Source organism: Dermacentor andersoni, chromosome 2 (genome assembly GCF_023375885.2).
Source record: "Dermacentor andersoni chromosome 2, qqDerAnde1_hic_scaffold, whole genome shotgun sequence".
NCBI classification, from domain to species: Eukaryota; Metazoa; Arthropoda; class Arachnida; order Ixodida; family Ixodidae; genus Dermacentor; species Dermacentor andersoni.
This window is the reverse complement of record NC_092815.1, coordinates 4,628,627-4,700,715: the sequence shown is the minus strand read 5'-3', so window position 1 is coordinate 4,700,715 and position 72,089 is coordinate 4,628,627.

Below are 72,089 nucleotides of genomic sequence, written 5' to 3'. Positions count from 1 at the left end.
ACAAACGTCGACATTGGTCGCGCCTTGCGGAACACGACCACAGAAGGAGAGCGGACGAAGCCGCGAAGGGGCCACCATCGTGGTGAAAACCACGTGGCGCCCGCGCCTAGCCGAAGTTAAGCTAACACTACGCAATGTAGGAAGCTAAAAAGCCTCAGCTAAACACAGGAAAAGGAAACGCCACAGGGGCACCTCACCAAACGGATGGAGTCCTCAAGAACCCGCGCCGTTTCCAGACATTCCGGGAGGGGACCGCGTGGATCTGCAGCACTCGGACTCGAACGCACGAACTTCACAACACGAGCTCTCCGAGGAGGAATTGCGGGCGCGGTGTGAATAGCCGAACGAACGAGATCGTGGCGAAGTGACACCGTGTGCTGCTTTCTCCTTGCTCTCTCAAAAACTACTCAAACCATTCCTTTAATGACTTTCTGCAGCATTCAAGGGACCCGGGGACCGGCAGGAGGCGCAGGCTTCTCCACCAATGGGTTACTTCGACCAATCAGGCAGGCCGACAGCATCCAATAAGAGCCAGAGTTTAAGAGGCCAAAAATGGTCGCGTAAACAATCCGCATACAAAACCAATACGGCCATAACTAATCAATTTTTGACGCCCCATACGGCCGAACGTGGGAAAAGGGTGCGACACGTGCACGTAGTGACGTCTCAGGTGCGGCGGCGGCGGCAGGGCGGGAGCACATGCCCGAGGCAACGTCGTTGTTATTTCTGCATAAAGGCTTTCCCCGCATCGAGGAAAGCTTTCCCACGACATTCGTGGAAAGAAATGAAAAGGGGCCCGCGGTGTACTCTTGTCACGACAATTTTTACCGCAAATCTGTGACATCGATAGTACCTAAACTCACTGCGGCTGCTACTCTGGAAATAACTTTTGAATTGTTTTTTTCTTGTAGTGTGTATGCTGGCAGCTCGCCACGCAATGAGGAAAAAATATAGGATGAGGTTTGTGTTCTCTTTCTTACCCTATATTTCGATCTTTTGAGCAAGAAAAACATATTAGTCGTTCTGCCAGGCCAACAATAATTGATGTATGAGATATGCTACACCATAAAGTTATGGGATGTTTTGTGGATTACAACGGACATGTGTCTCGTTGCTTGAAAACAGATTTGGTGGCAGATGGTAATGTTTTCATTGCGATAGCAATTATATGGACATTCCAGGTACATTTCCGCCGTCGCCGTCGGTGTCGCCATGATGTTCCATACAAAATCCAAGGGCGATAACTGTCGCCGCGGTTCGTATCCTGTATGTGCGAGTGAAAGCACGCGAGGGAAACCGACGACCACGTCCCAATCTGGCGCGCGCGAAGGAGAAAGGCGGAGAGGAAGCGCGCCGTTTTCCGTCGCGCGAAAGGCCGGGGGATGGGAGAAAGAGGGAGGGTGGTGTCGTACTCCGGCAGCAACTGCGTATTTCGTGACTGGGTGCAAGGGGAACTGATGATCGCAGCTGAATCTCATGCGCGATAGGAAGGAAAGCGTAGAAGCAGATGGGGGCGGCTTCGAGTACCCCAACAACTGCGTACTTCGCACGGCCGCGTGCGGTAGCGCACGCCATAACGCGAGAGATCTGCAGACGGATCGTATTGACACGGGTACTTGTCTTTATCGGGCGACACGTTTCACCGCCTAACAAATGTTATCGCACGGCGCAGGACGCGCCTGCATGTATCGGAAGTTTCTGGAATGTTATCGATGGTTCCATCCGCTGTCTGTGACCGAACCTTGTGAAAACTGATTGCATGCGTGCGCGACGCGAATAATGTAGAACTTTGTGGAAGACACGCGGGTACCAGCGATTAGTCTGGAACATTCGACGATTGATGTATAAAAGCCGACGCACATCACCCGTTGATCTGATTTTCGATGATCGCCGACGGCGTTCGCTGCTCTCGTTGTGCTTTAAGTGTAGCCAGTTTTGTGGGCACAGGTTCGCCCAATAAAAGCTAGTTTTGCCTTTCACACTATTGCTACTGTGTTCTTTGACGTCACGACCACGTGACATCTGGTGGAGGTGCTTTGCGTTCATATACCAGACGCCCCCACCGTGACCCAAGCCCGCATGCGGAAGACAACACCAACGTCGCCAAGAACCAGCGAGGTAGCCGCAGGCTGCAAGGACTGCCCCCGGAGCACGGACTTTTGCCTGAGACGACCAGGAAGATCGCCACTAAGTCCACCCCAATGGCCGCCCCAGCGTCCCCCGTCGTGCTGCAGCAGCCCAGGGAGCCTCTGACGTTCCGCAGTTAAACGTTCGAGGACCCGGAAAGCTGGCTTGAGACGTATGAGAGAGTCGCTACATTTAACAACTGGAACAGCGACGACAAACTGCGACATGTCTTCTTCGCATTGGGAGACGCGGCCAGGACGTGGTTCGAGAACCGAGAAGCCACCTTAACGACCTGGAAGCTGTTCCGAAGCGGCTTCCTGCAGACATTTGCAAGCGTCGTACGCCGAGAACGAGCCCAAGCGCTATTAGAAACCCGGGTTCAGCTATCTAATGAGACAACCGCAATATTCACGGAGGAAATCAGCCGTCTCTTCCGCCACGCTGACCCTGAAATTCCCGAGGAGAAGAAAGTCCGCCTAGTCATAGGTGGTGTGAAGGAGAAACTTTTTGCCGGAATTGTACGAAGCCCACCGAAGACCGTCGACGAGTTTCTTCGCGAGGCCACCAGCATCGAGAAGACACTCGAGATGCAAAACAGGCAATTCGACCGCCGCACGAACTCGGCAAACTAACCCGGAGTTCAGTCACTGGCCACCGATGACCTACGCGAGACTATCCGAGTGGTCGTGCGGGAGGAGCTACAGAAGCTGTTCCCATCATCACAGCCTCAAGTGGCTTCGATTGCCGACGACGTACGTGAGCAGCTCCAACAACAACTCGGAGTAGCCCCTGAATCGCCGCAACCTCAGCCGCACGCGATGACCTACGCCGCCGTCGCCCGCCGTCAAGGTCCCCCTCCACGACCGTGCCAGGGCCCCGTAACGCCGCAATTCCGTCGACCACCACCGCCCCGCCAGCACGCCCACCCGTCGCCCAGCGCAGCTACCCGAGGAAGACAGACATTTGGCGCGCTCCTGACCACCGCCCGCTCTGCTACCACTGCGGAGAAGCGGGTCACGTCTACCGACGATGCCCATACCGGGAGATGGGACTGCGAGGTTTCGCCGTCAACGCTCCGCGCCCGCAGCAAGGTGAACGCCCTCGCGATATCGCCGACTACCTCGCCACTACTCAGTGGAGCTCTCGACGACCGTCGCGTTCGCCATCACCAGGCTGCTACCTGTCGCCGTAGCGCCAACCATACACTGGCCCAGCCTGGGGCCGGTCAGCGAGCCCATATCCGGAAAACTAAAAGCAGCAACCGATGGAGGTGCGGTTGATGTTCGTCGAACTGACGAAGATCCTCCGCCGCCGACGAAGACGCCGAAAAAACTACCTGGACGACATAACGGCACGCCGCCGTCCCGACGAAGTCTGGAAGCAAAGAATACTGTCGGCTTAGACCTTCTCGGCCCATTTCTGGAATCTACATCAGGGAAGAAGTGGGTTGCAGTCGCGGTGGACTACGCGACCCGCTACGCCGTAACGCGTGCTCTTCCGACAAGTTGCGCAACTGAAGTTGCGGACTTCCTCCTACATGATATTATTTTGATGCATGGTGCTCCGCGTCAATTGCTAACAGACCGTGGCCGTACGGTTTTGGCCAAAGTCATCGACGACATCATGCGTGTCTGCTCAATACGGCATAAATTTACCACCTCCTACCATCCCCAAACGAACGGCCTCACTGAGCGCTTGAACCGCACCTTCACAGACATGCTATCCAAATACGTTTCCGACGACCACCGTGACTGGGACCTGGCTCTACCTTACATTACCTTTGCGTACAACTCTTCCCGTCTCGAAACTGCTGGCTTTTCCGCGTTATACCTCTTGTATGGCCGCGAACCAACGCTACTACTGGACACTGTGGTTCCGTCCGCCACAGCTTCAACTAGCGATTATGCCCGTGATGCAATCGCCCATGACGACCACGCTCGCCAACTTGCGCGCGCTCGTCTACGAGTGTCTCAAGACAAGCAGAAGCAACGCTATGACCTCCGTCACCGTGATGTCCATTTTGTGCCCGGCAGCCTCGTGTTGCTTTGGTCCCCTTCGCGTAAAGTTGGCCTATGTGAAAAACTCCTTTCTTATTACACAGGTCCATATCGCGTGCTCCGCAAAGTGACCGATGTCACCCATGAAATCGTTCTAGCCACGCCCACTACGTACTCCGCTGTGACAACCAGTGACATTGTCCACGTTGCCCGACTCAAGCCCTACAACTCTCCACGCGCCTTGGATATTTAACAGCACCGTGATGGCGCTTTTGCCGCCGGGGGGGAGGTAGTATTACAATATCATCGAGCGATGCTCAAGAAACGAGCCACCGCGAGAACGACGATGAAGTTGGTCGGTACGCTTGGCACGAGCGAGTGTCGGCCTGGCTGCCTGGCTCCAGTGTAAATAGCCTGTAAATAGGCTCTTCTGTATGTGTCTTTCCACACGCAACAATACGACGACGAAAGACGACCTGACGACTCGACGTTCCAGCTTCAGTTCAACACGACGCAGCCGTGATCCGACGCCAAGACCTTACTGCAACGCCAGACAAAGAACCACCGACCTCGACGTGCTTCTCGACGGCCACGTAGTTACCTCCTCAGTGGACACAGGGGCCGATTACTCCGTAATGAGTGGACACATCGCCACCCAGTTGAAGAAAGTTAAAACTGCATGGGAAGGCCCTTAAATTCGAACCGCTGGAGGACACCTCATTACGCCCACTGGAATCTGCACAACAAGAATAACTGTTCATGACCGGACTTACTCTGCCACCTTCGTTACCTTCCAACAGTGTTCACGAGACGTCATTCTCGGCATGGACTTCCTGAACAAACACGGCGCAATCATAGACCTGAAGTGAAAATCAATAACGCTGTCGGAAGATCAAGCGATGCCGCCGGAGAGCTCTCGTAGTCACCACCCCTTGAGTGTTCTCGAAGGTCAAGTGAGCATCCCGCCTCGCTTGAGCATTGTTATTTCGGTCAGCACCGAAATACCCGCTGACGTAGAAGACATCATCGAAGGCGAGCAACGTCTACTGCTTGACCGTGAAATTTGCGTCGCTTGAGGAATTGCTCGACTGCACGGAGGAAACACGAAAGTGTTGCTGACAAACTTAGCCAGGAGTTCAAGCACATCAACAAGGGCACGACGATCGCATAAATCGAGCAAATTCTGGAAACCAGCAATGCGTTTGTCCTCTCGGATTCTGCCGCATGTACCCCGACGACCGTAGTTCCCGAACCAGACTTCGACATAAATCCAAGTCTCCCCATGATTAAGCAACAACTGCTGAGAAGCTTACTTCGACGATACAAAGAGTGCTTTTCGACGTCATCAAGGATTCGACAAACGCCAGTCGCAAAGCATCGCATAATAACTGAAGAGTGTGCTCGACCACTCCGCCAGAGCCCTTATCGGGTTTCTACGCGAGAACGTAATGCTATAGGCACCAAGTCGACGACATGCTGCGCGACGACATCATCCAGCCGTCCAAAAGTCCTTGGGCATATCCTGTAGTCTTGGTGAAGAAAAAGGACGGAGCCCTACGTTTCTGCGTCGATTATCGTCGTCTGAACAAGATCACCGAAGAAGGACGTATACCCCCTCCCACGAATAGACGACGCATTGAATCGGCTCTGCAGCGCTAAATACTTCTTGTCGATGGACCTCAAGTCTGGCTATTGGCAAATAGAAGTCGACGAAAGAGATCGCGAAAAGACTGCCTTCATCACCCCAGACGGCCTGTATGAGTTCAAGGTTATGCCATTCGGACTGTGCTCGGCGCCTGCAACGTTCCAGCGCGTGATGGACACGGTTTTAGCACGACTGAAGTGGCAGACCTGCCTCCTTTACTTGGATGACGTCGTTGTCTTCGCCGGAAATTTCGACGATCACCTTAAGCGGCTTGCAACAGTAGTAGAGGCTATGAAGTCATCAGGGCTCACTCTGAAGCCAGGAAAGTGCCGCTTCGCTTACGATGAGCTTCTTTTCCTAGACCACGTCATCGGCAAGTCTGCAGTCCGCCCTGACCCGCAGAAGACAGCTGCCATTGCAAAGTTCCCGCGGCCCATCGTCAAGAAGGAAGTGCGTAGATTTCTTGGCATGTGTGCCTACTACAGGCGATTTGTCAAGGACTTTTCACGCATCGCTGAGCCGCTGACAAAGCTAACTAAATGTGACGTCGAGTTCAAGTGGGAAACGCCGCAGGCCGATGCATTTCAAGAACTCAAACGACGCATGCAGTCGCCGCCCGTACTTGCGCACTTCGACGAGCACGCCGATACCGAAATCCACACTGACACCAGTAGCCTAGGCCTCGGTGCCGTCCTAGTCCAGAGAAAAGAGGGATATGAACACGTGATAGCTTACGCTAGCCGGTCGTTGTCAAAAGCGGAAGGCAATTATTCTACGACCGAAAAGGAATGCCTCGCCATCGTTTGGGCTACAGCGAAATTTCGCCCTTACCTATATGGCAGGCCATTCAAAGTGGTCAGCGACCATCATGCATTGTGTTGGATAGCTAACTTAAAGGACCCTTCAGGACGGCTGGCACGGTGGAGCCTCAGACTATAAGAATACGATATCACAGTAACATACAAGTCCGGATGAAAACACTCAGATGCCGATTGCCTATCACGCGCCCCCATTGACCCGCCGCCGCACGATGACGAGGATGACGACATCTTCCTTGGAAAAATAAGCGAGGAAGACTTCGCCGAACAGCAACGAGGAGACCCGGAGCTAAAAGCCCTAGTTGAGTATTTGGAAGGGCACACCGACGTTGTCCCTAGGGCATTTAAGCGAGGATTGTCTCTGTTCTCGCTTCAAAACAACCTACTCGTAAAGAAGAACTCGCCAGCGCGCGCCAACTACCTTCTTGTTGTCCCGTCAGGACTGCGTCCAGAAGTATTGCACGCCCTACATGACGATTCGACCGCTGGACACTTCGGATTTTCCCCGGCCACTATCGAGGATTCAAGAAAGGTGTCGGCCGCGCCTGACCGCCGACGTCGCCGTTATGTCAGAACATGCCGAGACTGTCAGCGACGCAAGACACCACCCACAAGGCCAGCCGGATTACTACAGCCAATCAAGCCTCCTTGCCGACCTTTTCAGCAGATCGGGATGGACTTGTTGGGACCGTTTCCGACGTCATCGTCCGGAAATAAGTGGATCATCGTGGCGACGGACTACCTCACCCGCTTCGCTGAAACTAAAGCTCCGCCGAAAGGCAGCGCAGCCGAAGTGGCAACATTTTTCGTCGAAAGCATTCTGCTGCGACATGGCGCCCCAGAGGTCCTCATCACCGACAGAGGAACGGCCTTTACAGAGGAGCTCACCCAAGCCATTCTTCAGTACAGTCAGACAAGGCACAGGAGGACAACTGCCTACCACCCACAGACGTATGGTCTTACGGAGCGCCTGAATAAAACCCTCGCCGACATGCTAGCAATGTACGTCGACGTCGAACACAAGACCTGGGATGCCGTCCTGCTGTACGTAACCTTCGCTTACAACACGGCGGTGCAAGAAGCAACACAGATCACGCCATTTAAGCTGGTTTACGGGAGTAACCCGACGACGACGCTCGACGCCATGCTGCCGCACGCCACTGAGGAGGAGAATCGTGACGTCGCTACCTATCTCCAGCACGCCGAAGAAGCCCGACAGCTCGCCCGCCTACGGATCAAGAACCAGCAGCTTACCGACTGCCGACACTACAACCTCCGACGACGCTTCGTCGAGTACCAGCGCGGTGACCTTGTTTGGGATTGGACCCCAATACGTCGACGAGGACTCAGTGAGAAACTGTTGAGACATTATTTCGGACCCTACAAGATCATCCAACGTGTTGGCGAACTGGACTCTGAGGTCGTGCCAGACGGCATTTCGCAGTCACAGCGGCGCCGGGCACGATGTGAAGTGGTCCACGTAGTGCGTCTGAAGCCCTTTTACGCACGCTGACGAACTTCCTTATTTTGTTGTTTTCTTTGCTACGAGTGCTTTTCTTTATTACTTTCGTTTGTTTGCAGCATCGGGTCGATGCTTTTTGAGCGGGGGGGTATCGACACGTGTACTTGTCTTTATCGGGCGACACGTTTCACCGCCTAACAAATGTCATCGCACAGGGCAGGACGCGCCTGCATGTATCGGAAGTTTCTGGAATGTTATCGATGGTTCCATCCGCTGTGTGTGACCGAACCATGTGAAAACTGATTGCATGCGTGCGCGACGCGAATAATGTAGAACTTTGTGGAAGACACGCGGGTCCCAGTGATTAGTCTGGAACATTCGATGATTGATATAAAAGTCGACGCGCATGACCCGTTGATCAGATTTTCGACGATCGCCGACGGTATTCGCCGCTCTCGTTGTGCTTTAAGTGTAGCCTGTTTTGTGGGCACAGATTCGCCCAATAAAAGCTACTTTTGCCTTTCACAGTATTGCTACTGTATTCTTTGACGTCACGACCACGCGACAATATCTTTGTGCGCGCTGTGTTCTCGTCGCCCTTGCGTTCAACCGATAGAACGCACGAAGGTCACCTCGTTTGCTGCTGCTTGACGGAGTGTCCACGCTCATCGAGCGTGATGTGTTCATGTTTGCTTGAGCGCGCTAACACCACGTGCTTTTTAATTCAGTTGGTAAAGGAATGTTTATACGGCCGATAAAACTACTCTCTTTACTTCGTATAGCTGTCTACCAATTTGCAATCGCAATCAATGCTTCGCCTTTCGGGCGAAACTGCACCTTCTTTTTTTATCTCATTTAATTTATTTCCTTCAAAGCGTACAGTATAATGGGCAGAAAAATGTTGGGCGAACAACCGAAGTTAGTTTAGGCCCGTATTCACGCACAATTTGCAGCAGCAAAAAGGCGAAAGAATATTGAAGGTATTGTAGGCTATAACACATAGTAATTATGTATGTAAGTCAAAACCGGAAGCCGACATGAAACATAGACCATAGTATTATCACACAGCCATCTAACGCAAATATTAAAAACACAAGAAACTGCTGTCCAGCCCGGGCGGGAGGGTGTGGCCACCTGGAGTAGACCACCCTCCCCCACTTCCCCACCCCCATGTGCCTTGCGCGCAACGGAAGACGGCGCGCTTCCTCCCCGCTTCCCTCCCTTGCGTACGCGAGATTGAACTTGCGAGGGGTAGCCGCGATTGCCGGCTCTAAAACCCCTTAAACTTCGTGAAGTAGTGACACTCTGCTCCACCGCCTTCCCTCCTTCTCGCTTCTCCTCTCTTTCACGCTCCCTCCTCGACTGTGGCGCTGTCTACACTGCTCGAGCGTAGCAACGGCGCCAACAGGCGCTCCTCGCCACTCCGTAGTCGCTGTTCGAGCAAAAATGGCGCTGATGCACGGCGCGAGGGCCCACGTGATGCTATTAGACGCGGTGTCGGCCTCGGCCAGAGCGCGCGAGGAGGAGGCGGCATTCTTCAAAGCGTGGCAGTACTTTACGAAGTTTAAGGGGCTTTAGCCGGCTTACCTTCGCAAGCTTTCACTCGCACATACAGAATACGGCGCGCGGCGACGATTTTATCGCCCTCGGACTTTATACGGAGCCTCACAGAGACGGCGACGGCAGAAATGCGCATGGAGTGTTCATGTAATCGCTATCGCAATAAAAATAACGGTTTTCCGTTCAGTTTCGCCCCTTCTCTTGAAATTTTCAACCATGCATTGCATAAACTTTTGGTTCAACAACGATACCTCATCTGTGGATGCACACCACCTTCCCGTGATATTAAAAGTAGCAGCACCGTTAGTACGGTTTTCAGCCTATAGCGCCACTGGACAGACTAGACGATGTGGTAACGCAAAAATATTTACATCGCATCCGACGCGCTGACTCGCCAGAATGCGGTGCGTGAGAAGTGTACGACACACCGAGCACATACGCAGACCTCAGTGGCGTAGCCAGAAGTAGCCAGTTCGGGGGAAGGGGGCTTACGTTGCAGCTCAGCCTCTCCTTATAGAAGTTGTCGAGGGATAAAATATGTGAGTAACTATATAGATTGGCATTGCATGCTGCAAACGAATTCTTGAACGCTACGCACTGTCAAGACAAGTAAAATATATTTCTTATAAGTGAATATACTCGTATGTCCCGAAAATTACGCCTCAAATAACTGATATCAATTCTTCCATGTTTTTTTGTATATTTCATAAATAAAGAAAATATCACACGAACTTCTGAAGTATATCAGTTCGGAACCAGCAAAGCAGGTCATTCTGCTGATATGAAAAATGTCAACGCCATGAAATGAACAAGTTGAGGGTAAATATTTTATGCAACTTTGTCATTCAAGAACTTTGTTCACATATTTGTACATAAGCAACGGCCAGCGAAAAATGTGAGTGACGCTGTCCGTTGTTCCAATGGAACAAAGCCCTGGGACAGCTGTCACCGGTCGTGTATTGTGAGTAATTGCATCGAAATTGTAGCCTCAACAGCAAGAATATATAAACAGCAGAAGTTCTGCAAACTATACGAGGGTGAAGCAAATAAATGTGAGCCAACGCGAATATATGACGAACGGGGTGCTTCATTTAAAAGTAGCCTCCATGACCATTTAGACATTTGTTCCACTGAGAAACGAGTCGCGTGATTCCCGTCTCATAAAACTCCATGGGTTGCTGGTTCTCGAAGTCTGCAACTGACTCTTTCGCGTCATCGTCCGACACGAACCAGGTTCTCTTGAGCTGTTTTTTCAATTGCCCCAAAATGTGGAAGTCCCAAGGCTACAGGTGTGGGCTATATGGCGGATGTTGCAGTGTTTCCCACTTGAACTTTGCCAGTTTTGTGTTAACCACATCAGGGACGTGGGGACGGGCATTGTCGTGGAGCAAGATGACCCCATTCGTCAATTTTCCACGTCGTTTGTTGATTGCGACGCGCAGCCGATCCGGCGTTTCATAGTAGCGGAAACGATCGATAGTCTCTCCAGGTTCAGCAAATTCGATCAGTAATGGCCATGACAATCGAAAAAAAAAGCCAGCACCTTTCCGACGGTAATGACGGCCTTTGCTTTCTTAGCGGGTGGCGAATTCGAGTGTTTCCACTGTAAGCTTTGCCATCGTGTTTCACGCTCGTAGTCGTGGCATCATGATTCGTCTCCGGCCACAATTGCAGAAAAGAAGTCGACACCCTCATTGTGATACCGAATCAGATGAATCAAAGGAGCGCCGAGCCTCTGTCTTCTGGCGGTTTCTCAAAATGTTGGGCATCCATTGCGCACACAAAAGCCGATAACCGAGATGTTCATGAATTACGGTGTGAAGCGAACTTCACACGGTCTGCCAGTTCATCGATGCTTATCCTTCGTTCTTGTCTATTCAGCTCATCAACCTCTGGAATCGTGTTGGGGGTGACTGCAAAGGTTGATGAGATTGCACGGTGGCTTTGGTCCGGTCTTGGGTGGTCTTTGCAATTTTCCCGTCCTTTTTTGAACCGTTTGTTCCAACGCTTCACAGTGGCCAATGAAATGCACTGTTCAACGTACACGCCAGCCATACGGCGACTAACTTCTTTTTGGGAAGTACCTTCAGCTGTCAAAAATCTCACGACACCACGCAGTTCAACTATTTAATCGTCCATCATTTCACGTAACCATGTTCAACCCAGTGTATGAGAGTATTAAAGAACATTTATCCTCATACCTACGTGTCACTTTTGTAAATGAGCTGCCTGTGTGCTACGCGCATGCCTGGCAGATAATGAACTGAACCATTATTGCGCGGGGTGGCTTGGCTCACTTTCATTTGACTCGCCTGCGTACATTAGAAATGCGAAGATACAATGCAATATACAAATGCGAAGATGCAGCTTGATAAAAGGCAAAATAGTCACTGGAAAGAAAGTTCACTGCACGTATATACGAAACCTCGCAACAGGAAAATTGAATATACGCATAAATATCCAATAAATCTAGGTATCTAAAAGAAAGTCACTGTATACAAGGCAGGTAAACAAGGCAGGTAAACATGTTGCGAAATCACAGATTCGCATATCACAGAGTCCTAAGGCCCGGCCATCCCCCTCCCTCCACTTGCCCTGATAAACGCGCGCAACGGCAGGTGGCGCGCTTCCTCCCCGCTTTTCTCCCTTGCACACTCAAGAGTCAGCCACCATCGTTGGCGCTACCGAGAGAGGGCGCTCGCTGGTGTGACGTCACGCCAGACCGAGAGACGGGGCCCCAGCTCGCGGCATCGATGGTGGAGGCGAAGCCTTGCGCGCCGCTGCTGCGGCGCTACCGAGAGAAGGCACTCGCTGGTGTGACGTCCCGCTAGGAGAATAAATGAGGCTACAGCTCGGCTCCTCGCAGTGGTCGGCGCGCTGCCTTGCGCTATGTCGGATGATGTATAGCCATAAGTTTAACAAAGGGTAACCATGTCCACACCATCAGCCGAACCAAGGCACAGCCAAGGGTATTGCTTTCGCAATCTTCCAAGCTTCACCAAGCTAAGCCTTTAGCCAATTTTTTTCTTTTGTGGGGCGTGGGCACCGAAATGAAGAAACGCGAAGGAAAGCATCTTTACCACAATGGGATGCTTACTTTGGGCACCTTCCAAAGGTGCCCAAATCTGTATTTCCTGTATTTTCTTTTCTTTTTCGTGTGTGTGAAAAAACAGGAAAAAAAAAAAAAAAAAAAAAGGGAAAAAGGGAAAAAAAAAAGAAAAAAAAAAAAAGGGAAAGAAAAACAACCACTGTATTGCTGTCAAAGTGGGGGCCCGTGGCCTTGTCAAGCTGTCCAACGGCAGCTTTTACTACGGGTCCCCGCCATCATCTGTACCATGGTGGCAAATAAATTTGAATTTGAATTTGAATTTGAACGTGAGACACTTGATCCATAGAGAACCATACGCATGCTGTTCGGTATGCTACACCCACGATACAAGACTTTCCGTAGAGGTTGCGGTCAAGCGAACGCGTTGCAATCCGTCGAGTCCCCACAGTGTTGGAGGCGACTGACCATTGTTTCTTCTTCTCGTCTGCTAGCCAGAAAGCGTCCAAAGCTCTGCCAGGCGAAAATCCACTCGGCTGGAAAAAAACGAACCTGCACCGCATTGCCCCGCGTGGTGGTCGGAGCAGCACAAGAAAAACTAGTGCGCTCTGCCTGGCTCTGGCAGCCTGCGGGTAGCGAGAACAAGAAAATTGAAGAGGCTCATTGTGTTCTCGCGAATAAAAGTCAAAGTAAAAAGATAAGCAGGAACGTAGTTACATTTGATGGCTTTAGTGTCTTCACATGGATGCTTTGGCGCAGGTGAAAGAAAATGACATTCTTTTCCGCGGAATGACGGCACAAACGAACCACTACAACGCTTCGTCTCATCGGATCTCGCTGCGTGCTTTGTCAACCTTAGAGTAGTACACTGTAGTCAACTTGTCGAATAGTGTGCTGACTTGGCTTGTCTCGTTGTATGGTCCTATGTACGACTTTAGAAAAGTCAACGCACCTTTGGCGTTAATGTTTATAACAACGTTAAAGCCACAAAGTTCCGGAATAGAAAATTTGAAGCATGGCTTTGGAAATGTCAATGCGCTTTCGCATCGAAAGTTTATAAGAAACTTTATATCCACAAAGATTTGAAATTGACATCCATGCGCTCCGTAGATTCCGCACTCCCCGCGAGATGCCGCGACGAGCCCGCTCGACATCGAAACACCCTTGAAACTTTGCGCTTTGACGGGGCTCCTTGCTTTATGTGACTCCTGGTGCATGGACGTTGCCACGAAATGGAGCCAGAGTTCTCAGTGATGACACCGTAATGTCTTTTCGAGCAGAAAAAAGACATTCTAGATGAAATCCGGAATGATTTCCGGCAACGGGGACTCTTTTGGTCGACGGTGCATGGCAGCAGGAAAAAGAAATGGGGGGGGGGGGGGGCTGAAGCCCCATAAGCTGTCCTCCTCCTCACTTACGCCCCTGGTATAACGTATTCACTAGCATATAGATCGAACACGAGTATAGGTCGGCCCCCTCCGTATTGAATTCGCCGAGAATTAAAACTTAATAATCATGTATGTATAGAAGAGCTGAAAACTTTGAACATGAAACACCTTTATTTACCACAAGCTCCGCTACTAAATCTCCCGGATGCCGCAAGCTGCATCCTCGTCGGATGCTTCGCAGGCGTCGTGGGTTCCCTAAAAGCGACGTCGTCCTCGGCTCCGTCGAGTGCGTTGCATATGCAGCAGTCTACATAATTTTTAAACTGACTTTACAGCTGGCGCGCCGAAGGAAAGTTATTAGGTTAATACTATTGCTAGCTTTATTCACAATATAGGTCGATATTTTTTGGTCAAGAATTTGGGTTAACAACTCATTTTGGCGAACATTGTCGAAAGAATGAAGGTCAACCTATATTCTAGTAAATACGGTATTTGCTGATCGTGCCCAGTATCACTGTGAATAACAAGCATTGATCTCTTTGGTTACGCCAATTCATAAGAACAGCAGGTCGTTAAGTGAAGAAGTGTTACTGGGCCCTTGACCGCGAATATCAATGAAGCCAGCAATCAAGGCTCTCTAGCGTATTTAGTTTAACACAGGCCTAGATTGAAGGCTGTGAACGGACGCTTCGAACACGAACGTGAAAATTATCGCATCCTACTGCCTGTTCTCATAATTGCTCTTCAGCCTCCTATTTTCTCCTCTTCCCGTTACCCCTATGCAGAATAGCAGGCTGGAGGACGGTCTGCGTTTCCCTAACACATTCTCATCTCTCACGCTCTCTCTCTATAAAGCAAAAAGCTTTGCTTCACATAGATTCCAGCATTGGTGTTCTTTTTTAACTACGTGGTGGCCTGAAGAAAAAACAACAGGCGGAATATTTCAGTGCAGCTTACCAGCAGCGTCGAGTTCTTCTACAAAATAAATTTGCGATGTTTTCCTGTAATGAGCTTGAAACGGTTGGAAGCAATTGAACCTTCGCTCCTGAATCGCTCAGCTGTTGAATTGAAACTGAACCGTTTTCAATTAATGGAAGCGAAATCCGGAGTAAAAGAAAAAAAAAAAGAAAACGCGGGAACAGGGGTGCACGCGAAGCTTGTCCAACCCTAGGGTTAGTTTTTTTGAGCGTTTGAGACACATTAAAGAGACATGGTTGTTGGTGAATGAGAAACGGTTGTTAATTGCTGAGGTTGCAAGATGACGTTGTCAGCTGGGTTGGTGGAGTTCCGTCATACTGTCCCAAAGCGTTGACCTTTGGGTTAGCCCGGCGTTGTCGTTGCGCTTCGACTTCAGCTTGCCGAAGCTGTGGATTCCCCCGGTGAGCGCGAGCACGTTGACGGGCCCACTCTTTCTGCCGTTCCTTCAACGCAGCCTGCTCTTCGGCAGAATGAACCAACCGCGGCCTCCCCATCTGACTGGTGGGCCTGAACTGGCGGGAAACGGCGGGCGTGATGCTAGCGAACACGCGATTAGACCAAAGACCTGCGCCTTGCGCTGCGTCTACTTCGTTATGCATATAAAACCCCGCTTGAAAGCGCGCGTATTATGAACTGACAGGGGCTGAATCGGTTATCGTGGTGGTCACGCAACCCGGAGGCCGGTGGCTCGAATCCTCAGCCCGACAAACAATTTTTATTTTCGCGCGGCTTGGGCTTTTTCGTACGGCAACACCGACGGCGAGACGAGTAAGGCAATACAAGCTTCGCTTGAGAAACGTTTCGGTGCGACACTGTGCCTTTAACACTGGACGCGCGAGACGGCGGTGTGCATCAAGCCAGAATCCTCCTTTGATAACCCTCGCACGCTTGTTCAGCGCGAAAGGATCTCTTCACAAGAAAGCAAGTATTCACGCAGTAAGGGACTCAAAAGAGACCGGGAGGCGCCACTTTTGTTCAAGAGAAGTACGCGCTGCTGCATGCCAGCTGGTCCTGCAACAATTTCCAGCAGTATTAATTCTAAAACTTGTACAGCGCAACATGGAAAGGAAGAAACAAACCGAGCCGGCCAGATGAAAAAGGAGAGCGCTGAGAACAGAGCGCGGAGCAGCAGGTGCAGCCGAGCCCCATTTACCGACATACCGAGCAGTACGTCGCGGCACATAGAAACAAGGCTAACCCCTCGATTGATATCAAAGAATGTATTTAACGCAATGACGCGTTCGTGTCGCATGCGTATATGCACTGATAATTTACGACAGCCTCAAGGCGTGTAGACGACTTGTTCTCTTAATGCCTGCATAAACAAGCGAGAAATCTTTTTATTTTTTGGCCAACGCTCCATTGTTGGTGGCCCGCGTCATTTGAACGACTGAACAGGCTTCTACAGCAAACAATATGCATTTATTTTCGGCATCAAGCTGCGCGTTTAATTTACGCCTGTTCTGGCGCCCTTCGTGAAGCTGGTGGCATAAAGCAACCAGTTTAAATTAAATTATGGGACTAAACGGCCCAATGTAACTCGTTGGCTACCAGAAACACCGCAGTGGGGTGCTCCATAATAATTTTGACCACGTGGGGTGTTTTTTTTAATGCGCTTCCGAATCACGAGGGCATCTGGCGTCTGCTCTCTTCAGAAGACCAGCAACTGCGTGAACCCGCGACCTTTGTGTCCGACAGCAGAAAAGCCACCACCGCCGTGCTTTTTGACAAGCGTATACTCCCGGCTGTGTACACGCGCAATATTCTGTAATTCTCCGTGCAGGCACGCCTGTATTCTATAGGGTTCTCTGCGATGAAGGCCTCTTTTTTCGCCCATGTATCGTGCATCACGAAGCGATTGCAGACTTTTCCCAGTAGCGCCAGCTCATTTGTGCAGTTCCGTGGCGCTTCAGATTCGAAGGAAGGCCTTCGTGTGTGCCGTGTAGCTAGCACCTTTCAGCGATCACGCGCACACCTCGGGGAGTGGTCAACACAACCAACAAACATTCGAATCAGACGGGCAACCTCGGCACGCTTGGAGAAGCGCTGACCTCGAGTGATGAGGGCAGGCGCCGCGAGGATCCATTCTACGCGACACCCGATCGCCCAGTCACAACAAGGAGCGCCCGCGGAATGACGGAGGCGGAGGGAGACGTCGCCGCGCGGAAGCCGAAGGCGTCACCGAGTATCCCGGGCCTCGTGATTACATTACGCGCACAAGGGCCCGCCGCGGCTGGCCTTGATCCCGTTCGATACGCGGACAATGTTATCTCGCCCACACAAACTAAGCAGCGGACGAGAGGTCTTCTTGAAAGATCAGAAAAGTACCATTGCAGGACGGTCAGCCTTTCGTTGAGTTTGCGAAGATGTCACGGATACCATAAAGTCCTTTCAAATAAGGCCTCTGAACGTTTTCATACAACAATCGCAGCTCTCTGCAGCTTCTCCAGTGCAATCCGCTGAATAAGCGTGACCAAATAAAAACAAACAAAGGCTTATTGCTGCTTCACTTTCAAAGTTCAAGAGTTGTGGTGCCAAGCATAGTTAACCTGTGTGTAGGAATCGTGCACTGAAACTGTGTTGCAATTGAAGACAAAATCTGTCGCGTATATTGTAATCGTACTTCATATGCGACTATTGCAATACCGATTGTGGCGCAACCATCTGATAGCGTCCTTGTAAGATTGATGCATGTCTTTTAATTGTGCAAGGATTGAACGGGTTTTTTACAGATGCTGTTGAGCTTGTTTGAGGATATACCAACTCGCCTTGTGAGCGCTTTCACAGCAGTCCGTTTTTTAAATGCCTCTGGCCATTTTCTGTGTTACAACGCTTGTTGCGCATGTTTTCTTTATACTATGTCGTCTGGCGCAGTTTATTTTCCTTTAAAACGTACCAATCTGCTCAGTTAGCGTTTCTACATCTTTGCAGGAACCAATAAAAAGCCTCTATCTCTCTGTAACGTCTGTTATACATCGCCGTTGGTTGCGTCTTCTTTCTCTGTTGGCTGAACATCGGTGCTGTTTCGAAGATGTGCCGACTCGCAACCTCAGTAGTCAGTGCCCTTATTTTGAAAAGTTCTGTTTCATTTCCGATTCTTCCTATGACGTGGTGCGCCATGTACCTCATCCAAGCAACAATGGTGGCGTGCGAGTGAACTTTGTTTCAACAGCGGAATTAAAAAAAGAAAAGAAAAAGAAACGGCCGTGGCTTAGCTTGGTTAAGCCTGGTGATTGCGAAGCAATAGTGTGTAGCCGAGCTGCATACTGGGCACGCCGCTTAGAAAGTCGTTCTTCTCGTTCTTCTTCCGTCTCCGTAGCTCGCTGATGCTTCCTCTTTGCATTCTGCCGAGCTGCCTTGTTCGGTAGTTAGGCCGCCTTCAAGAGTGGAACGCGATAGCGTTATCGCACCCCTTTCGCACCGCCTACTCAAACGCGCTACGCCAGCCAAACGTCGCGATCGGCGAAGATAGCCGGGCCCCGACGCGCCAAGAAGGCGGACGCGATCATGGGGCGAGTGGTGCGCCACGTGTCGGGGCAGCTCCGTACATTACGAGGAGGGTGTCTTCTGTGTTTGCCCCAAGATGGCTCTGCGTGGGCGCAGAGCGCACAAGAAAAGTAGTGGAAAGGTACTTTGCTACTCGTGAAACTGCTACTTCTGTAAGCTACGTGGTCATAATTACCGATATATACCGCAGTATAACTTTCTACGGCACGTTTCTAAGGCAACACCGCATTCACTAGAGGCGATTTTGTCCCGTTTTGAAGTAGCGAACTCGTGGCTGGATATTAAAGAAAGAGTTACCTTTAGATCCACATGGAATAAGATTCTTACCGGTAGAAACGGAGGCTTTTCCGTATGACGCTATAATGCTCCTGGGCCTCCACAGTTTGTGGAAAGCTAGAACTCAGTTCAACAATGCCGATGTCAATTCGCGACCTACACGTGGTCACTTCATTGAATCTGTAGTACGGTTCAGGGATGTCCATCGGGCACTCCCTGAACAACCAACATGGATTGACATGCTAGATAAACTTGCAGCATTGAAAAAATTTTGATATGTCGTGCCAGCAAAATCCTTGTTGACATGTTTTTTCCTTTTTCTGTATTGTTTGTGTATGTCAAAGCTGGCAATAAAGAAAAAAAAAAAAAAAACTCGTGGCTGAGTGGTAGCGTCTCCGTTTCACACTCCGGAGACCCTGGTTCGATTCCCACCAGCCCAGCTTGCAAAACGTTTTTTATTTATGAAATGACGTTATTTATGTGACGTCACTCTAGGTCACGTGGTGTGACGTCACGCAGCGAGGTCACGCTAAAGGTCAATGGTGCCTACCACCGCCTCGCCATGGAACGGGCTGAAGTGCGACCTAAAGTAGTATTGCTTCGCAATAAAATGAAACAGAACGAAAAAACACGGCGCCTGTAGCCCATTTTATCGCCACAGCTGCGGTTTATGGCTAGGTCTCCTATAGACATGCGGCATAAGGATGAAACGGAAACAACCTCATGACCCCCGACATGGCGGGGCCAGCCTGTCTACTTCAGGCAAAAGGCGCAGCAATTATGGGCCCGTCTGCCTTCTTCATCGGTGCTGTAGACTTCCGCTTCCGTTCATCTCAACTCGACAAGAATGTGTGGCCATTATCTCGGCGGTCTCTCCAAGAATATCGAGGGATGAAGGCCTAGCCAGCTAAGATGTAATTAATGCACAGGCCGGTTGCGATAACAGTGCTTGAACTGGTAGGTAGCACAGGTAGCACATACACAGTCAGTGTTTACTATAGGCTGTCCGTCGATCGCCAGTTGCGGCTTGCACATTACAACCATTAAAGCGTATTATACATACAAATACGCATATAAATCTAAACGATTAGTGAAGTAGAAATGCAGCGCATAAAGAATCCCTTTTAGATCTCGATCAGTAACTCGCTAGAGTTCGTTCGTAGAGGTGATTGAAACGCTTGGTGAAGGCACAAACATTCATTGACGCTCAGAAACGCACGAGCACGCCATAATGCTATATATATATATATATATATATATATATATATATATATATATATATATATATATATATATATATATATATATATATATATATATATATATATATTGCCACAGAATGTTCTTGTAAGCAAACTCCGCAGGCGGCCTGACAGAAGACCAGTAAAATGAGGCAGTCTCAGCTGGACAGCGATCGAGCGCGCACTACTATAGTTCGTCGTCGTCTTCCTCTTCCACTCTCCACAGTGCAGGCGCCGAGTATCTCCAGTACAATCACTCCCTGCACAGGAAGGAGTCATCCTGACGACCTAGGGAAGACACAGCATCAGCGGGTTGTAGCAGGGTTTAAGCCGTGCTACATGAACTATTTCGCGCCCTCGGCAACGGTGATCATAAGACGGCTCGCTCGACTCGATGACAAAGTTCACGGGTGGTGTTTGTTGCAGTGCGCGGTAGGGGCCGTGGTAACTTGCTAGAAACTTAGTGAATTGGCCGGGAGGAGGGACCGGGACCCGAAACCAAACAAGCGTTCCGGGGAAATAGCGGGCACTAGGAGTGAGTGGGTGCTTCTTGGGGAGGTTTTGGGCGCCACTGACCTTTGGTGGCGAACGAGCGAGCGAATTGGCGACGATCTTCAACATAAGCAGCAGCTTCTGAAACAGATGTCATTTCAGAAGCGTTGGGAGAGTAGGGGAGAATTGTGTCCATGAAGCAGGAAGGTTATTGTCCAAGGTTATTGAAGGATATTGTCCTAAATGAAGGGGGGGGGGGGCTAAGGGGGCTGCAGCCCAGGGCCTCACCTGGTGCCTGCTTCTATTCTAATCTGCTTATCCTATTCTAACCTGCTTAGTATATGGAACCATGGGCAATGGAACTTCGAGCGACATTTATGAAGCGAGAAAACGAAAACGAGCAGACGGGGCGCCCCGCCTAATGTAACAGCATGCGTTTAGCCTGATCGTTTGGGGAGAGCTTGTCGAGGTGCAAACACAGGAATCTCCCGCCACCCCGGCGGGGCCCTCTTTCCTACGAAGCGAGGTTCGTTTGCTTGGAAGAGTTTTCGTGGTTTCTTGTCAGCCCGTCTGTCCAGTGCTGTCTGGAGAGGAGGGGCAAGGGGAAAAAACCTAAAACGTGTAATCTGGGATGAGGACCTAAATCTCCCTTGCCCCTCGTCCCCACAACGCCACCCTCCACCTCTCAAATAGTTCCGCCGCTGTCCTTCTCATAGAAAGGATGTGCTGCAGTACCCAACAGTGCCTGCCATTCGACTTTTCTTTACCGTGATGGTAATTTGGCCGGGGGAGGATGAGTCCGATAGCAGATGGTGATTAGTCTGATGGCAGAGTCTAGGCAGGAAAGTAGACGTCACACATGCTTTTGTCCGCGTGCCGTGTGGCATGCAACGTTCACTGATCGGGCTAGGGTTGTGGAAGAGTGAAGGGGGAAGTTGGAGAGCTGGACGCAAAGGCCTGTCTCCAGGGCCCATTCCTGCCTAGAGGCTGCGCACCCTCGCGCGCGCTCGACGGAAAAAGTAGGTCAGACTGGCCGCCGAACTTTCCAGAAAGAAATAGAAAAAGATCACTCAAAGGCGACGGAGGGCGCGTAACTTCGCCCGCGCTAGGAGTCGCCCTCTCCCCTTCGTTCTCGCCCTCGGCGTCGACGGGGCGAAAGAAAAATTCAGAACCTCCTAGAACAGACGATTGCTCCTAGCCAATAGGAAGACAAGACCGGAACGGGAGGAGTGAGTTTGTACGGAGAAGGAGGGAATTTGTACAAGGAACTTTATGCGTATGTGAACGCCTGCTTTGGCGCTAGTAACAGACAGACGCGGCGCGCGTCTATAAAAGGAAGTAGATCGCCGGCTGCGATTCAGCCCCGAGCCGTCAGTTAAGCTTGCATAAGCACGCCCGCTGAGGAGCTCCCGAGCGACGCACCACTCTCGGCCAGCCACGGACCATCCAGGCAGCGTGCGCCAGTCATCGGGACGGCCACCGTTGGACACCTGCGGTCGCGTCGGTCTGACGAAGTGCCCGGTGAACAATTAGCATCCATTCATGCGAAAATGCATGGTCGTAAGCATCACAGTGGTGCGTCTAAACGAAGAACGAAGTTAGAAAGAGAAGAACGTGAAAAGAAGCTACCAGAGACCCTGCTAAGTGACCGAACATTATTACTGGCAGCTTTCGGAGTGTATGCCTTGAGAAAGGGCCATTCTATTTTCAAAATCAGGTAAAAAAGTTTCCGTCTTTCGAAAGGCAATACAAGACTCAGAAACGCTATATGTCACCTCATCTTTTCGTGCGAAAGGCTGTAAATGGGGAGGCGTACGAGCGACACTGGTTAATATACTCAGAGTCCAAAGGTTCCATTTACTGTTTCATGTGCAAAGTATTTTCGACTTCAAGCAACCCCAGTGCTTTCACCACGCACAGCTTTGCTGATTGGAAAAGAGCAGAAGAAAAGTTTTGCGCACATGAAAATAGCGTCGAGCACCGGAACTACGTGGCAGCATGGCTCGCCCGCTTTAATTCGAGCAGCACAATTGACAAGGAGCTGGTCAAGCATCTTGTTACTGAGATCACTTACTGGACAGAGGTGTTGAAGCGGGTAGTCGTTGTAGTTAAGCTTCTAGCTGAGCGCAACCTATTGTTTAGGGGCAGTGAGGAGATTTTTGGTTCACCGAGAAATGGCAATTATATGGGAGCGCTTGATGCCATTGCGAAGTTTGTTCCCATTCGAGAGGAGCACATCGAATGCTACAGGAGCAAAGGAAAAGGTCACCCATCGTATCTGTCAAAAACCATTTGTGATGAATTTATCGAGCATATGGCAAAGGCTGCCAAGGAACGTCTCGTTGACAAAGTGAAACGCGCGAAATACTTCTCTTTAATTGTTGATTCGACCCCAGACCTTACTCACGTTGATCAGTTGTCATTTGTTTTACGACACTATTTAAATGGGAAAGTGTACGAACATTTTCTTGGATTTGTTCCAATCGAATCGCATACCGGCTTGTATCTTTTTGATATCGTGATGTCCCTCTTGACGACCAATGTTATCTCAATTAATGATTGTAGTGGCCAAGATTATCATAATGCGAGTAATATGTCAGGAAAATACAAAAGACTGCAAGCTCAAATTAAAGAGCTGAACGAATTGGCAGTCTACGTCCCGTGTGCTGGTCATACACTGAACTTAGTTGGCGCGTGTAGCGTTGACAGTTGCCTTGATACAGTCAAATTTTTCACTAATTCAGAGACTGTATGTGCTCTTTGCTGCCTCACCTAAGCGATGGAGGTATCTTTTGGACAGCATGAGCGGAACTGGCCAGCAGCTTGTTTTTAAAAGTCTCTCTGAGACCAGGTGGTCAAGACACGCTGAATCATGTGCGGTCATTCTGAAAAATTTCAGTGCAGTCTTGTGTTGCCTTGAAGCTATATCAAAGAACGAGGAAGAAATCGGTGACACTAGGAACGAAGCGCACTTTCTCTTCAAGAAAATGACAAAACTCGAGACTGCATTCATGGGGATTTTCTGGAGTGAAATTTTGGAGCGCTTTGACAAAACGAGTGTAGCACTTCAGAAAGCAGGCCTAGACATTTCATTTGCTGTAGACCTGCTGAGGTCTCTAGAAGGCTTTGTTAATTCTTTGCGACCTCTCTTTGATACCTTCGAAGAGACAGCACGCACGCTAAGTACCAATCAATGTTACCAGGATGAGAGCAAACGCATCGTTTTGAGTAAGCACCCGGACGGAAAAAGCGATAGTGCGCTACAAGGTAGAAAAAAGTTTATCGTAGAGACCTACAATGTAGTACTGGACAGTCTAGGCTCTGCTTTGCGAGTGCGAAAGGCTGCCTACACTGAACTCTGCGAAAGGTTCGGATTTTTAAAATTGCTGACAGAAGTTGGGAGTGAAGCCTCTCTGGCACAGCAGGCTGTGAAGTTGGTAAAAATCTACAAAAAATGATTTGGAGCCAGAATTCTCTACGGAAATCGTTCAGTTTGCGAACTTTTTGCACAACTCTGTGTGCCAGGACACGAGTCCCCTGGGAATAATGAAGTTGAGCTCGAAAGAAAGCTTATTGATGTCTTTCCGAACCTTTCTATTACTTTGCGAATGTATTTAAGCATGCCCGGGTTGAACTGTGAGACCGAACGATCATTTTCCAAGTTGTCACTGATAAAGAATCGCCTATTTCGAACCTCCTTGGCGACAAGGTGAACTCGCTTGCTATCATGTTCATTGAAAGTGACCTCCTCGGTGATCTATCCTTCCAACAGACTATATTGATTTCGCCAAATCGAAGGCGCGAAAGATTCCATTTTAAAAGATGGCTGTTTGCGCTATACATGAATAGTTCCAATAAGTTCGTTGTGTCGCCTCCCAGACTCCACGTAGCCAATGAAACGCTGAGCAGTGTAACTCAAGATATGCAAATCTTCATTGTTCGTCTCTTGTTTGTTCTTGTGATATTTAGCGTGCTTTTGAAGAACAGTATATTTGTGGTTTTTGATAGAGCCTCGTTTATTTGGTGTCGTCCTTGCTTGTCTTACCTTGAACAAAAATATTTTCAAATAACGTTTTGTAATTACAGTTGGAAATTTTCATATGTATTCTAGTGCATTTTTATGGTGTTTGTATTGCCTTATGTACTGTATAAATCTATTGCATATTTATAGACTAACGTGTATTACTGCAGTCGGATGCTTGAATTTTAATAAAGAATGTTTTGGATACAACCATGCGCCTCCTCACGGGATTAAACTTAATGATGCAAACAAAGCCTAGCTTCAGAAGGATCGACATCTGAGTTTTGTTGTCTTTTCTACGTTCTTTTTTGTCTTGGGTGCACTAAACTTTTCCTTAAAGCTTGCTTACCTTTTGCTGAAACAGAATGCAGATTAATCACAAAGTGAACATATGTGTTGGTGTTTACAACAGCACGCGTTTCAAGTAACTTTTGTTGTTTTCCTTATAATAATAACAATAGTAATAATCCCGTTGATGGTACTTCGTTTTTTTTAAGTTGCTGCAGTTGAAATGAAAGATGGCATATTTCCAGTAGCATAGCAGGCGACAGGGGCGGTGGGGTTCAGTATAGGGAAAGGGTGCCTGCATATGCTTTAGCCCAGGGCACCCCTTTTTTTTAATCCGACCTTGCGTAGCAGGCGACAGCGAGGGGGGGGGGGCAGTATAGGGAAAGGGTAACTGCATGCGCACTAGCCCAGGGCCCCCATTTTTCGTAGTCCGGCCCTGGAACCACGTAAATGAGTCGTCAAACTCCGAATTCCAAGCCGAGAATTCAGACGTGCCAGTAAGAAGCTGCGTCGAGGGGGCGATGATCGAGGCCAAATTACGGATGAAACGCTGGAAATAGGAAGACAAACCGATGAAGCTTTGCAGATCCTTTAGAGTCCTGGGCTCGGGGCACTCAGCACCGGCGTGAAGTTTGGCAGGATCTGGCAGAATACCCTCATACGAGACGACGGGGCCTAGGACAGTAGGCTTACGGGTAACGAAATTCCATCTTTTTTCAGATTTAGTTGCAGGCCAGCTTTCGCGAGACACACAAGAACTTGCTCAAGGCGGGCGAGATGCCATTCGAAATCCGTAGAAAATACCACAATGTAATCTGTGGGGAGCACACGCGCCCATCTTCCCCCGCGTCGTCGCGGTCGCGTCGGGAGCCGGCATAGACACGGGAGAGGCGCACTACATCCTCTCTCACTAAAGGCTTTATCTCCCGCTTCTCCCTCGCTCTCACAACGCGCGCGCACCCTTAGGGCCGATTTACGCTCGAGCCGCCCATCGCCGCAAGCCGCAGAACACGCGTGCGGTCGCGCGAAAGATTGCACGTATCCAGCACTTGTGCACAAATTTCTGTTTACAATGTGTAAGGTATACACTGTGCACACAGCGTAAATGGTAATTTGTGCACAAGGGCTGGATACGTGCAATTTTTCGTGCGACCGCAAGCATGCGGTGCGGCTTGCGGCGATGGGTGGCTCGAGCGTAAATCGGCCCTTAGGGCCTACACATGGTCAATCCGCCCGTCCGTTCTGCCCTAGCCCGCCCGCGTGCGGACGCCCAAAAGGCGGATGGTGTCGCAAAATTCGGTGCATGCTCAATCCGCACGAGCGGATCGCACGCGCGCTCGTATTGGGCGACGAGATCTGTTGACAGCTGGCAACCGTTCGGCAAAGCAAACATGCTCAAGGTTGGCAACTACCTTTGACAGCAGACGACACTGGCACATATTGGCATGGTAGAAGGTCGGACGACCGCTGCTTGGTAGTGCTCCCATGCCCACGGGTGCTTTGTGAAACCTTGTGCAATTGCTTTGGTTCTTCTTTGTTGTTGCTCTGCTGTGGTGACATTGAGACTAACCCTGGTCCAGCCCGCACTCGATCTACTCAAACCGAAAGCGATTCGGAGCACGCGCAGGTGCTGTCATGATGCAGATGCTGAAAAAGACAAATGACAGCATCAAGGAACTATGAAAAGATTTTTCATTGGGCCAAGCGACTGCTGTAGCCGATATTAAAATAATCAAGTGTAACCAAGAAACATTAGAATCTAGGCTCATTGACATGCTTAACCGCATTGAAACCCTTGAACGTAAAAGCAATGACTCTAGCTCCATCAGTCATCACATAGCTGCCGTGCAGTATACTGCCACGCGCCTGACGTCACAGCAAACTTCAATCTAGAATCGCATAGACGATCTAGAAGATCGATCCAGACGCGAAAACTTGATCATACATGGTATGCCTCACCCACGTGAAACATGGCCACAAACCGAGCAGAAAGCGCTTGCCGTGTTGTCCACCATGATGGGCAGTAGCATCTCGGAATCCGAGATCGAACGCGCACACCGTTTAGGCACTTTCACAGCATGATGATGTCGGCCTTTTATTATAAAGTTTACTTCTTTTAAAACTAGACAAAAAGTGCTGGAATTACGGTCAAAATTCAATGAGGATAGAATGTCAGTTGCCGAAGACTTTTCCGCCGCCACTCGCCATGCTAGAAGAAAGCTGGTTGAATTCGCCAAAGGTTTACCCGGGTCACCCAACTTCCAGCTGCGGCACAACAAGCTCATTGTCCACAATAAACGCTACGTGTACGACGCAGCCGGCGGCAGCATTAAAGAGCTAAACCCGCCCGTTTCTGGTGATTCAACTAACAGTGTATCGCGACCTTCAGCGCCAAACTTGACTGGCGAAACATCATCATAGGAAAGCGCGAGGGGACGTGGTGGTTTGTTGCCGGCACCCAGTATGTCTGTACTTTTGGCAAATGTCAGAAGCGTACTTAATAAGCGTGAGTCACTTGAATCAGTTGTTGACACGTGTAATTCATCTATTATTGCGCTCACTGAAACCTGGCTTAACCCAAACATTACTGACAACGAAATATTTCATGACGCACCTAGCTTCAGCATTTATCGCTGTGACCGTGAATCACGTGTAGGAGGCGGTGTTATGTTGGCTATTTCGCGAGATATTCCGTCTTCCTATATTCCTGTTCAATCTAACCTAGAAATTGTATGGGCGCACGCTTATATCTGTCATAAAAGCTTTGTGTTTGGGGTTTACTATCGTCCACCCAATAATTGCTCGAATTTTGCTGCCCATTTACATGATGCCATTGATACTATTATTGCACGTCATCCTAACGCTTTCATTTTTCTCCTGGGAGACTTCAACTTTCCCAACATTTCCTGGTCTTCTGAGCCCCCGGCTTTGAAACCGTTTTCATCAGAAAGCTGTGACTTTATTAATCTTTGCTCGGTATTTTCTCTTTATCAGCTTGTCTCCCAACCTACTAGGCTATCGCACAATACGGCAAATACGCTTGACCTATGGTCTCTGATTTATCGTATCTGCCAGGTATTAGCGATCATTTAACGCTCTGTTTTGAAGTAAAATATTGTCAACCGATAAACCGGAGAGTCAGAAAGTCCCTTCGTAATTACAGTAAAGCCAACTTTGAAGCTATTAATAACGAACTGTCTACGTTTCTCAACGTTTTCTTAGATGATTTTGAAAGCCGTACTACCGAAACTAACTGTAATACGTTTACAAGAAAAGTACATGAACTAATCGACAAGCACGTACCTATGCGAACTATTTCTTCGCATACAACAGCACTTTGGTTTAACTCGAATTTAAAACGACTTCGTAACAAAAAAAAAAGCGGCTCTATCGCTCTGCCGAGCATTCTCCCTCCGAGCAGCGATGGGATGCATATGTGAAAGCGAATAATGCTTATGTCTCCGCACTGAAATGTTCTCGTAATAATTTCCTACAAAATACTCTGCCAGCTATGCTCAGTAATGACCCAAAAAAGTTTTGGCGAACGATTCACCCCGACCGTAATAGCGAAATCACGTTACTTGACTCTTCTGGTGATGCGATTCCAGTTGCCGACTGCTCTGTGGTATTAAATGATGTATTTTGCCGTAATTTTGTTATAGCCTCATCTACAACACTTCCCTACGTGTAGCGTTTTGATTCTCTAACAATGGATCCAGTAATTATTCAACCCCTTGGCATCGAAAAAATTATTGAATCATTGAAAGTGTCCTCAAGCCCAGGAATTGACCTTATCAATGCGAAATTCTTAAAAAGTACCAAAATATATTCTAGTATTATGCTATCCAAAATATTCCAACAATCACTTGATGAATGCACACTGCCATCCGACTGGAAAGTCGGCAAGGTGGTTCCAGTTCATAAATCTGGAAGTAAAAATTCACCCATAAAGTATCGCCCGATTTCACTAACTAGTATCCCGTGTAAAATCCTCGAACATGTTTTTTACACAAACATTGTTAATTTCCTTGAGGCCAACTCGTTCTTTTCGAAGGCTCAACATGGTTGCCGCCGATCTCTTTCCTGTGAAACACAGTTGGCTTCCTTTACACACAAGCTACATACAATTCTTGATCGTCGTTCTATAGCTGACTGTGTCTTCCTAGATTTCGGAAAAGCCATTGAAAAAGTTTGCCACAGTTTGCTTCTCTTTAAATTAAGCAAATTGAACATTGATAGGAAACTTCTCTCCTGGATCGAATATTTTCTAACCGGACGCTCACAATTCGTGTCTGCTAACACTTATAATTCCCCGTTGAAGCCAGTTCATTCTGGCGTACCCCAAGGCTCAGTGCTCGGCCCTCTCCTGTTTCTCATTTATATTAATGACTTGCCGCAATGCGTTACCTCTAACATTCAGTTATTCGCCGACGATTGCGTAGTCTTCCGAGAAATTATTGACCAAAATGATGTTACGATCCTTCAAAACGATATCAACTGTATATCTAACTGGTGTAAAGTCTGGCTGATGGAACTCAACACTACAAAATATAAGGTATTACACATCTCCCGTACAACTTCTTGCCCCATTTCCTACTTGCTCGAGAATTCCGCTCTCGAATCCGTAACATCCTATTGCTACTTGGGTGTGCACATAACTTCCTCTCTTTCTTGGTCTCTTCATATTAGCAAAATAATTAGCAATGCAAACCGCTCGTTAGGTTACCTCCGGCGCAATTTTTCATCTGCTCCTGTTTCTTTAAAACTCCTTCTTTACAAATCTTTAGCCCGAAGTAAACTCGAATATGCCTCTTCCATCTGAGACCCCAGCACTGCTATATTAACCTCTGCCCTCGAGCCTGTCCAAAATAACTCTGTCCGCTTCATTCTAGGAAACTACAGTCGGACTGCCAGTATCACTTTAATGAAAGAGTCCCTACAGCTTGCGTCACTCGCCTGCCGCCGCAAGTTTTCCCGCCTGTCTCTTCCACAAGATATACTACAGTCCCGCCCTACACAACGACCTTATTCTTCCTCCATCATACTTTTCCCCTCGTTTCGATCATGCACAAAAGGTCGGAATAATGTCGTGCTTAACGCAAACATGTTATCAATCATTTGTACCCGCACCTCACACGACTGGAACCACCTTCCTGGAGCAGTCACGTCCACTGTTCAATATTCCCAGTTTCATAATGTTTTAAACACAAGTGTATTGCAATGTAACTAACCAACTATGTAATTATATTTGTTATCGGTCAATTGCTTGAATTTTTGTTGCTTCACGTTTCAGCTAACATTGTATTAGCAGAAGAAAAACCTGTATAGTGTCTGTTCCCGTATGTTCCACTCCCCTCTGTAATGCCTCTGGCCCTGAGGGTAATCCTAATAAATAAATAAATAAATAAATAAATAAATAAATAAATAAATAAATATATAAATAAATATTCGCAGATGAGATTTCAAGTTTCCGCATCACAGTGAAAATGCGACTCTAGGCTGCCACATTCTGTTCTGCAGCCGTATGTGTCGCATTGGCACCGTCATCTTTCTTCGAAACATTGCACAGTCCTCTTATCTGCGCCACCTTTTACAGATGTATTGCAAGCGCATCACGTCGCAGCACGCGACGTATTCTCGGATGATTAGTTTCAGTGCTCGCTGCCTTGGCTGGTTGAACAAAACCTCTCGAATTATCCAACGTGCTGAGTTCCGCGTCACGCGAAACTGATAGTAGCGCCGGAAGCGCGGTGGCGCGGTTTCTGTAATGCTAGTGACAGCTTGCAAGAATACGGAACACAAGCTCATCTGTCGCGGAATGCATTTGCGTAGGTCGCCAAGACACACCCTTTTACCACTGAGCACGCGTGTGAGGCTCCGAGTACAGCTTGTTGATACGCTTGCTCGTGCTTTTTTTTCACTCTGCCAATTTTAAGAGAGTGCTTAAGGCAGTTGGATGCATGGAATGCCTTTTCCTTTTTTTACAGATATAAAGGCACCAAAGATGAGGCATGAAACATGCACCTTAAACATTTAATACTTGCTGCTTGTAAACTTTCCAAACAAAATATAACCTTAAGTGATGTGCTCAGCAAAGAATGAAGTTCTCACTGTGTGCAAAAAGATTGTGCATAAGTGGCTAACTTCATGTAGCAAGGAATTGAAGGCTAAGCAGTGAGTGTACGATTAATTATGACTGGCTTAAAGCAATATGTATGTATAGCGGTGACCTTATGCATATATATGTATGCTCATGAGTGTTTCCAAAGGGAGTATTTATTTGAAAGCATATAATTTACATTGCTGATAAGAAAACTTATTTTGAGTGAAATCGAACAATTGCATTTTTTCTTGCCAGCCTGGGTGGCCAATATGTTGCCACCTTACTACTTAACATAGCTAATTTAACATTTCAGCAATGTAAAAACATTACCAAAGTGCACAAAATTAAGCAGTACCTTGACAGGCATGCTCCCTCTCTCACCCATGGCACCAAACAAGGATGTTCGACTTGAGACTGTTTGATACTGTCAGCATCATACATGCGTGTTCTATTTTGATTGCTCTACATATAAAAAATAAGCTCTACTCAGGTTGTATGAGTTAGTTGGGCATGCACTGCATGTTGGTTATGTATTTATGCAGTAACAACCTAGCTAACTCATGCACAGCCATATTTTAGGAAAATGAAAAATGCATAGCACAACATAAACGGCTGGCCAGTGCCTGTATTTGTTTGAAAGCAAACCAAGATTATCAAGTGTAGCTTAGCAGTGAGTTCAGTGACCTCTTGTGGTGTGAAAAGGTTGATGTAGTTAGTAGTTTTATGTTTGTCTTTCTTAATTAGTTGCTGTTTTAACATGCACATGACAGTGAAATGAAGGCACATAGGGCGGAAGACAGGGCACACAAAAAGTGAGGAAACGTTCACTGCCATATTTTTATTTCCATAGCAAACCAGCGAATAGTTTCTTAGGTTGTTTTGTGAATAATGTACAAGGTGTTCTGCATAAAACTGAAAGATTGTTGTGCTCCATTACCCATTCACTTTTAGGGTAGCCAAATGAATGATACCTGCTGTAGCATTGTGAGAGCACAGAAATTGGCAGTCAAGAGGCCGCAGTGGCTCAGCCTCTCTGCCAAATGTAAGATTGTTCCAGAAGAAAGCATGGATACTGGTGAATTGGGTATGCATTCGCATCTACTATTCAAATGCACACATCACAGGTAATCTATCATTCCTTGATGCATTGCTCACCATTGTACAGACCTTGTCTCAGTGTTGTGTGTGTGCATTATTATAACTTGGCAAATCAAAGCTGTGGTTATTCAGTACACTGGAAGCAACTTTGCGTGTGGGTTAGATAATATAATGCTCCTACCTATGGGTCAGCTTAGTATTATCAGCCGCTTTGTTTACTAGTCGTTCACTGTTATGCCTGGACTACACAGTGCCACTGGACAATGCTGTATTCCTGCAGGCATGCTAGAGCAGCTTGGCTATGCACAAATATCCCTTTACATTGGGCTTAGATTAAGGTGGTGTAGATTTGCTCTCAGAATGTGCTTATAAGCATAACTACTGAGCATTCAAAAAAGCGTTTGAAATGTGAGGGTGCATACTCAGCTTTGCAGGTGTGACATTCTACACTTATAGTGCAAGGACACATCAATAGGCAGGAAAGATACCAATCAAATCCTCGTGTTGTGACCTCGCAGTCACAATGCAAGTAGTTTTCTGTGGTTCTTAGCTATAAACATGTGAAGCAATCTGTAAATTCAAAACAGTATTAAGTAAACTCAGACACCATGAAAAGCAACATAACACTAAGGTACACAACAACATAACACTAAGGCAACATAACACTAAGGCGTGCACATTTTTTTGTCACATCAGCTCTTTCTGGTGCAGGTCAAATATGTACACACGCTATTTGTAGCTGAAAACAGTATGCATTTCACATTTAGAGCTCAGAATGTTCAACGGAAAAGATTTTTAATGTGTCAGACACAAATATGGCACCTTGTCCAATGCTTTGCACACAGATAGCTATGTTTGGCACAACTTGAGTAGCACATTCATAAAGGACTACTACATGCAAAATCCGTTTTGCACCTCTCCTTTGATATTCTACCCTCCGACACAGAAGTACAGACTGGAATTTTTCTTTATGTCAATATTTAAAAGGCAAACAGATTTTTGGCATCACAGGTCTCAATCTTCCACACAGGGCACTTATTGCATGTTCTGAATGTGCATTAATTGCCAATGGTATATCTTCTAATGTGAAAATAGTTTGTTCGACATAGTTTTACCTGTTTATTTTTTAACTTACCCATAAGTTCTTTGCCCTTCTTGTATATACCTCCTTCAGTACTGGTATCTGTGATGTGGCTTCATTAGCGCAGCCCATGTTGTGAAAGCTGTTAATTCATGAAATAGGAAGTCTATCCAATATAAACAAGAAACTTGCAGGCAAGGTAATCACGACAAACCAGCTGAGATGGTGGTACTAATCTACTTGTTTTCGCTTGTGATAGCACAAGTGTTCCCACTTGTGCTGCTGGATGGTTGTGACCGATATGCTCGCGAAGGTTTGGGTCATGCACATTTCAAGGGATGAGTAACTGTTACATACGTGCAACATCTTCCTCTGCCTATATCAGTGACTTACCTATATGTGGCAGGTTTAGCTGTGTAATTATTGGTGTAGCTGAAGTGATGTATCACACAGTTTCCGCACACTATCCGATTGGCGAAAAGCATGCAGGAATTCGTCTTTGAGCTATTGGTTCAGGGGTGGCTTTCCACTAAACTGACTGTTGAAAAGGCAGATTTTACTTCATCAAAAGGCCCATGTGAAAATTAGCCTAAAACTCATGACGCAAACTCATGATTGGGCAGTCGTCAGTTTCTATGGACTGAAGACTGCCTAATAAAGGCAGGGGAGCACTGACAGCAGGGTTTTTTTGAATTAGAAACGAGGGAGATCTTGCGATTTTCACTAACCATGCGAATAGCACTTCGCTTCTTCCAACATGGTTTACGTTGAATCAAACGAACTGGCATCGTTGTTGTAAAATCCCAGCTGCTCAGCTATCCATTTCAATGCAAGAAGTCTGAAAAAACACTATGATGAACTTCATCTGCTGTTATCATCGATCACTATTTCGTTTTCACTAGTTTGTGTAACAGAGACATGGTTAAGCGATAGCGATAATAATTTGTTTTCATTTCCATCATACACTCCAGAATATTGTCATCGCGTGTCATCCAGCCACGGCGGTTCCGCAATCTTTATTTCACAAGATACATAGTATAAATGCAGGCTAAATTGAAATCTTTGTATGCCCGATTGCGAAGCAGTATGGATTGAAATCAATAATTCATGTTTCAATACCGGTGAAAAATGCGCTGTATTTAGCTGCATCAACCGATCACCGAGCTCTAATATAAACACGTTTTGCTGCGCTCTAGGTAAAATTTTGCACACTGTTTCGAATGAAAACAAGAACATGGTTATCATGGGAGACATAAATATCAATCTTCTGGATGAGGATTGCGCTTACAGCAGAGAATACATTAGCATCTGTCATGGATACGGTATCGAGTCTTTGTTACAACTACCAACTAGGTGTGTCTGTAACTCGAGTACTCTCATCGATTATGCACTAACAAACCTGCTTTATTCCCCTAAGGCTTTTATCGTACGAAGCAACGTAACCGACCACTTTCCAAGTGTGCTCTGTTTTCCACGTCTTAATCATGCCGTGGAAACCCCGTACACAAAACCCAGGCTTGACAGAGAACATTTCATAGAGCTAGTTAACAGTTCAGATTGGTCGCGCGTAACATCATTAAATGACGCTGAAGCCTCTTATAATGAGTTATCTGGCATATTTAAAGCTTCTATATCCTCTGCAACAACAATATTTAAGTGCCGGAAACATTTTGCCTCCCCTTCAAACCCTTGGCTTACACCAGGGTTGTTGAAGAGCATGCGCAAGAAAGAAAATCTGTATCGTAAATGCAAAAATAGACCATTTAACCAAACTCTTAAGCTTCGGTACAAAAAGTTTTGCACCTTACTGACATATCTACTTAATCAAGCAAAGAAAACTTACTATAAAAATGTAATAAATCAAACCTGCGACGATTCCCGGAAACAATAGCAGATATATCTGCCATTGTTTAAGTATACTTAATTACAATTAAGTATACAATTACAATTAATTACAATTACAATAAATGACAATTACAATTACAATTACTTAATACAATTAAGTATGCTTAATTCGTTTCTGAATAAGAATCCTACTAGGAATAGAATAACGAAAATTAAAGAAAAAGACAGCACACTTACAAACCCTGAAGATATTGCATGTGCATTCAGCAACTTTTTTGGTACTGTGCCTGATATCCCTGGAGGTAATGACACTCACATGCCACGCTTGACACAACAATCATTTTATCTCTTCCCAACTACACCCAGTGAAGTTCGCGCAACAATTATGAATCTTAAATATTACAGTCCTGGTTTAGATTCCATATGCTCGTATCATATCAAAGAAATTGTTGACAGCATATGTGAAGCTTCCAGTCACGTTGTCAATTTAATCTTTAAAACTGCCGTTTCTCCCGGTGACTTGAAAAGATCAAAAAGAATTCCAGTGCACAAAAAAGGAGACGTGACCTTACTAGCAAACTACAGGCCCATATCCATCTTGCCGTGTTTCAGTAGTCATAGAAAAACTAATAGCACAGCGCCTATCTAACTACTTGGACAAGTTCCAATTATTAACACCAAGACAATTTGGTTTTCGTGCTGGACGTTCTACTAACCTAGCTTTAATCACCCTCAGTGACAAGATCAAATCGGAAATTGGTGGGGGCAGATTCGTAGGACCTGTATTTATCGATTACTCGAAAGCATTCTATTCCATTAAGCACAACATTCTCGTTACTAAACTCAGCGCATATGGCATAACAGGTCCATCTTTGGAGCTACTGCGAAGCTATTTACACGACAGAAAGCAACAGATTTGCATTTCAGGAGTGCTGTCTGACACAAAAATAATTAACACTGGTGTTCCACAGGGGTCCATACTCGGTCCCCTCTTATTTCTAATCTTCATTACTGATTTTCCAAACTGCCAAACTTCTACAGAATGTCTTTTGTACGCAGACGACACCACTATTTACGCCTCCTATAACGACATCTTTACGCTAACTGAGCGTTTAAATGATGAACTAAATAATGTCAGTAGTTGGTGCAAAAAAAATTTGCTAATTTACTCTCTGAAAACAAAATTTATGGTCTTTAGTTCACACAATAAGCCTCGAACTAACCTTGGACCACTGTACATAGCTTCTTACCCAATATTACCATCTAATGAGTGCTCATTTTTAGGTGTTCAATGAGACCACTTTCTAAAGTTTAGTTTGCATGTCAGCTTCATAAAAGTGAAAGCTGCCTATGTTACCAGGGTGCCTTTAAAAGCCAGACAGTACTTTCAAAAGCACACTCTCTTGATATTGTATTATGCCTTCATTTATAGCCATCTAAATCATTTACCATCCATCATTCACGATGGATGGTAATGGATGGATGGTAATGGTAATGGATAACGGTAATTCATGATGGCTATCCATCATTTAATGGTCATTCATGATGGATGGCTGAACAGGAAGCGACCCCAGCCCGAGTCGAGTTCCAAGAATTCTTCATCACCCCCAGCGTCTCAGCCACCGGACAGGGATCGAGAATTTCCCCCCCGAACACATGCGGCTCTCATCTGCGTCTTTTGTAGAAAAAAATTGGAGGGCGCTTAAGCTTCGCCTTCAAGAGTGGAACGCGATAGCGTTATCGCACCCCGTTCGCACCGCCTACTCAAACGATCTACGCCACCCAAACGTCGCGATCGGCACAGATAACCGGGCCGCGGCGCGCCATGAAGGCGGACGCTGTCATGGGACGAGTGGCGCGCCGCGTGTCGGGGCAGCGCCGTACATTGCGAGGAGGGGGTCTTCTGTGTTTGCCGCAAGATGGCTCTGCGTGTGCGCAGAGCACAGAAGAAATGTAGCGGAAACGTACTTCGCTACTCGTGAAACTGCGACTTCTGTAAGTTACATGGTCATAATTACCGATATACACCGCAGTATAACTTTCTACGGCGCGTTTCTAAGGCAACACCGCATTCACTAGAGGCGATATTGTAGCGCTCTGAAGGAACGAACTCGTGGCTGAGTGGTAGCGTCTCCGTCTCACACTCAGGAGACCCTGGTTCGATTCCCACCAGCCCATCTTGCAACGTGCTTTTTATTTATGAAGTACCTCTGGGATTTATCGCTCACGGCCAACGCCGCTGACGCCGACACCGACGACAGCGGCTGTTCTGCGACACGGGCTCCTTAACGCTGTCGCGTTAATAAACTTGGTCTGTTTTCTGCCACCAACCGATGCGCATTCCTTTCACGGATGGGGCCAGACCCTGTACGTAGCAGCTTGCAAGAGCGCGCACACACGAACGCACTGGTGTATCTAAGTCAATGAGCAAGGGATCTGTCGCAGCAACAGCATAGCACGCTGAAGTGCCGCAGCTTTATCTATTAACACACTCCTATACAGATGGTACTATTATCACGGAGTACAGTTGTGTCGATTGACAAGTCCATCACTTAGCACGTATGTGAATCTTCAACAATGGCTTGTTGATTTAGTTTCACTTTGCTGCTGAGGTCTCTTTAGTAGCTGTGAAGTTAATAGTGAGCCTACAATTGATTAAATGATTAAATATGGCATCTCACTTCGCAGCTATAATGTAACGCCGAATGAATGTAGAGGAGCACTGTACGACACACACACAGAGCTAGTATTTGTTTATTCTATTTTTTTCTATTCTATTTTTGTTACCCCAATGTTTCAAAGTGCACTGCCATATTACGTCGTGACTAAACAACTATCCCACCATTACCGTCTTAAGCAATTGATTACAATTATGACAGACATAACAGTGATACGTACATATCACAGTTACTTCTTGAGGCAGAGGTGCTTGGTCAGATATGTTGTCAAGAGAAGAATGTTTGCATGAAAACGAATAATATTTCATATTGCTGAAAAGACACCCCATATAGGCGCGAATTCACGTAATGTTTCCGTTTCTTGTTGGTGCTAAACATGTCCCTGCAAATAGAAGTAGTGTTATGTCATTTATGCCTTAAGAGATGACAGAGGTTTACAGGGGCACACAAGACAGCACTGCCCATGCAGTCGTCGCATCAGCCGTCGCAGACGGCTGATGTGGGGCTCTGAGTAGGGCTGAGCGGCGTCAAAAGAATAACGAAGTTCGGCAAGCAGGCAAAGAAGTTGGGACCGTTACTCGGAAGTGAGGTCCTAGGCAATGAAAAAACTTGATACGTTGGTTGATGGCGGAGCAGGGGGGGGGGAGGTAATGCGCAAAACTCAGTGAGCTCTGTGTGACAAAGCACCCGGCATGTCGATAATCATCGTCTCAACAAGGGGCTGAACACGGCCAAGAGCTTTGCCGCAGAGTGCCTTCAGTGTTGCAGGAAGCGGATTGCAGACAACTATGCAGCTGAAGCTGGCTGAAATGTCAAGCGTGGCGAAAGTAAGGGGAACATCCTTGCGGGTTATAAAGAATTCCAACGAAGTGAAGATGACAGACCTGTAGGAGACAGTGCCACAGAAAACGGCAACAACGGCAGAGGAGTCCGGCGGTATTCCGATGTCTTCCCGAAGGGTCAGCTTAGCGGGAAGAGCAGTGACGCCTGCGAGGAGCACGTCACACGGAAGATACAGTTCGACTTGAGCACGCGCACGAGTTGATGACGGCGTTATTTCGCGAGAGAAAGTCCCAGCCATGTATAACTTCGTGATAGCACGAGGGCAGAAGCACAAATTCGACAATGTAGAGACAACTCTTGCTGTGCAGGCTGCTGAAGGCTGAACTCGCTGGGCGGGGAGAAAACCCAGAATTTTCCGTAGAGCGCGAGAGAGACGTTGCTGACATGGCTGCTCCAGTATCAGTTAGAGCCACGGTAGGGGTACCGTCAACAGTAAGGTCGACAACGTTCGAAGGCGACAATAGACGACTTGCACAGAGACCTATGGCGACGTCGTTCCTGCCTCCTGAACTGCAGCGCTTAGTTTTCCTTTTGCGTGCGCAAAGGGCACCGACACATGGGAGACAATGAGCGGCGACGCGAACGACATACAAGCCGGCTGGTGGCCTGCTCAACTGCCGATTCAAGCAAGCGTCGTGAAAAGGTTGCACGCCGGCGTAGGGAGGTGTCTGCACAAAGCCATTAGAGCGCAGCGTGCGGCGGTGTCGTGCGACGTGTCCGGGTGTACCAGAGACATAACATGCGGGCCTGTTGTCCTGCGTGCGCCAAGGCGGGTCGATTAACGGAATGATGAACGGGTGGCAGCGGTCGTGGGTGTATCACATCGAGTGGTTGGCGAGGAGGCTGCGCGGCGACGTAGAGCCTCAACGTAGGTAGAGGCAGAGTAGACGTAGGTAGAGCCTCAACAGCTAACCCACCGGAGCGTCGGGGCGAGCTGTGTAGGAGGCGGTTGAGGCAGCGGCTGCTGTTGGGGCAGCTAAGTGGAGGGTCGTAGAGAAAGCTGACGTGCAACTTCCCAGTGCACGAATCATTTGATTTGTGAGAGCAGGGAGGAGTGATCATATAAGACGGCCGGGGCAGAGAGGTCCTTGTGAGGAGCGTCTAGTCAAATCTGGCTGCCTCCTCGACTCATTTTAGCTTTGGTGCAAGCTTATGAGCTCTCCTACGGCACGCATACTTTTGGCGATCAACATTCGAAAGAATGTCATCGGCGATGCCTTTCAAGATGGTTCACCTTTTCCTTTTTAGGGCACAAAAGCACCCACACGTTTGCTCATGTGTAAAACCTTTTCACTATAACTGGTGAATGTTTCACCCGGTTGTTACGCTCGCTCTCTTAACGGCTTCTCGGCGGGCAACTTGCTTACGACGGGGAAATCGAAAACTTGAACGAAACTGGTCTTGAACGCTGACCAGGACTGAAAGTCGGCTTCGTGATGTTTATACCATAGGTGAGCCTCGCCCGCAGGTTAGAAGATGACGATATTTAACTTGGGGGGATCGTCCCATGGATTGTGCAAGCTCAGCCGTTCGTATGAAGACAGCCAGTCGTTGACGTCATGCTCATCCATGCCGCTGAACAACGCGGGATTCCTGTGGCGAAGAACACCAGAGCAGGCCACGGGCGGTGTCGGCGAAGTCTTCTGGATAGAGTCAGGTATGACTGGTGGCAGGATCCGAGAGCGGTGTTCCAGGTTGATCTTCTTGAAGACCGAGCCCTTCCACCGACTGTGAAGGGGTGCATTCAACGGTTGAACAAGTAGGGTCACGCGCAAATGAGAAGCCAGCTGACGCAGAGCAGGTGCAGCTGGAAGCCCGAGCGACTCACACTCGTGGCAGGCACTCGCGATGCGGCTAGCTCAGTGATGATGATGCTTTATTGAATGTCACAAACCCACTGTGCGAGATAGGTCACGAACCGGGAGCTAACTTAAAAAAAGAACTACGGGAAAATAATTAATAATCGAAGATGAGAAAGAAGCCAATAAGGAGGAGGAATAAACTTTATTAGTTGAAATGAGCCGACGGTAAAATCGTCCGAGGTGGGCGGCGTCCCTAGTCCAGGATGCCGTGGGCCTGAGCTGGTAGCTTGGCCCTGCTCACCAGGCGATGCTGGTCTTCAGGGGTCGAGCTTGTCAGCTGTGCCTCCCACTGCTCGACGGTTGGTCCGGGGATGGGCGGTGTCGATGGGTTTTTTTGACATTCCCATACCATGTGGTAGAGGGTATTGGGCGTGGAGCAGAAGGCGCATTTGTAAATATAGCTCGTAGGGTACATGGCGTGTAGCAGGGTGCCGTGCGGGAATGTGCCGGTCTGTAGTCTTCGGAAGATGACCGCCTCTTCTCTTGTCAGCTGGGGATGCGGGGGTGGATAGATCCTTCTACCCAGTCTGTAGTGGCTCAGGATATCGGCGTATCTTTTCGGGACGCTATCTTGTTGGTCTACCAGTGCTCGTGAACCTGGTGGGATAGCCCGGAGAATGTGATCTCGGGCAGCGGCATTAGCCGCTACATTACCCGCCAGGGACTCGTGTCCCGGGGCCCAGACAATGTACACTTCTGGGAAAATTCTCTTTTTTTGAGGATGCTGAGGGCTTGTTTGGAAATGCGGCCCTTTTGATAATTTCTACATGCTGTTTGTGAGTCGGTGATAATTGTGATTAGATCTTCCTCTAGTTGTCCCGTAGTGGCCGCCAGGGCTATTGCCGTTTCTTCCGCGCAGTCGATGTCTGGAGTGCTTACCGAGGCCGCTGCTACCTCTTGTGCTTGGCCGTTGATCACGCTGATAGCGTGGGCCGCTCTGTTCTTGTACTTTGCCGCGTCGGTGTATCGGACTTCTCCTTGTTTTGGTCCTTCGTAGGCCTTACGTAGAGCTTTCACTCTCGCTCGCCTCCTTTCTCTGGGGTATTCAGGGTGCATGTTTCTCGGGATGTTGGCCACCGTGATCTTCTCCCTCAGGGGTAGAGGAACCCGCTGTTTTGTGGACTCATATTCGACTGGGTAGCCCAGTCTTATTAACGTGTCCCTACCCGTGCTGGTGAGCTTGAGTCGCTCTATCTGGCTCGTCTTGTAGGCCTCTACTAGTTCCTCCCAAGTATTGTGGATGCCCAGGCTGAGTAGCTTTTACGTCGACGTCGTCGGTGGAAGCCCCAGTGCCAGCTTGTAGGTCTTTCGTATTAGGGTGTTCAATTTGTCTCTCTCGCTGTTCTTGAGACCCAGGTACGGGGTGCCGTAAGTGACTCTGCTGATTATCAGGGCTTGTATTAATCTGATTGTGTCCTGCTCTTTCAGGCCGTGCTTTTTGTTTGTCACTCTTAGTACCAAGTGCGCGACTATAATAAATGAAATAAAGCAGTGTATAGTAGGGTAGTCAAACTTGCATAGGCAGGTAGAGTAACATGAAGTTAATATTAAAAATGGCTCAGTGGTTGCCTTGCAGGCAGCGAGTAAACGATTTGGTTGGCATTGTCTGTGTCTGTGCGCACTTTGGATTCCCGTGAACAGGAAACCACTCCTGCAAGTCAAGCCGACCTGATGCTCGTTAAAGACGTCTTTTTATTTCTCTCTCTTTCTCTGCGCTCTTCTTATTCATTATAATATGAAGATATCATCAACAATTACACATTCATCATGTTATAGATTGCTAATTCCGTTAACCTCGCAAATCATCTGCAAAAAAGGGGTGCACCGCCAATTTTTTTAGTACTTCACTTTGACAATTCATCAAACAACATTTTATCTGACTGAGAACTCTCTGCTCTGGTGCTTCCTGAGTACCGTCTCAGCTTACCCTCCATAACCATTGGAAATCAGGTGCTGAAACAATAACTCAGTACCTTGACAATGAACACATGATAAGACCTCACAGTGCATCCCTAATTGAAGTTGCTTTTTGTCTGCATAGAGGTCCGCATTGGCGATGACAGCAACAGGACGCTTCCAAACACCGCGTATTCACAATATAGTAAGTGTGGTAATTCTACGGTGGCCCATCAGCACCCAGATGATGGCAATATTTACGGCTAGTAACTCTTCACAGCATAGTGTCAAAGGCTACAAATTATAGCCAGAGGAAATGCAAGAGAATCACGGCCGATATCTCTAACACTACGTGTATTTTCCCCATTCATAAGCGCGATAGATCCCACCTAGTCTGCTGCGAGTTCAGCGGAAAGCCATGAAAAGAGATGAAGCTCAAGCAGAACTGCCTCAAGTCGGCCTAATAAGGAAAGACAGAGTCACCTCCAAGAAGGATTACCTGGTGTCCATTTCTGGCAGCGGTAGCAATTTCGCGGTGTCCGCTGCATGCCTAATTACGCCGGTAACCGATGATCACCGTTCTTGAATGCGACGCTCGAAACGCGAGATCGCAGCCAGTCATTTGCCAAGGTGTACGGTCAGGCGAAGTCATCGATCAAGCCTTGTGCAATGCACAGGTTGTTTGCGCTTGTTTCTGGTGAACGCTCTTCCGTGCCGAGGAGTCGTTTGTAACGCAAGCGACTGGCACCAGGCGCAGCATTTCACTGCCCACAGTTCCCTTGTTATCGATTTCTTTTTTTCGTTTTTTGTTTACACTTTGTTTCTTTGGGGGAAAGGGGGAGGGGGGGCGGAATGTGATGCCTGGCTGATGTGACTGCCGTACAACAGAAAAAGGCTGTTATCTGTTTGCTCTTGTACTTGAGCTGCTGTTGGTTGCTATCCTCAAACTTTGGCTTCGACGAAAGAAAATGACCGTTGGGAATAAATCGCCAAACTGAACTTCATTAGGTAGAAGATAAGCTTGAGAATACAGAGCTGAAAATGGTGTGGAATAACCTAATTAAATAAAATAATGACCAAGTGAAGGAGTCAGTTCTCTCCGCCACTCCTTCCATACGCTTGTATGACGCGGTGCTCTCAAACAGCACTGCCTTGTTGCATAATTTGTTCAAGCATGTTACCAGCGCTAAATCAAACGAGGCAGAAAGGGAAGACAGCGACAATGTGAAATCGCAAGTATTGCACTACAACAAACACTCCTACACTTCTACAACTATAATCTACACCAAGCAGAGGGAAACCTTGCATTTTTACTGTGTATGCGTAACAATCTACCTGTTACTATATGATACGCTAGTTCTTTCTGTTACCAGCCAGATCGGTGCTAACGAAGTTATTCCCTCGTTTGTTGACGCGAAATGCTTCAAATGCCAGGGTATATGCCCGGCCATGTTCGTGTGGCATAGCAACAGATATAAAGCACTTCAAAAAAAAGAGGACTCAAATGGAAAATGGCGACTTCCTTTGGCGCAAAGCAAAAGAACGCGAGGAAAAAAAGCAGACCGAAAGAGCACTATTTCTGTCTCCTTCTCCTTCTTCCGGTTTTTGACACTGCGGAAAAGTACGTCGGATTAGCTATGCAACAACTAACCCAACATAGCACTTTAAAGAAAGACAGCGTCCTCAGTATAAGCCGCCTTTGCAAGCATGTTATAGGCCGCTGGCGCAGAGTAGTTTGCTCTTGAGAAACTAGATGGCGCTTGCGGCCTTCGCGTCGGAGTGTGTTGAGGTATCTCTACAGGAAAAACATCGATTTACAGTGGAGTAAAAGAAGTAATAAGCTTACCAGCAAGTATGCGGCCTGTGGGTTGGGCCACACAGCAACAAAGACCGTCAAGCGGAAAGTCAGAGAGGCTGAAATAATCTCATGGGTGGCGGCAATGGAAAAGAAACGTGCCATGAGTAATTACTTAAGAGCAAATAACAAAATCAGCAAAGAAACAATTTATGATAACTCAAAGGGAAGCTCAATACTTTTCGAAGCGAGATCGGTATGCCTTAGAACACGCACCTCTAAAGCGAGATATAAGAAGGAAGAAGAAGCATGTGCTTGCTGCGGTAAATGTAGGGAAACTAGGAGCATGTTTTATTAGAATGTGGAGACGTCTACCCAGTGGTTGATTTAGGCACCACTGGCCTCATGAAGCCCTTGGGTTCAACGAGAGCAGTGGAAAAGTAAACATGTCTGCAATAGGGATTAGTAAGAGGCGATTGGAAGATTGGTGGAAGAAAAGTAGGACAACGACAAAAAACGGAGGCGTATAAAAGCATAGTTAGCAATAGGGGATCAGAAAATTTGGTTTTGGGAGTTCATAGCGTTTTTTATTGTTTAACCTAGGTAGTACATTAGGCAGTATAATAGCGAGAGCTTGGTTGCGCAACCCACCGCCCCGTTCAAATGGGGATGCTCATAACATCCATCCATGCATGAGCAGTAAGAGGCGATTGGAGGATTCGTGGAAGAAAAGTAGGGAAACGAGAAAAAACGGAGACGCACAAAAGCACAGTTTGCAATAGGGGATAAGAAAATTGGGTTGTGGGAGTTCATAGTGTTTTTTTTTCTTTTCTTTATTTATTGTTTAACCTAGGTAGGACATTAGGCACACCCGCCGTGGTTGCTCAGTGACTATGGTGTTGGGCTGCTGAGCACGAGGTCGCGGGATCGAATCCCGGCCACGGCGGCCGCATTTCGATGGAGGCGAAATGCGAAAACGCCCGTGTACTTAGATTTAGGTGCACGTTAAAGAACGCCAGGTGGTTGAAATTTCCGGAGCACTCCACTACGGCGTGCCTAATAATCAGAAAGTGGTTTTGGCACGTAAAACCCCACAATTTAATTTTAACATTAGGCAGTATAATAGCAAGAGCTTGGTGGCGCAACCCACCGCCCCGTTCCAAAGGGGACGCTCATAACATCCATCCATCCATCTTAGGGAGCCTCCATGTACAGCGTTTCTTGGGTGGCGCCAGCCTTTGCAAGCGCCCATGCCGCGCTCGCCAGAATTCCGCTGAGTGTCGCGTATGGCGCTGTTGCCGATCCCCGCTGACGCCATTTCGATTCTTACTCGAACGCGGCGTTGTGCTACAGTACGGTAGGTATATTCGATGGTCCCTATTCTGTGGTTCGGTAGGCGCTACAACGACATCAAGAAGCCGGCAGCCAGTCTGCTTTCGTGTTTCACTAAGAAGTGACATCTGGGTGGGTGTGAAACCGTCGGATGCTCCCGAAACTGTGAACGAAGTCAGCTGTTGCACTCGCACGGCCGCCGACGGTAACCCTGCTCGTCCCGACCTCGACGACGAGAATCATGACCGGCTGTTGCCTACCGAAGTGCTCTAACAACAGCCGCAACGGCGTGCGGATGTTTCGTTTTCCGGCCAGCGCTACCCGAAGGAAGCGTTGGCTGGCGCAAATTAAACGAGACCGATGGACACCGTCCGTCTCGTCATACGTGTGCTGTGTAAGTATTTCTCCAGTCCTTATGCGGGCGATAGAGTGATTTTCGGCATGCACTATAAAGTTTTGCTGCATGCTCACGCACAATTTCAGTTAGTAAGGCTGAATTGGATTGTATCAAGAACGCGAACTATTGACTGACGAGCGATTGTGTGCTAAGTTTTGTGGTAGAGGAAACTGCATTTCGCGCACGTAATGTTTTCGTAAGCTCGACTGCCTAGCCTCAGTAACTGCCTGCAAGAAAAGATGCAGAAGCTTCCGCTGCATCTTTTCTTAGTTATGTAGCTTGCTTGCTGTTATTCTGAAGATGGCTGCTGTGCTTCCATGCACGGAGCAAAGAGCAAGAAATTCTGAAGAAGCAGTGGACAATGGAATAGGCAGGGGCTACAGTAGGATGTAGATGTTGAGCAGGGCATCTATTTGCAGTGGGTGTACTTCAATACTGTTAAGCAATTTCAATTTCCTTGCTAATGCCAGCATGGCCACGAGCAACTCTCATAGCTAACCTATTTTGTGGTTACTATGTAACACTTTATGTGCTCTTGTAGAGAGCTCTCATACACACTACCATTCCTGCATAGAAAGGATGTTCATAAGAAACAGTTTCCCACTTCGTGATGCCTAAGTGCATCCATTATGCGTAACCTGATATATTTTCAGACTCTACAGGCTCACACCTGTGGCTTCCGTGGCATGATGCGCCATGCGAATCGAAGCAATGACAATACCTCGGTGTCATTTACTAAATTTGTACGCTTTGCAGGTCCAATTTGAGGACTGCAGCTTCGAGCAAAACCGTAAGCTAATTGGAAAAAGCTAACAAGACATGCCATCCCGACACTGTTTCCATTTCGTCGTAAGTATATATATTTTTTATTTATTGCTATACCATCAGGGCCCAAGCGGCATTACAGAGGAGGTGCGTACATTCTGATAATACAAGAGCAATGATGTAAACAACAACAAAGCTATGTATGGAAAAACCAAGACAAAACAACAAAAAGAGCAATGATTAGCAGAGCAGGTTATTCTAACAGGTCAATACCAAAGGTCTTGAATGACAATACCTTTAGCAACATTACTGTACATGTAAAATACAAAACTTATTGAATTAAAAGATAGCTGCGCAGGTTATTCAGTGAAGTGGTTAACAACTGCGGCCTTGAATGACTGTACATCTTCAATGCTGGCGATGGCACTGGGAAGATGCTTCAATTCTGAGCTAGTCCTTGGTATAGATGAATCGTGAAACAAGTTAGTATGGCAAAAAAAGAATGGCGACCTTATGCTGGTTATCAATACGGGCTGACAAATACGATGGTCGTGATAAAAGATTGTGTTTCAGTCATTGGTTCAAGAAAAACATTTTATGAGACAAGGACGTGAAATTTTTCTTAAGAGCAAGTTCGGAAGGCCAAGATTAGATTTCATCAGCGAAACACTGGCAGTACGGGAGTAGTTCGATACAATAAAGCGAGATGAACGATTCTGAGCAGACTCTATTACATCTGCAAGGTTACGAAAGCCTGGATCCCAGACAGCAGACGCATACTCGAGTTTAGTCAAATTAGCGTTCGATATAGTAATAACTTGAAATGGCTCGGTGCCTCAGCTAAATATTGACAACAGTATCAGTGTAGGATTGTGGGCTCTGAATTCTTTCATAAGTTCATGCTTGTCGGTGCTTATTGTAGCTAAGCTTTAGCATGCCTCCGCAAGAAAGAGATCGTATATGTAGAATTTCAACCGAGGCATGACTTGGGTATTCGGGAGGTATCGTGTGTGGGGGAGGGGGGGAGTAAATGAGTGATGCACAACGGGTGTAGACCACAGAAGTGAACATTTCTGGCAGGTGGCAATTAGGACTACTTTCGGCAAATATAAGCTTGCACCCTAATTTTATTTCAATCTCATTGCAGCCTAAAAATGCTTATGCATACTCTCAGGCCCTACCCTGCAGTGATATGACTTACTTATGCAGCAGTAACAAAAAGAAATTGAGGAATTAAAAAAAGATATTCCATGAAGCAGCACCCCCTCAAACATGACGGTTCGGGAGTAATTTCAACTCCGGAGTGGCAATTCCACAACACTGTCCTCTACAAAAACCGTGGCATCACCTCAGTTGTCACTAGCGTTTCATACCACAAACGATGGCAACGACGCTGCAATCCCTCAGACTGAAATCGAAATGATGGTGACGCTGTGATCAGTCAGTATAAAATCCCTATGGCATGATATCGCCTGTAAAAGTAAAACCCCAAGGCCTGCCTATGTTCGGTTTGATTGTTTACTCTTTCTTCTGAACAATTTTTACAGCTGTGCATTTCTACGAGGCTGAAAACAACGTTTTTCAGCAGTCGTCCATCAACAGACCTGACCTTGAAGTGGTATTCAATCACTTGGTTATACCGCTTGTTTAGACCGCCCACCATGAAAACCAAGGCGTGGTTTGCTACATTGTCTGGTTTGTCTGGCAGGGTCGTGCTGCCAAAAAGGTAGTCCAGCGAGCGGTCATGCTCAAACCCTTGGGCGATTTCCATTTCATCCATATACTCGACTGCATCAACTTTGCATTTGAGCATATCGAACACTTAGGGATTTTATGCTGACTGATCACAGCGTCGCCATCATTTCGATTTCAGTGTGAGGGATTGCAGCGTCGTTGCCATCGTTTGTGGTATGAAACGCTAGTGACAAGTGAGGTGATGCCACGGTTTTTGTAGAGGACAGTGTCGTGGAAATGCCACGCCGGAGTTCAAATTACTCCCGAACCGTCATGTTTGAGGGGGTGCTGCTTCATGGAATATCTTTTTTTAATTCCTCATTTTCTTTTTGTTACTGCTGCATAAGTAAGTCATATCACTGCAGGGTAGGGCCTGAGAGTATGCATAAGCATTTTTAGACTGCAATTATATTGAATTAAAATTAGGGTGCAAGCTTATATTTGCCGAAAGTAGTCCTAATTGCCACCTGCCAGAAATGTTCACTTCTGTGGTCTACACCCGTAGTGCATCACTCATTTTCTGCCCCCCCCCTCCCCCACACACGATACCTCCCGAATACCGAAGTCATGCCTCGGTTGAAATTCTACATATACGATCTCTTTCTTGCGGAGGCATGCTAAAGCTTAGCTACAATAAGCACCGACAAGCATGAACTTATGAAAGAATTCAGAGCCCACAATCCTACACTGATACTGTTATCAATATTTAGCTGAGGCACCGAGCCATTTCAAGTTATTACTATATCGAACGCTAATTTGACTAAACTCGAGTATGCGTCTGCTGTCTGGGATCCAGGCTTTCGTAACCTTGCAGATGTAATAGAGTCTGCTCAGAATCGTTCATCTCGCTTTATTGTATCGAACTACTCCCGTACTGCCAGTGTTTCGCTGATGAAATCTAATCTTGGCCTTCCGAACTTGCTCTTAAGAAAAATTTCACGTCCTTGTCTCATAAAATGTTTTTCTTGAACCAATGACTGAAACACAATCTTTTATCACGACCATCGTATTTGTCAGCCCGTATTGATAACCAACATAAGGTCGCCATTCTTTTTTTGCCATACTAACTTGTTTCACGATTCATCTATACCAAGGACTAGCTCAGAATGGAAGCATCTTCCCAGTGCCATGGCCAGCATTGAAGATGTACAGTCATTCAAGGCCGCAGTTGTTAACCACTTCACAGAATAACCTGCGCAGCTATCTTTTAATTCAATAAGTTTTGTATTTTACATGTACAGTAATGTTGCTAAAGGTATTGTGATTCAAGACCTTTGGTATTGACCTGTTAGAATAACCTGCTCTGTTAATCATTGCTCTTTTTGTTGTTTTGTCTTGGTTTTTCCATACATAGTTTTGTTGTTGTTTACATCATTGCTCTTGTATTATCAGAATGTACGCACCTCCTCTGTAATGCCGCTTGGGCCCTGAGGCTATTGCAATAAATAAAAAATATATATACTTACGACGAAATGGAAACAGTGTCGGGATGGCATGTCTTGTTAGCTTTTTCCAATTAGCTTTTCGGTTTTGCTCGAAGCTGCAGTCCTCAAATTGGACCTGCAAAGCGTAAAAATTTAGTAAATGACACCTAGGTATTGTCATTGCTTCGATTCGCATTGCGCATCATGCCACGGAAGCCACAGGTGTGAGCTTGTAGCGTCTGAAAATATATCAGGTTACGCATAATGGATGCACTTAGGCATCACGAAGTGGCAAACTGTTTCTTATGAACATCCGTTCTATGCAGAAATGGTAGTGTGTATGAGAGCTCTCTACGAGAGCACATAAAGTGTTATATAGTAACCACAAAATAGGTTAGCTATCAGAGTTGCTCGTGACCATGCTGGCATTAGCAAGGAAATTGAAATTGCTTAACAGTATTGAAGTACACCCACTGCAAATAGATGCCCTGCTCAACATCCCCTGCCTATTCCATTGTGCACTGCTTCTTCAGAATTTCTTGCTCGTTGCTCCGTGCATGGAAGCACAGCAGCCATCTTCAGAATAACAGCAAGCAAGCTACATAACTAAGAAAAGATGCAGCGGAAGCTTCTGCATCTTTTCTTGCAGGCAGTTACTGAGGCTAGGCAGTCGAGCTTACGAAAACATTACGTACGCGAAATGCAGTTTCCTCTACCACAAAACTTAGCACACAATCGCTCGTCAGTCAATAGTTCGCGTTCTTGATGCAATCCAATTCAGCCTTACTAACTGAAATTGTGCGTGAGCATGCAGCAAAACCTTATAGTGCATGCCAAAAATCACTCTATCGCCCGCATAAGGACTGGAGAAATACTTACACAGCACACGTATGACGAGACGGACGGTGTCCATCGGTCTCGTTTAATTTGCGCCAGCCAACGCTTCCTTCGGGTAGCGCTGGCCGGAAAACGAAACATCCGCACGCCGTTGCGGCTGTTGTTAGAGCACTTCGGTAGGCAACAGCCGGTCATGATTCTCGTCATCGAGGTCGGGACGAGCAGGGTTACCGTCGGCGGCCGTGCGAGTGCAACAGCTGACTTCGTTCACAGTTGCGGGAGCATCCGACGGTTTCACACCCACCCAGATGTCACTTCTTAGTGAAACACGAAAGCAGACTGGCTGCCGGCTTCTTGATGTCGTTGTAGCGCCTACCGAACCACAGAATAGGGACCATCGAATATACCTACCGTACTGTAGCACAACGCCGCGTTCGAGTAAGAATCGAAATGGCGTCAGCGGGGATCGGCAACAGCGCCATACGCGACACTCAGCGGAATTCTGGCGAGCGCGGCATGGGCGCTTACAAAGGCTGGCGCCATCCAAGAAACGCTGTACATGGAGGCTCCCTAAGATGGATGGATGGATGTTATGAGCGTCCCCTTTGGAACGGGGCGGTGGGTTGCGCCACCAAGCTCTTGCTATTATACTGCCTAATGTTAAAATTAAATTGTGGGGTTTTACGTGCCAAAACCACTTTCTGATTATTAGGCACGCCGTAGTGGAGTGCTCCGGAAATTTCGACCACCTGGCGTTCTTTAACGTGCACCTAAATCTAAGTACACGGGCGTTTTCGCATTTCGCCTCCATCGAAATGCGGCCGCCGTGGCCGGGATTCGATCCTGCGACCTCGTGCTCAGCAGCCCAACACCATAGTCACTGAGCAACCACGGCGGGTGTGCCTAATGTCCTACCTAGGTTAAACAATAAATAAAGAAAAAAAAAAAACACTATGAACTCCCACAACCCAATTTTCTTATCCCCTATTGCAAACTGTGCTTTTGTGCGTCTCCGTTTTTTCTCGTTTCCCTACTTTTCTTCCACGAATCCTCCAATCGCCTCTTACTGCTCATGCATGGATGGATGTTATGAGCATCCCCATTGGAACGGGGCGGTGAGTTGCGCAACCAAGCTCTCGCTATTATACTGCTTAATGTACTACCTAGGTTAAACAATAAAAAACACTATGAACTCCCAAAACCAAATTTTCTTATCCCCTATTGCTAACTATGCTTTTATACGCCTCCGTTTTTTGTCGTTGTCCTAGTTTTCTTCCACCAATCTTCCAATCGCCTCTTACTAATCCCTATTGCAGACATGTTTACTTTTCCACTGCTCTCGCTGAACCCAAGGGCTTCAAGGAGGCCAGTGGTGCCTAAATCAACCACTGGGTAGACGTCTCCACATTCTAATAAAACGTGCTCCATAGTTTCTCTACATTTACCGCAGCAAGCACATGCTTCTTCTTCCTTCTTATATCTCGCTTTATAGGTGCGTGTTCTTAGGCATACCGATCTCGCTTCGAGAAGTATTGAGCTTCCCTTTGAGTTATCATAAATTGTTTCTTTGCTGATTTTGTTATTTGCTCTTAAGTAGTTACTCATGGCACGTTTCTTTTCCATTGCCGGCACCCATGAGATTATTTCAGCCTCTCTGACTTTCCGCTTGACGGTCTTTGTTGCTGTGTGGCCCACCCCACAGGCCGCATACTTGCTGGTAAGCTTATTACTTCTTTTACTCCACTGTAAATCGATGTTTTTCCTGTTGAGATACCTCAACACACTCCGACGCGAAGGCCGCAAGCGCCATCTAGTTTCTCAAGAGCAAACTACTCTGCGCCAGCGGCCTATAACATGCTTGCAAAGGCGGCTTATACTGAGGACGCTGTCTTTCTTTAAAGTGCTATGTTGGGTTAGTCGTTGCATAGCTAATCCGACGTACTTTTCCGCAGTGTCAAAAACCGGAAGAAGGAGAAGGAGACAGAAATAGTGCTCTTTCGGTCTGCTTTTTTTCCTCGCGTTCTTTTGCTTTGCGCCAAAGGAAGTCGCCATTTTCCATTTGAGTCCTCTTTTTTTTGAAGCGCTTTATATCTGTTGCTATGCCACACGAACATGGCCGGGCATATACCCTGGCATTTGAAGCATTTCGCGTCAACAAACGAGGGAATAACTTCGTTAGCACCGATCTGGCTGGTAAGAGAAAGAACTAGCGTATCATATAGTCCCGACGCTCCGGTGGGTTAGCTGTTGAGGCTTTACCTACGTCTACTCTGCCTCTACCTACGTTGAGGCTCTACGTCGCCGTGCAGCCTCCTCGCCAACCACTCGATGTGATACACCCACGACCGCTGCCACCCGTTCATCATTCCGTTAATCGACCCGCCTTGTTAATCCTTGGCGCACGCAGGACAACAGGCCCGCATGTAATGTCTCTGGTACAGCCGGACACGTCGCACGACACCGCCGTATGCTGCGCTCTAATGGCTTTGTGCAGACACCTCCCTACGCCGGCGTGCAACCTTTTCACGACGCTTGCTTGAATCGGCAGTTGAGCAGGCCACCAGCCGGCTTGTATGTCGTTCGCGTCGCCGCTCATTGTCTCCCATGTGTCGGTGCCCTTTGCGCACGCAAAAGGAAAACTAAGCGCTGCAGTTCAGGAGGCAGGAACGACGTCGCCATAGGTCTCTGTGCAAGTCGTCTATTGTCGCCTTCGAACGTTGTCGACCTTACCGTTGACGGTACCCCTACCGTGGCTCTAACTGATACTGGAGCAGCCATGTCAGCAACGTCTCTCTCGCGCTCTACGGAAAATTCTGGGTTTTCTCTCCGCCCAGCGAGTTCAGCCTTCAGCAGCCTGCACAGCAAGAGTTGTCTCTACATTGTCGAATTTGTGCTTCTGCCCTCGTGCTATCACGAAGTTATACTTGGCTGGGACTTTCTCTCGCGAAATAACGCCGTCATCAACTCGTGCGCGTGCTCAAGTCGAACTGTCTCTTCCGTGTGACGTGCTCCTCGCAGGCGTCACTGCTCTTCCCGCTAAGCTGACCCTTCGGGAAGACATCGGAATACCACCGGACTCCTCTGCCGTTGTTGCCGTTTTCTGTGGCACTGTCTCCTACAGGTCTGTCATCTTCACTTCGTTGGAATTCTTTATAACCCGCAAAGATGTTCCCCTTACTTTCGCCACGCTTGACATTTCAGCCAGCTTCAGCTGCATAGTTGTCTGCAATCCGCTTCCTGCAACACTGAAGGCACTCTGCGGCAAAGCACTTGGCCGTGTTCAGCCCCTTGTTGAGACGATTATTATCGACATGCCGGGTGTTTTGTCACACAGAGTTCACTGAGTTTTGTGCATTACCTCCCCCCCCCCCCCCCTGCTCCGCCATCAACCAACGTATCAAGTCCTTTCATTGCCTAGGACCTCACTTCCGAGTAACCGTCCCAACTTCTTTGCCTGCTTGCCGAGCTTCGTTATTCTTTTGACGCCGCTCAGCCCTACTCAGGGCCCCACATCAGCCGTCTGCGACGGCTGATGCGACGACATGCTTGAGTGCGGTGTCGTAAAACTTCCAATAGTCCGTGGACATCACTGGTGGTTATCGCTATTATCGCCGTTTTAAAAAGGTAACACGAAAACGTGTACCCTCTGCCGCGCATTGACTAAGCTCTGGACAACTTGCAAGGCGCTGAATTCTTCTCTTCGCTGGATTTACACTTGGGCTACTGACAGGTGCCAATATCACCAGTCGATCGCCATAAAACCGCATTCATTACTCCAGACGGTTTATAGCATTACCATACCATGCGTTGCCATTAGGATCATGCACTGCGCCTGCAACGTTTGAATGATCGAATGATGGACAATATCTTGCGGGGTATAAAATGGAGCACGTGTGTATGCTACTTCAAGGACATGGTTGCGTTCACCCTCGATTTCAACACGCATCTTCTCCACCTTAGGAAAGTGCTCACTTGCTTGACCAACGCAGGCCTGCAAGTGAACTTGAAAAAGTGCCATTTCACCGTGCGCAAGCTTATGATTCTAGGCCACGTCTTATCCTAAGGCGGAATCTTCCCCGACCCATGCAAACTTCTAGCTGCAGTAGAGTTCCCAAAGCCTAAAACACTCAAAGAAATTCGTGCCTGCATTGGCCTCTGTTTTTACTTCAAACGCCTTGTTCGTACGTTTGCTTCGACTGTATCACCTCTGACACAACTCCTAAGTGGCGCCAACAACCTATCCTCATGATCTGCTGCATGCGACACCGCGTTGGTGGCTTTACGCCGTCGCCTCACGTCTCCGCCTGTGCTGTGACACTACGACCTCACCGCCCCTAGTGAAGTGCATGCGGGTGCCAGCGGTATTGGCCTTGGCGCTATCCTTGCGTAGCGCAAACCTGGCTACTCCAAGTATGCTTACGCCAGTCGTCAAGAGATCAAAGTGGAACACTATAGCGCCACTGTTAGCGTTACTGAAGAAGAATGCCTGGCCATCGTTTGGGCGGTCGGAAAGTTTCTCCCTTATTTATACGGCTGGCCTTTCAACGTATTAACTGACCACCACGCCCATTGTTGGTTATCTTCTTTAAAATAGCCGTTTGTACGCCTTGTACGTCTGAACGCACTGGACTCTTCGCATGCAAGACTACGGCGCAAACGTAGTCTACCGCTCAGGCGGCAAGCACACTGACGCAGACGCTCACTCACGCCTCTCCGCTGCAAGCCGACCCTATTTCCCTCTTCACCTTTGGTACCTACGCGTCAGAATAGCGCAAGGATCCCTCGGTGGCCTCTCGTTTGGATTTCCTTTGCGGATTGCCCATATCCCGTTCCCTGCGTCGCCAAGCTGCCGATTTCGCCGTCATGGATAACCATTTGTGCCGACACAGCTGCCAGCACAATGGTTTCAAGTGGCTCCTTTTTAACCCGAAGACATGGCGTTCCGATATTTGCGCTTGTTTTTACACCGACCCACAATGTGCACACGCAGGCGTATTCAAGACGTATGAGCTCCTGCGCTACAGCTTCTACGTTTAGGTTTGTCCAAAAATTTGTACGGTGTGCCCGCACTGTCAACGTCGCAAATCACCGTCTCGTCGGCCCATGGTTTATTGCAGCCGCTTCCATGCCATGCTCATGCCTTCGACCATGTAGGAATTGACCTACACTGGAGGGATGGATGCTGTCCCTTGGGAACGGGGCGCTGGGTTGCGCCACCAAGCTCTCATTATTATATTGCCTAATGTCATGCCTAACTTCTAAAAAAAAGACGAACAATTCCCATCACCAAACTTTCTTAACCCCAATTGGGACCTTTGCTTTTGTACGCGTCCGTTTGTAGTTTCCTTACTTTTCTTCCACCAATCTTCTAATCGCCTCTTACTTATCTCTACTGTGGACAGGTTTGATTTCATACTGCTCTCGTTGAACACAAGAGCTTCAAGGAGGTCAGAGGTGCTTAAGTGGACCGCTGGGCAGATATCTTCACATTCTAAGAAAACATGCTCCATCGTTTCCCTAGCTTTACCTCAGCAAGCACATACTACTTCTTCCTTGTTGTATCTCGCTTTATAAGTGCGTGTTCCAATGCATCCATATCTCGCTTTGAAAAGTAACGTGCTTGCTTTGGAGTTATCATAAATTGTTTTTTTCCTGATTTCGTTTTTTCCTCTTAAGTAGTTACTCATAGCAGGTTTCTTATCCATTGTCGCCACCCATGTGATTGTGTCAGCCCCCTGACTTTCCCTTTGACGTTCTTTGTTGCCATATTGCTCACCATACCGTCGAACATGTGTTGGTAAGCTTCCTAGTTCTTTTCCTCCACTGTGAATCAATGTTCTTCCTGTAAAAATACCTGAACACTCTCCCAGCCCATTTACTTCCTTCCATATTCTGGCGGCGGCTGGGTGCAGCCGCGTGTGCCTTATCTTGAAAGATATCTACGATGAGTACAGAGTCTAGGTGCACCGATGGGTGATAGCTTCATGTGCGCTGTGTCATCGCCGCTTAGTCCGCGTTGAAGTGAGTGGCAGCACGAAGGTCAATTCGTTTACTGCTTCTGCCACTCTTCCTCACACCAGCTTTTTGAAAGTAAGTATCCGCGGTCACCTGGTGAGATGTGTTTGTTTGCCTGTGAGCGCCTGACGCCATGCTTGTTGACTTCGTTGGTAATTGAATGTTTAAAAGTTTATACAGCCGATAGAACTGTTATGTTTACCTCGTGTAGCTGTGTCATAGTTTGCTATCGCAATAGATGCTTCGCCTTCCGGGCGAAACTGCGCCATTTTGTTTCTTCGAAACATTGGCAAGCGTGCGTTAGTATAGCCCTGTTTAGAACACAATCGGGGCGTAACTTTACGCTGAGAGAACTGAGTGAACCTGTTACAGAATCCCTTTTGGTTTCTCGAACTGCCAACAGCACAATTTTTAGTGGAAAGGTATCTTCGATCGTATTAAATGTACTGTGCACTGTCACTCTCCGCGGCGTGTGATACTGCGATCTCCCAAGAAGCGTATGCTTGCATGCTCCGATAATCCCGCACATGACAGGGCACTTGTGCCCTACAATGCTGACACTGCGAAGATGCTGGACGGGACAATCAAATGTAAGTGGGTATTTCTCACAGAAGAATGCAGCTATTGAACGCAGCTAAATGACAAAATTGTTGAGTTGGTGTGTATTCATTCTTAGGAAAAGCGGGCGAATAGACAAAGACGAGAGACGAACACGTGCAGTGCACATTAATGTGTTACTTTGTCGTATTTGCTCCTTAGCGCTTTTCTAACAGTTGAGCGTACTTTGTTTTCTTTCCTTTTTCATTGTCAATGGAGTTACCGCACCGCGATGAATCGAATTTGGATGAACATCGACAGCAAATAGCCACGGTTGCGGGCGATTGCGAGGGCTCGCACGCAAAAGATAACATAAGTGTCATTCGAGCACCTTTATGTGTCTATATGTATGAGGGCGACCCAGGAGGTATTTTCCCGTATTTCATTTTAGCCAAATTACGGCTGTAAATGCAAAGTCAACATATCTATTCCAAGCGGTGGACCTTTCTTGCATCAGTCCGGCCTTATCTGCCCGTGACTTGGCGCTTTTGTCAGTTGTTCAAGATGGCGGCTGTGCCTCACATGGTGTTACGAACGGCCTGCAGAGGTACCGACCTACAAAATTTTCCTACCCCACCGTAGCTGCGGGACTGGCGATCTTCGGAGAAGCGACCGTCGAAAAGGCGCCGGCATGTCTGCGGCGGTGACTCGCTTTGAAAGGAGGGCAATACGTCAGTCCCAGCCCATTGGCGCCACCATGTCTGCTGCGACGACTCGCTTTGTAAGGACCACAATGTGCCGCGTCTCCAACCGAACGACGCCGAGATGTCTAGATGCAAGTCGGCGAAGCAAGTATTGCTAGTCTGTGCGCCGACACCGTCATGGTCTGTTTTGGAGCAGGGGAGCTCCTGGAATAAGAAGTTTTGTGGCGCCGTCTGACGGGCCTCAGAAGTCGTCAGTCAAAGAACAGATGCGGCTGCCACTGTCTACGGAGTCGACTCTGGGATAAAGAGGCGCCTGCCCGGGGCAGCACCGTGTCTGCGAGAACCCTCTCACCTCGGTGTGATCAGTGAAACCTGTGCGGAAGTGAGTGTGTGAACCCTCCCCCTCAAAGGCGGGTCGGCGACGATGACTTTGGACGCTCCCATCGGTCGAAAGTTGAGCGGCCGTTTTCCCTCACCTAGAGATCTAGGGAGGACAGCGTGTTTATAAGCAGCGGTTGCGCTGCTGCTAAGTGTGCATTCCTCTTTCAGTCATGCTACACTGATGAACTGTAACGTTCTCATGTAGATACTGTAAATAAATCCCATATTCCTCGTTCTCGATGGGAACAAGTCTCTCTGTTCAACAACGTCCTGAGCGTGGATGAGTTGCACGTTGGCATGGGCCAGCTACCATCTATTTCATGCCCGACCCCAATCCTCAGAACGGCCACGGCGTACGAGCAACGAAGTGTGATTCATTTTCTATGGAGCAAGGGACGAATGCCCATCTAAGTCCACCGGGAAATGCAGACCACGTATGGGGAAAGGTGTTTCGCTTTGAGAAGTGTGAGGTGGTGGTGTTATGAGTTCGCAAAAGGCCGTGAAGGATTGCGTAACAATAAGCGTTCGGGTAAATCAGCGGGACGAGTTCTACCACAGGGGCATCTCAAATTTAGTGCTGCGATGGGGCGAAGTCTGAACTGATGTGGGGACTATGTGGAAAAATTGTGCAAGGTACGTACAATAGTACGTGTATTTGTAATTACCTTTATGCGCATTAGCAGTGTGTTCAATGGGGCTGGTTGGTTCATCTTTAGAATAAAAACATGAACAGCGCAACGCAGAAGGAGCGAGTAAATAGCACAGGACAGAGCAGTCACAAGCAACCAAATGCTTCATTTGCAGAAGCTGCATATAAAGAAATCACTTAATGTGACAAAGAACAGAAAAAGAAGGATTAGCGTCAGCCACGGAGATAATCCAGTTCTTTGGTTGAGAGCGTAAGCGACGCAGAAATCACGCACGCGTCGCCAGTTTTGAATATGCAAAATGCCTCAAAGATTTCCCGCGCACGCTTTTCACTGTATCTGCCAATTATTTCGTACTTCTTAAAGATCGGGGTGCAACCACACGTGTTACAGTGGGCAGCCAGATGACTGTGCGGGCTTCCTTTTAGTGAAGCGGCACGCTCGCGCAGGCGATCATGGATGCACCTCCCCGTTTGCCCGATATTGTAAACGTTGCTATATTGGGCAAGCGTTGCTATGTACAAGTATATACAAGTTGCAGCAACACTACATGCTCACGATGGCTGCCCGAACGAGCCGCACGCTCTTCTCGACAAATCGTCGTATTTGTTCATAGTCACAGTATGACTATGCCCCACTGCTCCGTAAAAATATCATAATCATCGCCCAGCACCCGTAGCAGCATGTCAGGCTATCAGCCATGCTAACATCTCCAGCATATCATTAAAGATTGTATCTGTCACTACCTCTGATTGCGACAGAGTAAACGCAAACTGCCAACTCTTTGTCATTACATGTTCATGTCTTTACAGACGTTACCTTCTCGGCAAACCCCAATCGGTCCAATTCTTTCCACAGACTCCGAATGGTGAATTAAGTGTACGCAAACAATAGCATTATTTCCAACGAGAGAGTAGCTTGAGCTGCACGGTGAACCATCATTCTATCTTATTAGCACAGTGGCGTTGTCGCGGAAGATGAATCGGTTACATGAAAGGTGCACCTAATGACAAAACAATACGCGGCGAACGCGCGGTCCTGCATTCGAATCTTTTCGGCTCTCGTTTTCAATCCGTGGCGGGAAAGTGGAGCGCACATCCCGCCGAGAAACGCAAGCGGCGGCGGCGAAGAAAGGCCGTCGTGCCGCGAGGGCCGTCATTGCAGTTCTCGGGTGCTGAAAAGAAGCCGGTTCGTTAGAGAATGAGCACTAAAAGTGGTGATTACGTGTCGTGATTGAACCACGGCGCTGGCGAAGCAGCGTCCGCTGAGGTCCCGTATCCTGACGTCACTCTAGTTAACGGCCACTGGCCGAACGTGTGCAACGGAGAATCTAATTGACAGCACAGACAGAGTGGCGGTCCGCTTTTACGCGCTTGCATGCCTTCAAAGCTAATGCAAATGGGAAAGAAGAGGAACAGAACTAGGCTCGTTGTATCTGCAGTGCGTCCACAATGAGCCAGCTTTTGTTCCGCTGATTCCAGAGGCCGACAGCCCGCCGAAGTGGTTGAGACAAAGAAAAGTTCAGCCTGTCTGGAGCTTCAACTTAAAAAGCCATAACTCGTTTTTGTCTCTTTGTGTCCGTGTATAGGCACAAGAGCGGTGCCTCTGAAAGCAAGAATGTAGCGGAAAATGTGCGCTGACATTTCCATGATTGAGTTTTATGAGCATTTGGACTGCAACCCAGTAGCGGCTTAAAGCCCGCCTTGACCGTCAGGGGAGTTGTTCGCTGTATCTACGGTGATCGATGGAGGTACGTAGGGAGAGTTTGGGAAGGATGGCAGCCGTGGAAAAGGCAGCACAATGACCGGAATAACGCGTCGGGGGATAAAGGAAGAACGGTGGACGCCGCTGCGTAACAACTGAAGCTTACTGGGAAAGCTTACTGTGAAGCTTACTGCATGAGCTGAGGTCTGTCTGCAGCGGCTGCTGGGAATCGCGCCCACGCGTCATCCAGGCGCCGCCTTAGCGAGGCAGTCGATTAGCTAAGCAGTCGCACAACACTTCGCACCGTTTGCAACGTGCCGCACGAGACGATTGTCTGCGCCAGCCAATATATCGCGAAATGAAAATGCGCATACAGCTGCGCTCAGATTTCGCATTAAGAGGAAGCTTTAGCTCGGGCCCAACTCCGACGCGGCCTATTCAAATACATGTAAAACGCAAAAACGGACGGACGGAAAAAACTTTAATGGAAAAAGGACCTGCGAGGTTGTCAGCCCGGGCTCAGGCCACCAGGGCATTGTGTGCGGTGAGGCATAGCCTTTCCACCGCTGCCCGGGCCCGCTGGATAGCCCATAATTGGTCGTGTAGTTCTGAGCTAGTCAGAGCGCTTAGCCATCGCTCCTCGAGAAGGTCTGGTTCTATCTTGTCCTCTACGTATACTGATCTGATCTGTGTACACTTCCACAAGATGTGTGCCATGTCTGCGTGTTTGTGTTTGCAGAACTTGCAGCTTGCGTCTGGATATTGTGTTGAACTTATTCTGTTTAAGTGTACTGGGTTTCGGAATGTTCTGGTTTGCAATCTTCTCCAATCTGTTTCTTGAGACCTGTCGAGTTGTTTGTGGGGTTGTGGGTATGCTTCTCTTTGTTTCGTGTAGTGTGTCAGTATGTCGTGGTACGTGACCAGTCTGTCCCTGTCGTCTTTTATCGCTTCTTCGTCGTCGTCGCCTCCTCCGTCTTCTCCAGCGCCTCCGCCGCAGTCCTTCCCCCTTCCCCGGGGGTTGCGGGGTGTTGGGTTGTCACTGTCCGTGCCGCGGTGGGTTAGTTTTCGCGCGACTCGGTGGGCCTTCTCGTTGAGGTTGGGAGGGGCACTCATGGTAACTTCTCCCATATGTGCCGGGCTCCATTTGAGGTATTTGGGTGTAAAGTCTTCTGCTCTGTGGTTCAGGATTTTGGCCGCCTCGGTGGAGATCCAGCCCTTTGTGAAATTCCTAAGAGCCGTCTTGGAGTCGCTGATTATTGTTCTGTATTGTTGCCGACCGCTGATTATAGCCAATGCGATTGCCGTTTCTTCCGCTGCCTCCGACGATCTAGTCCTTACGGAGCCCGCAGTCACGTTATTTCCTTTCGTACATACGACCGCCATTGCGACGAGGGAGTTACCTTTGTCAGCGCCGACACCACCATTGTCGTCCCTGTTTCGGGGGTATCGCGCGGCGTCTACGAAGAACACCCCCTCCCGCGCGCCGTGGTTTTTGAGAATCGTCTTCGTGCGGCATTTTCTTCTCTCGACATTGTGCACGGGGTGCATGTTCTTCGGGATATTTTCCGTGTTAATTGCGGCTCGGACGTCTGGGTGAATCTGCATCTTGGGGCCGTTCATTCCGTGGTAGTTTATGCCGATCTTTTCCATGATTTCTCTGCCCGCCTTGGTTCCGGAGAGACTTTCGAGTTGCGCTATTCTCTGTGCTTCTGCGATCTCCTCCAGCGTGTTATGCACCCCGAGTTGTAGTAACCTTTCGTTTCTTGTGTATTGGGGGAGACCCAGTGCTGTTCTGTACGCTTTTCTAATGAGCGCGTCGATCCTGTCTTTCTCGGCCTTGTTCCAGTGGACGAATGCCGCCACGTACGCGATGTGGCTGATCGCGAAGGCCTGAACGAGCCGTACGACGTTTCTTTCTTTAATGCCCCTCCTGTTGTTGGAGACTCTCTGTATTAGCCGAATGGCCGCCGTGACTTTCTTTTCCAGGCGTGTTATAGTTTCCGTGTTTGTTCCCCTGGCTTCGATCCAGAGACCCAGGACTCTAATCTTTTGGACCATGGGTATCTCCGTGCCTTTCCTCGTGGTTAATCTGATTCCCCTTTTGTGTAGTTCCGCTACGTCTCTGGACGGTTTGCCGAACCTCCTGGGGCGGTAGAGCAGCAATTCCGATTTTTCCGGCGAGCATTCAAGTCCGGTGCCCTCTAGATGATTTTCGATTGCCTCCACCGCCCCTTGAAGTCTGTTCTCCATATCGCCCTCGCTTGTGTCTTTCGTGGTCCAAATCGTAATGTCGTCTGCATAAATGGTGTGATTAATGCCTTCTATTCGGTCCAGTTCTTCCGATAGTCCGATCATGACGAGGTTGAAGAGCATCGGTGACACGACGGACCCTTGTGGCGTGCCAGCGCTGCCCATGTCCACCTGGATACTCTCCTCCTCGTCCAGTCTGATTCTGGCTGTTCTTCCCGTAAGGAAATTTCAGATAAAATTATACGTTCGTTCGCCCAGGCCGAGTTGCACGATTCTGTCGAGTATGGCCGTGTGCTTGACCCTGTCGAAGGCCTTCTTTAGATCAAGTCCAAGTATTGCCCTCAAGCCCCGCCCCGTGGTATCTATGACTTGCTCCTTTAGTTGTATCATGGCGTCTTGTGTAGAGAGCCCTCTTCTGAAGCCAATCGTGTTGCTGTGGTACAGGTCGTTTGACTCCAGGTAGCCGTTAACTCTACTCAGGCAAGCGTGCTCCATCACTTTACCAACGCAGGAAGTGAGAGAGATCGGCGGCATGTTCTGTATTTCTAAGGTTTTACCCGGCTTCGGGATGAGGATCACGTCGGACCTCTTCCATTCGTCGGGTATCCCGCCGTTCCGCCAGCACTCGTTGATGTAGACTGTCAAGCAGCTCGTTGCCTGGTCGTCCAGATTCCGGAGCATCTTGTTGGTCACTTTGTCGGGGCCCGGAGCCGACTTGGTCTTGATGGTCTGCAGGACCGCCTTGATTGCTTGCTGGGAGAAATCTCTGTCGAGGTCTTCGTTGGGAGAGCCCGAGTAGTCCCGGTGTTCAACGGCTGGAGGTCTCTCAAGGTAGAGCTTGACGATTTCATCACCCATTTCACGGATGTTTCCTTTGTACTTGTCTGAGCTTGGTCATTTCCGCTTTCGCCGCTGTCTTCGTTCCCGACGGGTCGAGCAGGTGCTTGAGGATCTTCCACGTCTTGCCCGTGTTGATGTTGCCGTCCATGGCGTCGCATACCTCGTCCCAATCCTGATTGCATAACTGGGCGCAGTGTGCTTAGATGGTCTTGTTTAGTTCCGCGATTTTGCGCCTTAGATTACTATTGTGTTTTTGCCCTTGCAGCCGTTTCTGGATGGATTTTTTGGCTTGTACGAGGTGCGCGAGCCTGCTGTCCATCCGCGGAGAGCGACCACCACCGTTGTCGTCGTCTTCATGTTCGCGTCGAGCCTCCCAGTCGTCCCATTCCACCTCGGTCGTGGCCTTTTCTACGTCTCGTAGCAGCTCTCCGTTCCATTCCTCTATGTTTCTTATGGGTCCCTGTTCTTTTTCGTCTCTGATTTTGCGGAATTTGTCCCAGTCTACTAGCCGGAACTTATGTTTTATTCCCTTCGTGACGCGGGCCTCTCCTAGGGCTATGCTGAGTATCCTGTGATCGCTCCCCAGGTCCTCGAAGGTGTTCTCCCAGGTGAATCTCCCGGCTCTCCTGCATAGCGTTAGGTCTGGTGTGGTGTCCCTATGGGGGCCCGCACCCACTCTGGTGTGTGAGGCCGGCTCGTTGAGAAGGGTTAGGCCGGCCTTTTCTATGAGGTCAGCCAGATTTTTTCCCTTCTTGGACGAGTGTCCATATCCCCACTGCGTGTGTGGAGCGTTGAAGTCCCCCCCGATGACGAGCCTGTTGTCGCCGGCGATGGTCAACGTTTCGTTTATTAAATCTTCGAAATTGTCTGTTAGGCCCTTTTTGGACGGGCTGCTGTAGACGTTCAGGACGAAAGTGCTGCTCTCCTTCTTGCTGCGTGGCACGACTTTTATGAGGATGTGGCTAATGTCCGTAATGTTTCTCATAATTCTCGGGATCGCGACCAGTCCTTTTTTGACTAATGTGGTCACGACTATGTCCCTCCCCGTCCCTTTTGTGCGTTGTTTGTGGGTGGCGTACCCGGCAATTTTGGCGTGGTCGAATGTTTCCTGGAGAATGATTACGTCGGGCTTTTGTCTTTTTGCGGTCAATTTAATGTGTTGTGTCATTGTTGCTTTTTTGTTTGAGAAGCTGCGGCAGTTCCACTGCCAGATGACGAGTCTTCCCTTTTTGGTGTCCGCCATCTTTACGAGAGCTTCTTCTCCAGCTCTGCGAGCCGCCTGTCGTACTTTAGGGCCTGCGCCTTTCTCTCTGCCTCGCTGTCACTAATGCGCGCCGCCAGCATCTCGAACATTTTCTCCATTTTGTCAGAGAGTTTGTTAAGCATGTCCTCAAGAACGTTAGTTTTTTTTTGTGCTACGTCGGGGTCTCTTGACCTCCTGTACCGAAGCGACCTGTTCGTTGGTCTTGGTCTCCGGGATTTTACGCTTGGCGCCCAGTGGGTGTGCTACATCTGCTAACATATCCACTTCCTCCTCCATGGCTTCGGTGGATGGGGTGGAGACGGAGGCGAAGGCGGCTGACGGGGGCGACGATTGTGTCTGCATTTTGGTAAGTATTTCATTAAGTGTTTTCTGTAGTTCAATTTTTTTGGCTGATTCGCTGTTTTGTGTTTTTGCCTTTTCTAGCTCCTGTCTGAGTAGCTGGTTTTCCGTTCGATATTCCTTCAGGCGTTCCTCTATGTGATCATACCTGCCCCTATCGTTACTGTTATTGCCGGACCTTCCCGATTCGCGATTGGCCACTACGTCTGACCAGCTCACCTTTGCTGGTGTCGTCTGTTCTTGCTTCTTCCCCTTCGTGTCGGGCTTCGTCCCCCTCGAGGTGGATATGGACCCACTCCCGGTCCTGTCTCTGTTCCTGAACCTGGACCTCGAGGTCGGTCGTCCCCGCGCTCCCGGCCTAGACCTGGATCTGGATCTGTCCCTGGACCTCGAGATCGGTCGTCCCTGCGCTCCCGGCCTGGACATGGATCTGGATCTGGACCTGGAGCTGGACTTGGATCTGGGTGCGGGAGGTGGTTGTGTGTGGTTGCTTTCCCCGCCGTCAGGGTCTTGTGAGCCGGCTACTCGCAAGAGTTCTTCCTCGTTTCTTCTCGCTGTCCATCTTCTTAGTTTTACCATGTATGGCGTCTTGTATTTAGCCCTGCAAGTCCGGTCCGCCGTGGGGTGAGCTTCTCCGCAGAGCTTGCATTTAGGTGTGCATTCGTGGTCTTTGGCCGGGTTTTTGCTACCGCACGCCGGGCACAGCTTGTCGTCCGGTCTGGGGCACACATCGGGTCTGTGCCCGAGCCTGCCGCACTCTTTGCAAAAGTCTATTTGTTTCCGATAGAGGGATACTCTCATCATGATGCTGTTGAAGTGCGCCCATGCGTGGACCCTGTTGCCCTCGTACAGTAGTATCACGGTGGTCGTGCTGCCCAGTCTCTTGGCGTACGCCAGGGAAGGGTTCCTCACGTTCACCAGTGCGTGCAGGAGCTGGTCTTGTGTGTAATTGAGGGGAATGTTGCGGATTATCTCCTTGGCCATCTCTTCTGGTGCCGAGACGTACGCGTTGGTCGTGTGTTTCCTCCCGTTGATTGTTAGTTCCTTGATTTTGGCGACTTTAGTCGCCGTCGTCTCGTCAGGTGTGCTTACCACCAAGATGTTTTGCGTGTGGTTGGGGCAGATCGTGATGATTTCGTGGCTGCTCACTCCTGCTTCATTGCGTATCGCCTCGTCTAGGCTGGCGCTGCACGTGTTTCTGATGTTCAGCCCGTCTCTCGGTCTTACGATTATCTTGATGTCGTCTCTAGGTAGCCTGGGCATCTTGCTTGCTCGTAGAATCTTGTTTACTATGCTCTTCCCGCCTTTGCGCGTCGGGCTTCTCCAGCGGGTGCCTTGCTTGTCTGCCTCTTGGGTAGCATTCGCCCGGCCCTTTCTTTTGTGCGTAACTCTGATCAATCCATCCGCGTCGCCGTCCTTGGCTCGGCTCGCGGGGTCATTTCTTTCTTCTCTCGACTTGGTATTCAGGGTTTTCCCTACTTCTGCCGCGTCTACCTCCATTTCGGAAGTGCTTCCGAACCTCTGGCTTACACTGCGACACCGTTTTCCGCCCTACCGGGGGCCGGTAGGCTTCCGCTATAGGCCTAGTCGGCGTTAAGCTTAGCTGGGCTTCTCACGTCGAAAAATCTTCTAAAATGGGCGCTCACCGCGGGTCTCGGTGTCCCTGGGTTCGGGTCGATTTGCTCTATCCGATGGTGGTCGGTTTTCAGGTATTTGACTCGATAATTCAGCGGAAAACATTCATTAAGGCAGAGCCGTCGCGAAGTGCGTCCGCTGCGCTAGCACTTAATGAGATAACCCCTGAACCGATTTTGATGAAATTTGTTGCATTTGAAAGAGAAAGTTAAATTCTAGTGACTGTTGGAAGCGGAATTTTGATTTAGAGCTTCAATTTTCTTAAAACGATTTTCAAATATTTGACCGTTTGAAAAAGATAGAAGCACGAAGTTTACAAATTGATAGCTCTGCATCAAAAACTGATATCGCGGTTTTGTAAACGGCATCCATTAGATCATTCCAAGCGGACAAATTAAATGTGTCATTTTACATCTTACGTAAGTTTGTTACGTTGGTTACAATGGTTTTATAAATGTTGCATTTCCCTATGACTAAATTTTTTTATATTCCTGTGTAACATGTGAATTTTGTCCGCTTTGGACGTACTATTAGATACAATTCACAGAATTGTATTATCATATTTTGTTGTCGAGTTACAGAGTTGTGAACTTGATAGTTTCGTTTCTTGAAAATTTTTGATTTTTGCCAATTTTTAATAACAAATTGACAACCTAACTCAAAAATTCGAAACCAACAGTCACTAGATTTTAAGTTGTTCTTTTAAATGCAACAAACCTCGTCGAATTTGGTGCAGTGGTTGCCGAGAAAAATTAATTCTCCTTTTACATGTATTTAGACAGGAGCACTCGAGCTAAAGCTTCCTCTTAAAGGGAAGCTGAAACACTTTTCGAAAAAAGTGAGTTCTCTGCGGCATTCTACAGTTTTGAGTCCCCGGAACACGAATATCTGGTTCAAAAAGGCCGGAAACAAGCGCAAGCGGCTGTTTTTTCATGAAAACGCGCACCAGCGCCTCAGGGCATCGCGCGAACGCCGCTGTTGCCCGTGATTGGTCGGGGCCGCTGTGACGTCATTCGCGGCAGTCGCCGGTCGGCGCCGCCGTTTCAGAGCGTAGCACGCTGTTCTGTTCTGGCTTCATAACTGAGTTGTAAGCATTATGAAACGTTCTCGCTGTCTCGGACAGCTTGTATTTTCGCCGTACATGTTCGAACCGACAGCCGATACGGGAAACGATGGCGGCAACGGCGGCAACGACGATGTTGAGTGTGCCAAAAGCGAGAGCGATGTGTGAACCTTCGCGCGCGTTGGAAATCTTAGCTGGTACGCATGTTTTTTTTTTTTTTTCATGTAACTGCACGTTCCAATGACGGGAGAAAAAATGCGCTAAAGTGTCACTGGGAACTTGCTGTTGGAAGAATGCCGAAGCACTAACTTCTCATTAGATTGTAAACACGGGTGCAATTCCGCGATGTCAAGCACCTTGCCGCAGCTTGTCTGAAGTCCCGTAGTTTTTTGAGTGTTGATACACGATCGCGAACATAAGTGCCGCGTTTTAAAGCGCGCACATGCAGTGCTGCGAGGTACAGTCATGGAAATTGCTTATCATACACATCCAGAGATGGCCAGAGGTATTATATGTGCAATATTCATACTATGGTTCGACGACTTTGCGATTGTGGCTCAATCAAGAATCGGTATGCGTGCTCCATGCTAGTGTTGACATTAAGATATTACGCAGTTTTAGCACCGCCGTGTGGTAAACACGATAACTGCAACCGTACGTCGAATGTAACTAGGCAAGCCCATACTCCATTTCATACCTCAGGTGCAACGCTGTGGAAGCTACGCACGAAGTCTGGTCACCAAAATTTATTACTGCGCGCGTTTCCGTCTATGCTTCGCAGCGTGCCAGCGGCGTTTACTCGCGCGAGCATGCACGTGAAGCTGCCGCGACGGGCTGCAATTAAAAAATTCCGAAAAGAAAATTGATTTAAAAGAAGTGTTAGCAGCCGTATAAGTACACGGATTGTTTCTATGGGTAAATTCTTTTTTTTTTCGTTCAGAACTGAGCTTAAATATAAAAAATTTTCTCAAAAATCGGGTCAAGAAACACCGAACTTTTTCTAAGTGCGAACGCAGCCACTGCAAGAAGTATCTTAAGCCTCCACAGCGTTGCACCTGATGTATAAACGGAGTATAGCAACGCTAGCAACAACGCGTTTCCACATTTGTCGTAAGGCTATCCGGCTATCGCGGGAATGGTCCGAGCACATCACAGTTGATTTCGTCGGCACGAACTTATCTCTCCTCACCGCACTGCGCTGCAAGCTTCTTGTCCTTCGGGAACCTGTGAAACACCACATCGTCTCGCCCGCCTGTGTTCGCGCAGCCGAATGCTGCACAGAACGAGGGCATGTAGGGCGCCCTAGGCTGTAGGCACTCACGCAGCACAGAAGGAAAGAACAGTTTACGAAAATCGCAAAACAAAACAAACGTGAGCGGCGCGGGCGGCGGCGGCGGCAAATCTCTCGTAGCGTCGTTCAGTAAAGCGCAGGACGGAAAGAGGCATGCCAGCACAGGCCAGCACGCCGGTCCGGCAGCTCGGTCCCCGCGAGTGACGTCACTCTCGCTGGTTCTCTCCTCTGGCAACCACCTCACCCGGCGCTCCGGGAAGCGATGGGGGCGTGTCCGCGGCGGTGATATAGAAAGCGATTTCCGCCCCTTATATTAACAAAACGAAGAAAAAAAAATCGGAACCGTAAATTATTAGGTCTGTTCTTCCCAATCCCAGCAATTCATGGAAATTGAAAACCGTTTCAGCTTCCCTTTAAGGAGTATCGTAATCGTCGGTAATTTTTTTTAAATACGAGGTTTTTGCGTCGCTTCTTTTGTAACGGGCTTAAATAATGCTGGGCTCCTTTAACAGCTTTATTCGTGCCGCCTGAAGACATCTTCGACATTCTGGTTGCTTGGGAAATGTGCTACAAAAGACGTAGCTCAGAGCGAGGATTGCTGTTGGATGTTGCATATGGTACTGCAAGCAGATGCAACATTTATTGATTTTTCTCAGCATTCGACCGCGTTCAGCACTTTTTACTCATAGAAAAACTACAATAATTTGGCATTAATGAAAAAAAAATATGTTTCGCGCCTTATCTCGTTAACCGCATGCATTATGTAAGCCTTAATAACGCTGATTCTGACCGTGTTAAAGCGTTTTGTGGCGGACCACAGGGATCTGTATTAGGCTTCTTTACGTTAACATCTATGCTTGCATTGAACCAAGTGTTACACTAAGGCACTTTGCAGACGACTGTGTGATATGCACTACGGCTACTAAAGCGGAAGACGGAAGTAAATCTTAACAAATCCTTGCAGAATATTGACAACTTATGTATTAAGATGGCATGCAAATTAACACCGACAAAACAGGCAGTCCGGCGGCGGAGTACGTGAGCGCGGCATAGCGCTCTTTCTTCGCGCGTGTAGGAACCGCCAGACCCAAGGGCCCTGACTGTCGCTTCCCTGGCTTCGGATGCTTCCATCTCCGGCGCCCTTATCGACGTGATATATCGGAGGAGATTCGGTGCGAGCGCCCATGGCTACACAGTCCATGCTGCGAGTGCGTCATCGTGGGGGCAGCCAATCCAGGCAGGCGACACCGGGTGACTACGTAGGCTTAAAAAGCCAACGCCGATTGTCAACCAGCGCAGTCCGGCGGAGTACGTGAGCGCGGCATAACGCTCTTTCTTCGCTTGTGTAGGTGAGAGGAGCGTTTCATAACTACTTCTGTGTTTGAATTTAAATTCTGCACCGCCGGACTGCACGAAGTTGCACTGCACAAAGTTGTGCTCACAATGTCTAACAATGATTTCCTCGCGTGCCTGAAAGCTATTCCACGTGATAGCCAGTGCCTTCGTTGCAGCGATTGTGATAACCGTTATCATGCCGGCAAATGTTCTGGCGTCACAAAGACTAACCTAATAATAATAATAATATTTGGGGTTTTACGTGCCAAAACCACTTTCTGATTATGAGGCACGCCGTAGTGGAGGACTCCGGTAATTTTGACCACCTGGGGTTCTTTAACGTGCACCTAAATCTAAGCACACGGGTGTTTTCGCATTTCGCCCCCATCGAAATGCGGCCGCCGTGGCCGGGATTCGATCCCGCGACCTCGTGCTCAGCAGCCCAACACCATAGCCACTGAGCAACCACGGTGGGTACAAAGACTAACCTAAAGAGCATGTTAGAAACGATCCGTATTTGGTTATGTCCCACGTGTGCAAACCACAAAACACGACTGACGAACGCTGAAGACGGCGCTGGCTCTCAGCGTAAGAAGTTAATTGTAGACAGTGAGCAACCTTCTTTGCTTGACGTCATGTCGAAGCTTGACACTATGCTACGCCATTTTGATGAGCTCGAAGGAAAACAGGAGGAGCAGCTGGCTAAACATGATACCACCAATGGAAAACTTGAGGAGCAACCATTAACAATACAGACCATAGAAGAATCATTCGATTTGCTCTCGTCTAAATATGATGAAGTGCGTGAAACTCTTGAAACCCAGAATCAAGAAGTAAAAGAGCTAAATAAAGAACTACGGATATGGAAGCTCAACTGCTAGCGAAGGCCACTAGACTTTCTCAACTGGAAATGGAGGTGAATAGGATAGAATCATATTCAAGACGTAATAATTTGGAGGTACATGGGGTCAAGTGCCATGAGGGCGAAGACTTGAGAGCAGTTATAAATTAAATTTCAGGGAGACTCGAACTCTCCATTCCCAGTAATGAGGAAGTCGAAGCAGGGCACAGGATTAAAGGCAAATCAGATGCTGAGGCTCCCATACTAGTCCGTTTCACCAAGTGAGAAACAAGAGAGAAGTGGCTTGCGAAACGTAACACGCTGAAACATGAAAACGTTTACATAAATATAAATCTGGCACCCCTAGCCTAGAAGCTACGGTGGATGGCAAAGCGCCAAGCAGTTGAAAAATACCACAAATATGCTTGGTTGCTAAACGGTTGTATATTTGTTAAGAAAATTGAAGGTGCCCCTGTTATTCTTGTTGAGAACGAAGCGTATCTGCGCAAGATAACGTGATGACTGAGATTGTACATTCATTTTCTGAATAGATGAAGATACCCCGGGAATTCGTGTCGGTTGAACCTTGTACGAATTCTGATCTTATCCATGTGAATGTGAGAAGTCCTCACAAGAATTGTAACCTGTTAGAAATGTACTTGGAGAATGTTATAAATTTTCTGGAGGTCATAATATTTACTGAGATC